At 52.4% G+C, this 68,916-nt stretch overlaps 4 protein-coding genes, 1 long non-coding RNA gene and 1 pseudogene across 5 annotated transcripts; 4 read left to right on the forward strand and 2 right to left on the reverse strand.

Moving 5' to 3' along the window:
* The first annotated feature begins 6,038 nt into the window (after positions 1-6,038).
* Positions 6,039-11,517, forward strand: LOC131519556 (keratin, type II cuticular Hb1). The gene is made up of 9 exons (XM_058742691.1): positions 6,039-6,454; positions 7,196-7,404; positions 8,189-8,249; positions 8,969-9,064; positions 9,282-9,446; positions 9,723-9,848; positions 10,102-10,322; positions 10,587-10,618; positions 10,916-11,517. Exons 1-9 carry the CDS (start codon positions 6,086-6,088, stop codon positions 11,158-11,160), a joined length of 1,524 nt encoding a protein of 507 aa, XP_058598674.1. The 5' UTR covers positions 6,039-6,085; the 3' UTR covers positions 11,161-11,517.
* A 4,943-nt stretch (positions 11,518-16,460) lies between these two features.
* Positions 16,461-21,408, reverse strand: LOC131483844 (keratin, type II microfibrillar, component 7C-like). The gene is made up of 6 exons (XM_058682229.1): positions 21,386-21,408; positions 20,997-21,135; positions 20,251-20,376; positions 18,471-18,691; positions 17,466-17,497; positions 16,461-16,950 (listed from the first exon to the last, which is right to left on the reverse strand). The coding sequence occupies exons 1-6, from the start codon at positions 21,406-21,408 to the stop codon at positions 16,787-16,789; spliced, it is 705 nt and encodes a 234-aa protein (XP_058538212.1). The 3' UTR covers positions 16,461-16,786.
* Positions 21,409-21,531: 123 nt separating this feature from the next.
* Positions 21,532-30,845, forward strand: LOC131519565 (uncharacterized). The gene is made up of 3 exons (XR_009265695.1): positions 21,532-22,031; positions 25,367-25,540; positions 28,210-30,845. It is a non-coding gene; the product is annotated as an uncharacterized LOC131519565 (long non-coding RNA).
* A 2,897-nt stretch (positions 30,846-33,742) lies between these two features.
* LOC131519554 (keratin, type II cuticular Hb1-like) lies at positions 33,743-39,792 on the forward strand. Its single transcript, XM_058742689.1, has 9 exons — positions 33,743-34,428; positions 35,169-35,377; positions 36,008-36,068; positions 37,031-37,126; positions 37,378-37,542; positions 37,818-37,943; positions 38,197-38,417; positions 38,568-38,599; positions 39,084-39,792. Exons 1-9 carry the CDS (start codon positions 33,868-33,870, stop codon positions 39,257-39,259), a joined length of 1,647 nt encoding a protein of 548 aa, XP_058598672.1. The 5' UTR covers positions 33,743-33,867; the 3' UTR covers positions 39,260-39,792.
* A 1,265-nt stretch (positions 39,793-41,057) lies between these two features.
* KRT7 (keratin 7) lies at positions 41,058-55,429 on the reverse strand. Its single transcript, XM_058742696.1, has 9 exons — positions 54,991-55,429; positions 53,319-53,530; positions 51,147-51,207; positions 49,864-49,959; positions 47,991-48,155; positions 46,892-47,017; positions 44,434-44,654; positions 41,792-41,826; positions 41,058-41,398 (listed from the first exon to the last, which is right to left on the reverse strand). Exons 1-9 carry the CDS (start codon positions 55,318-55,320, stop codon positions 41,232-41,234), a joined length of 1,413 nt encoding a protein of 470 aa, XP_058598679.1. The 5' UTR covers positions 55,321-55,429; the 3' UTR covers positions 41,058-41,231.
* A 5,845-nt stretch (positions 55,430-61,274) lies between these two features.
* On the forward strand, positions 61,275-62,254 carry LOC131519563 (N6-adenosine-methyltransferase TMT1A-like; annotated as a pseudogene).
* The last annotated feature ends 6,662 nt before the right edge of the window (positions 62,255-68,916 follow it).

Below are 68,916 nucleotides of genomic sequence, written 5' to 3' on the forward strand. Positions count from 1 at the left end.
ATCCTTTTCCTGTGAAAAATGTTGAAAGGCAGATTCCCCCACATGGATGATGGATTAGATGAGATAACATCTTGCTGGGGAATTCAGGGTTTCTATGATGGCTACATCTCTGCCATATGCTGAAGTCTGTCTTAATTTTGGAAAAAGGGAGGAAGGCACTAAGAGAAAGAAGGAGACATGGATTCTGAAGTTCCCAATCTGACTGGGAAGACAGACCCACATTTGTGAGAAAGGCTGGAAGTCTGAAGAGGGCTCCTTTTCAGCTGTATCATCAGATGCTCAGAAATGCAATGTCAACTGAGACTGCCTATTCTTTTTTTTTATGTTTTAATGTTTATTTTTGAGAGAGAGACAGAGCATGAGCATGAACATGAGTGGAGGAAGGGCAGAGAGAGAGATACAGAATCCAAAGCACCTCCAAGCTCTGAGCTGTCAGCACAGACCCCGAAGCAGGGCTCGAACCCATGAACCATGAGATCATGACCTGAGCCAAAGTCGGATGCTTAACCAACTGAGCCACCCAGGTGCCACTGACAGTGCCCATTCTGGGGCAATGTAGAATGCAGCTAGTCTGATGTGAAAGGTAAGAAAGGCCCCCTGGAAAGGGTGACAACAGATGCCAGTAAAGAGGCAGGTGGGGCAGTATTGGTGTAAAAAGTGTGCATGGAGGTTTTCAGAAAGTGGACAGTAGGGAAACTTGGAGGACCTTGTGGGAGAGGCAGAGATAGTGAGATGCTGTGACAGTGGAGAGCCCACTGAGGCAGAGCCCTCAGAAGCAGGGCTAGTCGCATCTCTGGGATTCTGCTTCAAAACTACAAGGTGGGAGGCAGCCTGTAGGTTCCACATCTGGAGGATACCAAAACATCTGCATACCAGGCTTGCAGGTATCTAAGGGGCTGTGCCCTTTCTCACCTTGCAGCTCATACTTTCTGTTCACAGAAAGCAGGTGCAGGCCAAGTTTCAGTGAGGGGAGTTGAGGGGTGAAGGAATGGCTGTTTACATAACACTCAGGCTGTATATGAGGGAGTTGACCCTAGGTCAGCCAGCAGGCAGGATGACTGGATTAATGAGTTGAGAGGCCCAAGTCAGAGTCCTGCCTTCTCAGCCAAGTCAGCCTGGGACAGTGGCCAATTATCCATTAGAATTCACCAGAGGAAGGCGGGGCCAAAGGCTCTTGTGGACTGCCCCGGGGGAATGGGGAAATGAAGACTGACTCAGGAACTCTGCCCTTGATGAAATCCATCCCACTAAGCAGGCTGAACCCCTGAATCTCCTCAAGCCCTTCCCTCATCTCTCCCAGTCTCCCCTCCCTCCCATACTCTTCACCCCCCAGATGGTCTATGTCCTTCCAAGTAGCCCTAGAGAGTAATGGTCTAAGATCAAGGATCTTCTCCCTTCTTTTCCCTAGAAATCCACCTCCCATCCACTTCTCTCTTTCCTTCCCCAATCCTACCCCTCAGTCTCTGCCCCATGGCTTTCAAGATTCTTGCCCTTGTTGGCTGGCTTTCCTGACCACTCTCATCATTGTTCAGTTCAAGGACGTCGCTTTGGTCAAGGACACATCTACTCACTTCATTCCTCCTTCAGGCCCCAGCCAGGAATGTCTCCCTACCCATCCCCCACTCCCAGGAATGGCTGCCCTCTGGTCTGCTACATCTGATCCCCACCCCACCCTACCAGAAAGCTTTGCACAATTAACGACCAAGCTTTGATGGTTCCATTACTCAGCATTTAATAGGCAGCTGGCATTCGTTTCATTCATTCCACAAATATTTATTGAGCACCTACTATGTGCCAAGCCCTTGGAATAGATCCACAAACCACACATTTGTGCTCATTGGTGTGTTGCAAGGTTTGCATTTTTGTTCACAATCTGCATATGTGTCCAGCTTTTCTCTTAAAACTGGAAGTCACCACAAACAAGGGTGAGCTCTTCTCTATCCTCTGGCCCTGAACCCTAAGAGCACTGTAAGGGGCCCTGAAGAGGGTCCTGGGGGAAGGGATCAGTGAGAGTGTGTGTTAATGTGCTATATACCAGCACCATCTATTGTGTAATACTTCTAACGATGGTAGAGGGGCAATGAGATAAGCTCATCCCTTCCACTGGGATCAAACATACCAGCAGACTCTGAGTGCCAGCTTTGCCACTAACAACACAAACTGAGCAAGACTCTTAACCTTCTAGGCCTCAGTGTCCTCACCTGACACCTGCCTCAGAGGGTAATTGTAAAAATTAAATGCATTAGTGCATGTTGGGCAATCAGCATAGCATCTAGTAGGAGGTAAGATGAACATCAAGAGATGTTATGATTTTTTAAATTTGGAAGAAGACTCATGAAATGGCTTTCGACACTAAGCATATACCTACTTGCATATTTTTTTTAAATAACCACATACCCTAGCAAAACCCTTCCACAGATATGCCAGAAGACACGGAAAGAATGTTCATGGCCACTCTGTTCATAATACAGACCCTAGAAACAACCATGAGGCCATCAGGGTGGAGAGATAAATTAATTGTGGCATATTCATACAATGAGTATGAACACAATACAGTGACAGGAAGCAACGCTGAAAAAAAAGAAGCCAGACACAAAAGAATACACACAATACAATTCCATTTACATGAACTTCAAAAACTGGAAAACTATGGGGCGTCTGGGGGACTCAGTTAGTTACGCCCGACTCTTGATTTCGGCTCAGGTCACGGTTTGTGAGACTGAGCCCCGAGTTGGGCTCTGCACTGACGGCATGGAGCCTGCTTGGGATTCTCTCTCTTCCTCGATCTCTGCCCCTCCCCCACTCACACTGTCTCTGATCTCTCAAAATAAATAAATATTTTTTAAAACCGGAAAACTAAATAATTTACGGTTTAGGGATGCATACATTGGTTCTAAAACTGCTAAGAAAAGCAAGGGGATGAGTAAACACAAAATCCCAGAGAGATGTTGTCCCTAGGCCAGAAAGAAATGGGGTACAACCAGAATGAGGCTTATAAGAAGCACTAAGTCACACATATATTTCATTTCTTCCTATAGGGGGTAGGTACACCGCCTATACGTTCTTTTGTGTGGGTAACATAGTTCTCAATAAAAACAGTTTTACCCTTGATAAAACCCATATTGCCAGAGCCAAGACTATGGTGGTGATTCAGCCAACCCTCCCCCTCTCTTCTCTCCCCCTCCCCCACCACAAGCTTTTTTACTCCAAGAAAACATACAGAACGAATGTCCTTTCAGGTCTTCAAAAATTAGCTGCAATTAATAATGCCTGAAATTCAATGAAATGGTGAAAATTTGATTTTCTTATATCTTGTTTCTTTAAATTGCTTCTGGTGTCTTTAAAATTGCTTAGGAAGGGCCAGCTATTAGTAATTAGCTCATGTTTATGCATGTCATTTTTATAAGGAGTTACACTGGTGGAGAAGGTAAAGCATATGTGAGATGTACCTTGACTCACAGCGCTTCTCCTCAGGACACCAGCCAACTGGTTTGCTGGGAGCACTGCCATGGCTCAACTGTGGGCAGTGTCCAGAATGGCAATGAGGGTATAAAGGGTCTCGGAAGTGCTGGCCCAGCTCCCCAAACACATAAAGTGACAGCAGGTGCCACACCCTCCTGGACAGCCAGATGGCCGACACAGCCCACGAGCCCGTGTTTGTCCTGTCACAAGGCCTCAGCCCTGAATGTTTCACACAAACACACAGAGCCCTACCCCCAGCCCTGGTCTGTTCCCCTCCTTCCTTCTCCTTTCCCGCCAGCCCCACCCCCCTTCCTCCTTCCCCAAGCTGCCCTGCCTGCCTTTACCTCTAAGACATGGCAGCTACAGGGGGCTGCCGGCCACATCGCTTCTTGTCTCTTTCATTTAATAATGCAAATCTCTGTACTTTATGAGAGAATTCTTCTAGACCTGTTGCCCTGCAGTGGGAGGCTTTGTGGGTAAGTAGAAACAGTACTCTCTGTCAAGATACTCACAGTGCACCAGAGGTATACAAATAACTAAAACCGCTCAGTTCTCAGCCACAGGACCCTATAGATCCCCAGCCCCAGCCTCACGTTGCCCCTATGCTACATTCCCACACCACTGGCCCCTCCTGGTTCTAACCATCCCACCCCCCCGTGACGCTGCCCATCTGCCCAAGACTGATTTTTCCCAGCCATAAATTCCACAGATATCCCCTCCTAAACAACTTTTCCTACCCCTCTTGAAAATTTTCAGAGAGTAGGAAATCTGGGGGTTGTCACAGCATGTAGGTGAGAAGGCATTGCCTCTCCTGGGCTCCATGACTTAACTAGCTAGGAGATACTGGGCAAGTTATTTAACCTCCCCGAGCCTCAGTTTCTTTATCTGTAAAATGGGGATAATGATACATACTTCGTATGGTTGATGGGAGAATTAGAGATTGCTTACGACATAAAATATCAGATAGTAGGTGGCCAAAAGAAAAAAAGACAAGAAAATATCCTCTTATGAAAATAGGATATTTGTTTTCCTACATTGTTCTTTCTAATTACAAAGGGGAAATGTATGCAAGTGATCCGATTTAGCATCACAGATACTGGAACAGCCTGATATTTTTGTGCTTCTTGGGGTGACATAATAAGAATCATATAGCATTGCTCATGAGGTATTCTGCCCAAAAACATGTCAGTTGAACCCAGACAAGCCTCTAGACCAACACTATCCAGTGGACAAGCTGCGATGGTGGAAATGTTCTGTACCTGCGCCATACAGTAAGGTAGTCAGTGGTCCTGTGGTCATGTGGCCCCTGCAACTGGGGAACTCCATTGTCAATTTATTTAGCTTTAACCAATTTAAATTTAAACAGCCGCATACGCCTACAGGATGCCACACTGAACAGGTCAACTCTAGAGTTAACTTCCAGTATCTTTAAAATATAAAGAAAGGATGGAGGGGGGCTGAGGTGGCTCCGTCGGTTAAGCACCAACTTCGGCTCAGGTCATGATCTCAGGGTTTGTGCGTTCAAGCCCTGCATTGGGCTCTGCGCTGACAGCCCAGAGCCTGGAGCCTGCTTCAGATTCTGTGTCTCCCTCTCTCTGCCCCTCCCCTGCTCGTGCTCTGTCTCTCAAGAATAAATAAGCATTTAAAAAAATTAAATATAAGGGACGGAGCCACAAGACAAGTCACATAAAACCGATTTCTTAAAACTTTTGAGACAATTAGGAAGGCTGAAAATGGAACGGCTAGTAAATGATTCTTTGCAACTGTTGTTAATTTTCTTGCACGCGCAGTGGTACAGTCCTGCTTTCTACACGTGCCATACTTTCTGTAACTGTCAAATATGTGGGCAGGGTTGGCACAGTGTTAACCACTCTTGAATCTACGTAACTCAGTGAACATCTCAGGGTGTTTTTATGCTACGCTTTCAACGTTTCCAGATGTTCAGAAACTCTCATGATAAAAGTTGAAAAAGACCAAAAAAAACACACATATTTAATAAACTGCTGGCTGCTGTCTTGACAGGAAAAATGGGATGTATCTCAGCAGCCCGCTAGACAGTCCGGGGATGGGGGGAATGCACATTTGTGGTAGAGTAGCACGATGGCCACTACTGGAATGGAAACTTCTGGATGTTACTCGTTAACACCTCAGTCTTTCCTGAGTCCCCTCCTGACCACCCCACTACACACACACACACACACACACACACACACACAGGTGCCCTGAACCTCCCAGCCTCTGGCCTTGTTTCTCCTCTCCTCTCCTGGCCCCCTTCCTCCCTCTCCTGCCCTGCCCTTCTCTCCCCAATCTCCTCAGATGAGTGCATAGACTGCTGGCAGGGCACTTTGAAGATGAAACATACTGAGTCCCCCTACAGCCCAGAGGTTGGCATCCTATACACTGAGGAGGGTGCGGGCCACTCCACCATGAAAGCATGTGCTAAAGAGGGTTTGGACTCAACTAACCGCCCAAGCCCATAAAGCACAAATTGACCGAAATGCACAGCCAAGCCCTTCAGATCTGAGCATAAATAGGACTGAGGTGCCTGACGGAGCACATTGGAGTTTGCACAAGACTCCAGACCTCGGTCCTGTACTCTGCTACCCGAACCTCCAGGAGCACCATGACTTGCGGATCTGGATTCTGCGGCCGCACCTTCAGCTGTGCCTCAGCCTGCGGGCCCCGGCCCGGCCGCTGCTGCATCACCGCCGCCCCCTACCGCGGCGTCTCCTGCTACCGCGGCCTCACCGGCGGCTTCGGAAGCCACAGCGTCTGCGGCGGCTTCCGCGCCGGCTCCTGCGGCCGCACCTTCGGCTACCGCTCCGGCGGCGTGTGCGGCCCCAGCCCGCCCTGCATCACCAGCGTGTCCGTCAACGAGAGCCTCCTCACGCCCCTCAACCTGGAGATCGACCCCAATGCGCAGTGCGTGAAGCACGAGGAGAAGGAGCAGATCAAGTGTCTCAACAGCAGGTTCGCTGCCTTCATCGACAAGGTGGGTGTCCTTGATCACACCCTTCCTGAGCCCTCGATTCCTGGGCTAGGCTGAAGACAGTCAGGGGCAGGAGACAGGAGGTCCAGGTGAGCTCCCGCTCTCATGGACGAAATGGACACACACCCAGGCCACATGAGGACCAAGGACGTCAGGATACAGAGCGGAGGCTCCTGATTTGATAGTGTTGCCATTATACGCAACCTCTGTCCAGACAGGCAGGTCCCCACGGAGACACAAGGACAGGCTTGGAACTGGCCTGTCAGAGGAAGAGGGCAGAACATGCACACACACAGACACCAAAATGGACACAAGAAATAGGAAGAGGCCCGCAGGGTGAGCCAGTGGGTGGCTGTCCTTGATCCCACCCTTCCTGTAGCCCACCCATGCTCAGCACTCAGGCTGGGCACTGAGACAGGGGGAGCCAGAGGCCAACCGGAGACCTCTACCTGCCTCCAGAATACACATGCCACCTGGACTCACCAGGTCTGGAGAACTCCCTTTACCTGAGAGCAGACGCTGACCTTGCCCAGCCCCTTGCTCCCATCCCTGAGTGAGAAAATCCAGACAGAGATCACAGGAGGGAAATCCAGAAGTCACCTTGTCTCCCACTGCCCATCTCTGCCAAGCTCTGCTGAGCTCCGGGGTCGGGAGTTTGCCCCTAAAGCAATCACCCCAGCCCCACCCCAAATTGGCTTCGGGACACCAAGAGCCGTCTGACCCCTCCCCACACCCTGAATGCAGGTGCGCTTCCTGGAGCAGCAGAACAAGCTTCTGGAGACCAAGTGGCAGTTCTACCAGAACCGCAAGTGCTGCGAGAGCAACCTGGAGCCCCTGTTCGAGGGCTACATCGAGACGCTGAGGCGGGAGGCCGAGTGCGTGGAGGCCGACAGCGGGAGGCTGGCCTCGGAGCTCAACCACGTGCAGGAGGTGCTGGAGGGCTACAAGAAGAAGTGAGTGCGGCCCGGAGTGACGCTGGGCACAGGAGATGGACTTGGCTTAGAGCCCGTTGGGTTAGACTTGAGAAGAATTTTCCAGAAGGACGAGGGGCCATGCAGGCCGGGGACTTGCACGGCAGGGTCATCTCAGCTGCGCCACTCTTGCCCGGATGCCTGCCTCAGGGTGGGGCAGGGATGCCCCCAGGAGACCTCTCTGTCCCCTACTCAGCCTTCCCTTCTCAGAGGCTGTCCCCCAGGCCCCGTGGGGAGGAGGTTTCTGCAGGCTCCCTGGCTGCCTCCTGCTGACTGACCTCTCAGTTTTCCCACCTGTAGCACCTGAGCGTCTGGTGGTTCGGGACTGACAGGCCCTGGGGCCCCGGTGCCACTGCCTGGGGTGCTGAGTGCCGATGGGGGACGGGTGTCATAGGCCCCCACACCTGAGCCAGGTTGGGCAGCCAGATGAGGGGAGGCTGGGGCTGCCGTGCCCCAGAGGTGACACTGTCTTCTCTTAGCATGGGGCTGGGGTTGAGTCCTTATGTGCCTCCTAAGGTGACCTCACAGTAGCTGTGGGAATGGGGCTGGGAGGTCCCACACCTTAGCTCTCTGGACCCCTCAATTTAAAGTCAAGACAGGATCCTAGACCCGTTCCAGATCCAACCAGACAGAATGGAGCCAGATTTGCTGTGTTCCAGCTGTTGGGAGCTCACTAATACTGCCCCCTCCACTGATGTGAAAGGGAGACGGCCTCTGGTGAGACCCGCCCTTCCCTGACCTCCCTCTCTGCCCTCTTCTGCCTCAGGTATGAGGAGGAAGTCTCTCTGAGAGCAACAGCTGAGAATGAATTTGTGGCTCTGAAGAAGGTGAGTGACGTGGGATCCAGAAGCACAGACACCAGGGATCTCGGAATGACAGACTCGTTGGGCACACGACCTGGCCCAATCGGGCTGGGAAATCCCAGGGGTCAGGTCATGGAAGGCTCATTCAGGTCGCCGATGAAGGGCAAGAACCTTGGACTGTGCATTACACCCTGCCCTGGAGCGAGGGATGGCTGGGCTGACCGGCGGATGTCCCACTGTGCTTTAGAAGTTGTGGTCTCTGGCGGGGACTCCATGGAGGCAGGGCAGCTCCAGTCTCTCTGTTGAGGGACAGCGTCCTGTCTAGCACTGGGGGAAGTCTGACCAACAGGAAGGGCCCGGTCCCCAGGTATTGGGGAGGATGGAGCTGAACCCGGAGTGACCAGGTGGTCTTGGAGGACTGCCAGGGGACAGGGAGGGGTCGAGGTGGCGAGCAAGGAGTCAGTCTGGCAGGCTTGTTGGGATAGGGAGGGTAAGAAGCAGAGCTGGGACCATAAGAGGAGAGAAAGGCTGGCGGCCCATCTCAGGCACAAAAGCGTTTGTTCTCATAAGGGCAGGAGGTTGCAAAGCCCACCCCAGGCAGGTCAGAAAGTATGGCGACGGCATGGGAATAGAACAGTAGGAGTCCTTTCCCTTGGCCTCCATGAATGGGAGAGAAGAGAGGGGAGTGTTTGGGGTAATGAGCACCGGGGTCCTCTGAGCTCACAGACACCTCATTTTTCCAGGATGTGGACTGTGCCTACCTCCGCAAGTCAGATCTGGAGGCCAACGCAGAGGCCCTGATCGAGGAGATCAACTTCCTTCGGCGCCTGTATGAGGAGGTGAGGGGCCATGGTCCTGGTCGAAAAGAAGCAGCCAACCTAGAGGAGGAGGCTAGGGCCTGGGACTGAGTTGGCCAGGGATTTGGGTTGGGTGGGCGGCTGCAGTCCATGAGGCTGTAATGGGAACTGGGGTGGAGACCAGGTAAGGGCTGAGAAGACTGGGTCCACACTGTGGTGGGTGAGGCTGGGGTGTAAACAGGTTCCCCACAATCTGCAGGAGATCCGCGTTCTCCACGCCCACATCTCAGACACCTCGGTCATCGTCAAGATGGACAACAGCCGGGACCTGAACATGGACTGCATTGTGGCCGAGATCAAGGCTCAGTACGACGACATCGCCAGCCGCAGCCGGGCTGAGGCCGAGTCCTGGTACCGCAGCAAGGTGAGGGGCACAGGACACCTGTCTCTTAGACATGGCAGCACGAGGGAAGCCAAGTATTTATTAAGAAGACCTCTTTTGTCTGGAGTTTCTGATCCCGTGGGATAGTAACAGAATGGCACACAGCTCTCAAGTTATAATCGCTGGGCAGGGCTGCCATGTATAGTTGCACAGGCTGAGCACTGTTCAACGTCCCAACCATCTGTCGTGTCTGAATGGGAGGGAAACTGCATCCTGAGCTCAGGAGCACCTCTGCTTCCCCCCCGCCCCCCGCCCCAGTGCGAGGAGATGAAGGCCACGGTGATCCGGCACGGAGAGACCCTGCGCCGCACCAAGGAGGAGATCAACGAGCTGAACCGCATGATCCAGAGGCTGACCGCCGAGGTCGAGAATGCCAAGTGTCAGGTACGGGTTCCCTGGGGCCTCCCCAGGGCCACACAGGCAGTGTGTGCCCCGACTGGCTCTCACCATTCATGATCCAGCCCATTTGCATGGCTCATGTCCCTGGTTGTGGTCCCTCAGGGGGACTCCGTTAATGAAGGGGAGAGGCCTGTTCTTGGGGTGTCCCCAGCTGGGGGAGGGGAGAGACTGGACACATGAGGGAAATGGACCGAGACACCCAGGACCATAACCCACTCTGTTCTCTCCTGGGCCCCAGAACACCAAGCTGGAGACCGCGGTGACCCAGGCTGAGCAGCAGGGCGAGGCGGCCCTGAGCGACGCCCGCTGCAAGCTGGCCGAGCTGGAGGCCGCCCTGCAGAAGGCCAAGCAGGACATGGCCTGCCTGGTCAAGGAGTACCAGGAGGTGATGAACTCCAAGCTGGGCCTGGACATCGAGATCGCCACCTACAGACGGCTGCTGGAGGGCGAGGAGCAGAGGTGAGACCCAACCCAGCCTGGCTCTGAGTTGCCCATTCCTGCCCCTTGAATACACTCCATCCTTTCTTCTGTCTCAGCAATGGCCAGCGGTCTAGGAAAACCTCTTATTCATCACACTGGGGACGGGGGCAGTTTGGGAGGGCTGTTCCCTCAGACCCTCTGCTTCCACCCTGACCACTTGTGGACCCTGCCCCAAGGTGTGGAGGAGCTCTATCCGAAACTCTGGATGAGTCACTCATGTTGCCTTTTTCTTCTTCCCTCTAGACTATGTGAAGGCGTTGGGGCCGTGAATGTCTGTGAGTAACACAGCCCCTGTGTGGATGGATTTATTCCCTTCCTATAAGGGGTAGCAGAGTCTGGAGGGTGGGGTTCCACTGATAGCTAAATATCATAAAGTGGGCTGGCATCACAGCAGGAGGGATTGGGGGTCAGAGAGCAGGAAAGACCACAGCTTTGGGCCTAGCATTGTAAATAAAGATTCTCCTGACTTTAATACACAGTGCTCAGGGCCCGGGGATCTGCATCATCTGGGAGGCTGATGGCTCGCCACCCCCCCCCACCCCAGAATTCTCATGAGCATTTGGGTTTTGCAGGTGTCAGCAGCTCCCGGGGCGGGGTCGTCTGCGGGGACCTCTGCGTGTCCGGCTCGCGGCCGGTGACCGGCAGCGCGTGCAGCGCCCCCTGCAGCGGGAACCTGGCGGTGAGCACCGGAATGTGCGCGCCCTGTGGCCCCTGCAACTCCGTCACGTCTTGCGGCCTGGGCACCGGCGGTGTGGGCTCCTGCGGCATCAGCTCCTGCGGCGTGGGGTCCTGCGCCAGCAGCTGCCGCAAATGTTAGGTGGCCGAACTCACGCCTCGGGCCTGGGGTCTCTCCCACCCAGCCTCCCCGTGGAGCAAGCTCTCAATTACCTCTCTGGCACTTTGAAAGGTCTGTCCCACTCCAGGCCTCTCATGTCTATGTGTGATCCCCTCTTCCTCGGCTCTGCTGCCCCGTGCTGGGAGAGGCTACCCCTAAAAAGTCCCCTTGACGCCCATACGAAGGGGGTTGAGGGGCCCAGAGGACCAGGACAAGGTCCTACCCTAGGCTGTCATGGGGCTGATGGCCATATCCCACCCCCAACCACTCCCCTTCCACCTCTGTCATGTTCACCTGTCTTGATCTGTGTTTCCAATAAATCAATGTAGCCACCTCTGAGCCTTGTCTGCACCTCTGTTATCCTCAAGGGTCAGGGTTTGGGAGAGTCCCCAAAGTCACGTGGAACAGAAAAAGGTCTAGTCTGGGGTCAGTAACCGGGGCAGGGCCCCACAAGCTTCCATGGTCCAGCCGGTGTTTGACCCCTGCATGCACCTTTAGTGGTCATTTCACTAACACACTGTTGCCTCCCAGAAAACATCCCTGTGCATATCTGTCAACTGATGGATAACGAAAGTTAGATTCATCAGTCACTCAAAACTTAAGGAAACATCACTCACTGCTTTGCTGGGGAAGACTCATGCCTGAGCAATTTATTAGAATTCCTTCAAGGGTAACTATGTGAACATGACTTAAACTTTCAAAAAGCCTTTGATGTGGCTACTTTTTGCTTTTTGAATGGAGTCCTTTTGGGGTCTGGAGACCTGCCAGAGCTGATAAATTACCTCCAGGATAGAAAACAGCACGTAGCAAGACAATGAGGTGGCACAGAGGTAAGGACATAGACTCTGGAGCCAGATGACTTGGGTCCAAAATGGGGCTCTGCTCCTTCCTGGCTGAGTGACCTTGGTTAATTTCCTCACCCTCTCTGTGTCTCAGTTGCCACATTTCTAGAGTGAGAAAGATAAAAGCGCGCCTACCTCTTGAGTAGATGGGAGAACTAGGCATTTCATACGTAACGTGTGCAGACGGTGCCTGCAGCAAAAGAATCATGACATGCGCTTGTCATGAGCCCTATTCTCTTGCAGAATATAAAGTGGAAATCCCTCCAAGGACCAGGGCTATGGCCAGCCTCCTGTGCCCATCTGTAAATGATTACAGGGGCGCCTGGGGGGCTCAGTTGATCAAGTGTCCAACTTGGGCTCAGGTCACGATCTCACACTCCATGAGTTCGAGCCCCGCGTCAGGCTCAGTGTTGACAGCTCGGACCCTGGAACCCACTTCGGATTCTGTATCTCCTTGTCTCTCTGCCCCTCCCCGGCTCATGCTCAGTCTCTCTGTCTCAAAAATAAATAAACATTTTTAAAAAGTTTTTTCATTAAAAAAGTGAATAAATATCTTTAAAAATTTTTAACAATAAATAAATAAACAGATTACATTTCCCTCATATTACACTTAGCTGTGTGATCAGATACAGCAAATAGAGAGAGAAATCTCCACGTATTCCAGGGCCATTGAGCTCCTACGTGCAGAGAACTGTTTCCCCCTTGACACTATGAGGATCTTACAAGTAGCAAAGAAAGTAAGAAGATGGTCCCTCCATCTTGCTATGGCGAAGGCAAGTCCCTGAATACATATCTGTACAGCAGGGCAAACCTCTAAACTTCCAGGCCCGGAAAACTGTAGCAGAAATCTAAACCCACCCCCATCCTTCAGGGCAATAGAAATAAATAATATTGAGAGCCCAGAAGCAAGTGGTCTGAAAAGACCAGGCTCTTTTAAGGTAGAGGATCAATCCAAGGCCCCCCACCCACTAGTATGTCCCCTCTCCCCTCCTGATGGAATTCTGAGCAGGCCAGGACCCTGGGAGAGTTCCAGACCATGCAGTTGTTCTAACCAGCTCTCTGTGCTGTGACACCACACAGCTCAGAAGCAGGCCATCAGGAGTCCAGACCTGAGGCCCAAACCCCAGCTCCATCACTCCATCCCTCCCCAGTTCAGAAACTACCCAATGAACTTCTCATCTCTGCCAACCAACCCCTCCCTTCCCATCGCGCTGGTCTCATCAGCCCAGCTGGGCCCTGATGGCCTTACTTACTCTCAGCCTCCTTCCAGTTCCCACTCCTGGAAAGGCTCAGGAAGCGGAGCAAGAGTGAATGAATCAAATACATAATACTCCTGATGCAGAACGGTGACAAAAATGGAACGCCTCGCTGTGTGACCTGTGGCAAGTTACCTCCCCTCTCTGGGCCTCAGTGTATTCACTAGTGACATAAAATGTTTGGACCAGATGGCTGCTGAGGCCCCTTACCGATATAAAAGCTCCATTGGTCCTCAGGAGAGGTGGGACAGGACTAGGAGCTAGAAGCGGGGGGAGATGGGGACCCCAGATGCCATGTAGCCATGCAGTGTGCGTGCTGGCTATACCTTCCTTCCACAGAGCTCACTGTCTGTGAGCAGCTCTCTGTGAGTAGAACAATATGATCACATCCAGGTACGTGCACATCTCCGGGCATCTGTGTGGAAGCACCTGTGTGTGTGTGAGAGAGACTGTGAGCATTCCTACATGTGTGAGTGTGTGTGTGAATGTGCACATGCCTGTGTGTCCGTGCTGAAGGGGGGAGCTCTGTGGGTACCGCAGTGTGAGTGACAGGTGGATTCATGTGCTGATGGGGGAGGAGGCGGAGAACCGGGATAAGGCAGGAGTGGTGAGGGTAGGTGCCGCTGGGTGTCATCCTGGGGAGGTGCCCTCTGGCCAGGGAGCCCCGGCTCTAACCCGTGGGGTTCCCCATTTCCCCTCCTGCCCTGTAGACACTCTAGCTCCAGCTGGGGCAGCAGGAGACCAGCTGGCCTTAGACTTGTAGAGCCTTCTTTTAAAGGTGCTCAAAGCCTTTCCCAAGACTCCAGTACCTGAGATATTCATTGCATTTATGTAACTCTTACTATGTTTTAAGGACTTTGCATATAGTAATATATTTTTCACACAATCCTGTGACAGGGACTATTCTCGTTTTACCGGTCAACTATGGTGCAGAGAGGTTCAGTAAGGAGGAAAATGAAAAGGGACAGGTGAATCTTCACCAGTTAGATCTGGGAAGGGCAGGACTGAGACTCAGAAACAGGGAGTGTTTGGGCCAGGGTAACGGCAAGATTGGGAGCAGAATCCAGACCCTTCCTTCCTTACTCCAGGCTGGCCTGGCTGATACATTGCAGCTGGAATTTCATCAGGAAGGATTGTGTGTAGACTCATCCAGAGACTCCTGAGGGGTTTCCATGGGGTGAGACAGGTTAATGGTGGAAGAATGACCCAATGCGTCCAAGAACAGAGCTGACCACACAGGACCACAGAGCCTCACTCTACCCGTTCACCCATTCATCCGTTCATATCCACTGCATGGCAGGCCCTAGAGATGGGTTGACAAGACAGTCACTGGCTCTGAGGGGCTTATATAGAGATGCCAACATCTAAGTCACATCTGTCGCGTCTAAGTGCTATCAAGTATGAGGCAGGCCGGAGCAGAAGAAGGCTGACCCTCTAGTGGTCCCGTTCTGCTGAGAAGTGATGTCTTAACTGGTGACACCCACCTCCCTTCAGAAGTCACCTTGACTAACAAAGCTTGTAAATAGGCTGGTAAGACTCTCTGTAAATGCACCACATAGTTCTCTCCCACCCCAGGCTGGAATGTGGCCCGTGGCCAGGGAAGCCACTCAGAGAATCAGTCCCCAAACCACAAACATGGCTGGTGGCCCACGCAAGACACGCAAGCCTGACCCAGCAGCCCATGGGATCTGGACTGACGTCAGGCTTGGGATTCGAAACGGGAAAACGTGAACAGCCAGCCCTCCGTGGTGTGGGCCGCAGAATGCTCACCACAAACCCAGCCAACGACTCCAGGTGAGAGTTCCCTTGGCACCTCCCTCCAAGTCCTTTCCTTGACATTATCAGCACAGCAGGAGCTGGCAAAACCTGACCTTGAAGATCACAGAACATCATTACCTTCCCAGCAAAATGCAGGGAACCTGGAGCCCAACCGCAAAATCTCGCAAAGGGGCAGCTCGGCTCTCAGCTGCTTTGCACTGAGAGTGTCGGTAAGAACGTTTGTTTATACAGTTGGTGTCGGTCAGAATTGGCCAAATGGGGCTGATGTGTGCGTCTATTGGGTCCGTGTCCCCTGCCCCCCTGCTGCGTGGCAGTCCTTATGCCAAGTTTCGGTCTCATTCCTCTTGCATGATACAGTTCTGTTTACCCAGGAAGGGGGCCTTTTTGGATACCTGTTTTCTGGGCAGGGACCCAGGAAAACACAGCAGACATAGTGTACCTTAAAAGGTAAAGCCAAGGCCTCTGGCCAATGACGCACCTTAACCCCACCCAGGGACATAGAAAGCAGGAACCATTGTTCCCCGCATGTGTTGATGATGTAACCCTTTGTGCAATAGAAAAGACTGTGAGTTCACCGAGTGGAAGTTTCTCTCGGGCCTGTGTGGCAAAGAGAGAGCCCAGAGATCCAGCCCTTCTCTGGCCACGCACCACCCCCCGCAAACTGGCCTATCTTCTGCCCCTCAAAGTCCAGTTGCCTTGTAAAAACCCACAGCAAACAACACCATAGACCTGGAAATAGAGGCAGAGCCAGAAGCTCCATCTGCTTCCAAAGACATGCTCTCCCAGCCCACCATCGGGTCATTTGTTAAACTAGAACCCAGGCCTGGGCCACCCAGCTGTGTTCATATCCCCCCCGCCAGAATCTTCGAGGGCCGTCTTCCCCGGAGCCTGTCCTCAAGTGCCCCTGCCAGGCCGGCAGAGGGTGATTTGCCCTCATCCCCACCTCCTCCATTCTCTTTGGGGCTGGTTTGGGCCTGCCTCCCCACCAGAACGTCCTGTGCAGGGCCAGAACCAGAGTGCCTGGCTCACTCAATACTGCACCTGACCCTCAGAAGCCATTCGGTAAGTGTCTGTAGGGCGAGTGACTGGATGAATGAAGGCAGCGCTCAGCAACCAGACATGGTGGAATGCGGGCCCCAGGCTGGGGAATAAGCAGGTCTGAGGAGGAATGAACCCCTTCTTTCACTTTCCCCAAGGGTCCTCTGTCAACCCACCACCACCACCAACCTCAGGATCCTGGTTCAGTGACATCACCATAAACTGAAGTCATGTGGACCCACACTCCGCAAGGGGAGGGCTGCTTCCTGGTAGTGTTCGCTCCTTTTCTCCCCTACCCCCAAATCCAGCCAGTTTCGTCTTGGCTCTGTACCTAACTTGAGGAATCCAGGCGCAAACAGCCCAGTGGCTCAGTCCACTGAAGAACTTTTATTGCAAAGGAGGAGTCCTAGGAAAATAAGAGTGAAGGGGTGGGGGCAGGTCAGAGGGACAGGGTGCTGGGTCCAGGTAAGCCACATGGCCTCCTCAGTGGCTCAGCATCCGGGCTATCTTCACCCTGGAAACCGGACAGTCACCGTCCGGTAAACTAGATTCCAAGACTTTACGCTCCGGGGTGGGGGCAGGCAAGAGGGAAAGATGAGGTGACGGCTAGCTCCGTGGGAGAGAGCGTCTGAGACAGAGGGTCAAGTCCTTGGGGCAGAAGCTAGGGTTTTCTCCAGAGCATGGCAGGAAGGTTCAACATCTGCGGGCACCGCTGCAGCCAAAGCCCCCGAAGCACCCGGGGGAGCCGCAGAGCGCGCAGCCGCCGCCAGGGGCGCTCGTGTCCAGGGCGCCGGAGCCCGCTTGGGGAGGCAGCAGGTTGGCCGGGCCAGAGGCTGAGCCCAGCCCGCTGCCCAGGGCTGAGCAAAGAGCGGCTGTCAGAGGGGAAACCGTCTTCTCCCGCTCCGCCCCCAGAAGACAGCATACAGACTCCTCTCCCAGAGGGCAGCCTCAAAGACCCTCCTCCTCTCCAGGAGTCAGAGGTGCAAACTCCCCAAAGACCAAGGGGTCTTGGTGCAGACCCCTTCCTCCAAGAAACAGACTCCAGAAGGCCCCCCTCCCTGAACTCGGACACTCAGGTTCTCCCCACGTGAGAATGAAACAGTCTCTTCCACAAGGACAGACCCACAAGAACACCCTCCCACACCCCAGGACAAACCAACAGAACCTGCCCCCAAAGAACAGACCACAAGACCTCCCCCTTCAACACACACAAAGAATCACCCCCAAGAGAATAAACAGCCCCCCACAAAAGGGAGACATACAGAGGAAGCAATCCCAAATCCCAAATCCCTTCCCAAGAGAATGCACACAAAGGGGTGTAGGGGATAAGATTGAACTCCTCTAACCCAAGCTATGTCTATTATTTACTTACTGAAGCTTCCTGCCCCAAATCCCGGACCAAGCCTGCAGAGAGGAGGAGGAAGCAGGTGAGTGAACATCCCTCCTGGGTATAATAATCCCCATTCTCCAAAACAAAACTTTCCTGGCCCTCCCCGGACGGGCAGAGAGATCTACATGCCCCTGGTTCTCTCAGATCCCCACAGCCCTTTTGCATCAGACTCCTCTGGAGCTTAAACTCGATCTTTCCTCCTTAAATTCAGATAGTCCGATTTTATCGATGACCTCTTGGAGGAGGGAGAAGGCTAACGACGCTTTCTTTGGCCTAAACTTAGCCTAAAAGGAGAGACCATGAAGGGAACATTTTAAAGGACACTATAGAGGAGATAGCTCAATCATCTGAAGACTATTGGTCAAGCCACACCCAGCCGCTTTCTACCTGTGTGTCCTTGAGGTGGTCCTTTACCCTGAGACTCAGTTTCCCCATCTGTAAAATGGGGATGACAGCACCTCCCTCCCAGGGGTTTTGCGGGGTTGAAAGATAATAAATGCTGCATGCCTGTTGCATGGTGGGTTCCCTGTCCCTCCCCTCAGCCTGGGGTACCCAGCTGGAGCTAGCAGCCCTTGGGTCTCTACTGTTGTCTGAGGTTAAAAGCCAGGCCCTGCCTGTTCCCATAAACCCCGCCTTCGGGGCAAGAAGGGCAGAACTGAGAAGGCACTCCAAACTGGAGACATTATTCCCCTTGGCTAGGCCTTGGTCCTTGCAGCTGCCTCACTGGACAGACTGGCCCCTGCTCTCTGCCCTTGGGGGTGTGTGACCATGTGTTGTCCCATCCCAGGTGCCAAGGGTGCTCCTTAAAGCCCTAAAGGGCCTTAAGCTGGTGGGGAGAAATTGGCTCCAGGAGAACAAGGCCCTGGATCCCCAGGTCATCTCTCCCCACCACCCCCCCTCCCCAGCTGGTAAGGACCCAGATGGTGACCTCCCTGGGCCCCTGCACTCCTCGCTGTGGCCACACCCAAAGCACTGCCCAGCCCCCACCTGCTCTCCTCGCCCTCCAGCAGCTTGCGGTAGGTGGCGATCTCAAAGTCCAGGCCTAGCTTCACGATCATGAGCTCCTGGTACTCCCGCAGCTGCCGGGCCATGTCCTGCTTGGCTCGCTGCAGGGCGGCCTCCAGCCAGGCCAGCTTGCCCTGGGCACTGTCTGAGGCACCCTCCTCCTGCAGAGCTCGTGGCTCCCTGGCTCTGTCTAGTTCACAGGGCTGGGGGCAAAGGGAAGAGCACGGACAGGACATCCTTGCCCCCCACCCCCTCCCCCATCAAAGATCCAGACCCTTCTTGGAGGCCAGAGGGCCAATGAGGGATTAAAGATCACTGTATGGAATGGGCCTTCCTGTTCCAAAAAATGTGTCTGTGTCTGCCCAGCTCCCAGTGTGGAGATTTGGGACCAGCCATCCGAGATGGCTGAGACAGAGCCTTTCACGTCTAATATGGTAACTCTTCTCAAAGGAGCTAGGATCCAGGAAGCATCAAATGCTCCTGAGCACATAATGCTAGGTTTATTATTTCATCAGGGAAACTAACAGGAAGGATATCCTTTCCTCGCCAGAAACTAGCCTCTGTAGTCTCTGCAGAAATAGAACAATAATAAACGCTGGCCTTGATGAGCTTTTCTTGCTGCTTAGGAAACTGGGGGTGGGGGATGGGGGGACTGTGATCAGAACAGCAGAGGCCAGTGGCAGACTGAACCATGACAGGCCCATCCATTCACTGTGCCACCCCCTTGAACCTGAACAGCTTGTCCCTCCTCACAGTCATCAGTTTCTGAAGAAGGGAGGACCTCTCAGAGCCCCAGACACTTGTATCCACAGAAAGCAGGGGAAACAAGGAGCAGAACCCCTTCCCTCTGCAGGTAAAGTATGAGCCCAGGGGGCTTGACAGGGCAGCTGGGAGGAGAGAGGGGAGATTGAGAGGCAGAGAAGTTGGAAGAAAGAAAACATCCATGTGGGAACCTCTCTTTCCTAAGCCTAGAGCCTGAGCTGCAAACCCGAATGCCTCCAGAGGCCTGGCTGGAGGCATCCCAAGGTGAAGGCCAAATGTTAACCCTCTAGCAATAGTATCCAGTTCCAGAAAGAAATCCTTAAGTCTCCCACAATCACCAGGACCTCTTTCACAGTTTCAGCCTCTCACATCTCTAATTTAGAGACACGGGTGTTGGTACCTTTTGCCTTCCACAAGGATAATAACAGCACCAGCCAAGATGATGAGAAAATGGCAAGAGCCCTCTGCCTCTGCATCAAAGGACGCAGCTCAGGTTGGTGGGGTCGATGCACACAAAAGGAGCACGGCCTTGTGTGAAGGCGACAGAGAAGACAGAAGCCTCCCTTCCCTAGCAGAGTGTTGCCAACTCCGTGCATTATTTAAAGAGAACCCAGAAAACTGGATTTCTGCGGAACGTCTTGCGATTCCCAAAGAAGGGCTGAAGTTTAATGCTATGTAGGACAAACAAAGCATGCAGATACAAAATCGCACGTGCGCATGAACACTGATAGGTAAACAAGCGTACAGATTTATACGTATTTTACCTATGGGTCAGTTACGTGCCCACATGAACTACTACAGAGTCCCAGGCAAAGGCAGCGTGATGTACACGTGTAAAGCCACACTTCCGTTTGTTCGGACACTCACAAAGAGAAACTCTACCCATCTACTCCAGAGGAGGGGGACGACTAGTCGAGCTGTCATAGATAATGGACACCCTCCCACTGTTCATCACTGCGGTGAGCCATCCCCCCCCACCCCCGCCACACCCACCCCTCACCTGACTCTTAGCGCTGTTCACCTCCGCAGTCAGCCGCTGGATGGCCTGGTTAAGCCTGTTCAGCTCCTCCTTGCTGTGTCGCAGGCCCTGAGTGTGTTTCTGCACGGTCGCCTGTACCTCCTCGCACTGTGGGGCAAAGGCAGCACAGAACTGGGGAGGGTCAGGGCGAGGAGGACAGCCGACAAGGGCACTCAACCGAAGCCCGCAGGACAGCTCCAGGACCAACCCCTCCACCTTCCCTCATGAGCAGGTCATCTGACTACTCTGGGCCTCTGTTTCTCTGTCTGGAAAATGGGGATGATCGTCTTTCCTATTGCCGAGGGTTGACGGGCACACTGGCGGATGCTCTATCGGGTCTAGAGATGCCAAAGGTAATGTCGAAGGGATGGCACAAAGAACAACGCAGGCCGATAATCTGTCGAGTCATTTGACTGAGATCACATAGGGTTTATCCCAGGCAACAGGGGTAGTTAGACTCTAGCAAATCAGTTATGGTCATTCACATAGGATCATGGCAATTAATACAAACACCATTTTTAAAGATCCAGCAGTGATTCCTAATTTAAAAGTACTTTCGAAAATCTCTGAATATAAAGAAACTCCTTTAAGTTGATGAATGCTACTCACCAGCGATAGGGATCCAGATTCCAGCTCCTTTGCTAAACCCAAGGCCACTATGGGGAGAGCTATCTAGAAGGGACGAAATCAGGGGGCCTTTTCCCTTTCCTGCACCTGTCTTCACATACCAGCCCATAAACCGCCTGGGCTCGGTAACTGACGCACAGGGCCTTATTCTCTTCAAGGTCTTCTATCTCCACCGTCTCACCTGGGCTCAAGACCACCGTGAAGTAGGCCAGGTGGGTGTTACTGTCTCCCTTATCCTTCCTTGGGCAAGCTGAAGCTCATTACATCTACTGTCCGAGGAAGTAGGGACCCAGTGGGACATGAGTGACCCTGCCAGTCGAGCTGAGCTAGACTGCGTCTTAAGTGCATGTTCTTTGCTCTGTACCCTGAGGAACATTAAAGTCACACACACTCTTCAACCCAGACAACAGGAACTGTTCACGCCAAACCCAGTGCAAATTGCTTTCCAGGGCAGAGGGGGTATGGGAAATGGATATCAACAGACTCCCACAGGCCACCCTTTCCGGGTCCCATTCCCAAAAGCTGTAGACACAGCAGACAAGCTTGTGCTGGCTAGGTCCAACAGATCTGGGCAGAGTCCAAGACCCCCTCATCCCATGTGACCCAATGTGCCACATAGACAAGTCTCACCATGATGAAAAGAGCTGTCGTCTCTCCAAGCCTCCGGAGCGCACCTAAGCCCAGCTCCAGCCCAGGGAGCTCCCAGAATCCTCGCCTCTGGAGACAAAGCTGCTCCTTCCCAGGGGGCTTTGTGACCTCACCTTGCAGAGTTCTGACAGGGGCCGGAAGGGGCTGTTCTGTCAGCCCAGGTGGGAGAGTGGAGGTCCCTGGCCTGGAATGGGCCTTGAAGGAAAGAGGAGGAGAGGGAAGGAAGGATCCTTCAGGTGGGGGAAATGTGCAGAGCCAAGGAGTTTGGGCTTATGGGGTGAGAAATGGGGAGCCACAGAAGGTGCTTGAGCAGACCACCACCCTGGTGTGCGACGCAGTTTAGGAAGGCCCGTCTGGAAGCAGAGGGAAGGCAGACAGGAGGGAAAGAGACTGGAGCTGGGGTTCCAGTGCCAAGACTAGGTAGGCATCCGGGACAGGATGGAGCCTCTAAACTGCAGGAGGAACCAGGGACCAGACAGCACACGCTGGTCAGCATTTTCTTTCTGTTTTATAAACTTCTCATACGTGCAAAAGAATGTGTGCATATAACCTACATTTAATGATTTAAATGGCAACAGTAATAAAAACAGATCCTTGTGTACCCACCAGTACCTTCGAAGCCCCACACGTGGGACCCTTCCTGATCATAGCATCCTCGGTCCCTGACCCTATCCCATCACCAAAGTAACCACTCTCCTGGGGTTTGTAGTGAGCTTTCCTTTGCTTTTCTTTAGCCTCCGGTGTGCATGAGTCCTTCAGCATTTGTTCAGTTTTGCCTAACATTAAGCTTTACAAAAATAGGATTATGTTGTTTTTATGACTTGCTTTTCCCTCCCCGACATTCTGTATGTGAGCTTTTGATGCGTACAGCTTAGTTCATTTGTCACTGCTGCGTAGTATCCCAGTGTGTGATTCTGTCTCCATTCCCCTGCGGGTATACATCTGTGCACCTTTGTTTTTGTGCTAACAAACAATGCCGGTGTGAACCTGTAGGTACGTTTCTGCTGTCGTACTTTGGCAAGAGGATGTTTGGGCTACTGGCAGTCAAACTATTGTCTAACCACAGCTCAAAATAAGAAACGGATTTTATATCGTGAATCCGTACCTACCTACATGCTCACGCACCTAAATGGAAATAAGTTTCATGAAGAATTGCTCACTCCTACTATGCGCGATGCGTTCTGACTCTCGAACCACTCACCTGCACACGTTCTTTCACTTTGTATGGCTTTATGTTTTATCTTTAGGTTTTCAACAGGACCTTATGTTGAGACTTCATTTCTTATAAATAGTGTGTTGATTTTATTATGTATTTAATATAATGAAAATGAAATACCCATGAAGCCACTTATAGGCACAAGAACCAAACGTCCCTAATAATTTACACATGCCTACACACTGCCTCCCCAGCCTGTTTCTGCTTCTTGATCTGGGGTGGGGGGGGGGCACTTCCTTGAATTTCTCATCATTCCCTTGTTTTCTTTTCTTCTAGTTTGATTACATGCATGCATGTACCTGTAAACATTATTATTATTTTTAGTTTTTCTTGTTTGGTTGGGTTTGGGGTTTTGGGTTTTTTAAGTATATCACTTACAAAAGGACTTGCTTTTTTTTTTTCTAATGTTGTAGAACTAAGGGTCCTTCACTAGGATTCATAGTATTCTATTACGTGAATACACGACACTTTATATAACTCTATTATCGTTTTGTTCTGTCTTCTCTTACAAAGTTGGTGCTACGAACATTTTTCTAAATATCCCCAATGGATGTGTGTGAGGATTTTTCTGTGATACACATCTAGGACTGGTATTTCTGAATCAAATAGTGAATATTACAACACAAAAGTTATTTGCCAAAGTCATATAATAAAGACTTATACTTTGATCAGCAATACATAAAAGATTCGTATCTTCTCTGGCGCATCTAATTTTCAATAATGAAATGATATAATCAGTCTTATTTTTGATCTTACTTTGCATTTTCGTGGTTCCTATTGAGGCTGAATATCTCTTTAAGTGTTTATTACCTGTATGGATTTCCTTTTGCCCATGTTTTTGTTGTTGGGTTGTTTGCTTTATTCTTACTAGATGCTAAGTGTTTTTTATATTTCTATATAAATTTATACTTCTAGATATTATACTTTGTCACTTATATGTATCACATATATCACCTTCAAATTTATGGCTTGTCTTTTCACTTTGTGAATATTTTGATAAATAAAAGTTCTTAATTTTAGTGTCTAATTTACCCATCTTTTCTTTCAGATTAAGCATTCATCATGCCTTGCATAAAAATCCTTATTTATACCAACGTCAGAAAGAGAGGGACGCCTGGGTGGCTCAGTCATTTGAGCATCCAACTCTTGATTTCAGCTCAGGTCATGATCCCAGGGTCGTGGGATTAAGCCCTGCATCGGGCCCTACACTCAAGCACGGAGCCTGCTTGGGATTCTCTCTCTTTCTCCCTCCACCCCTCTCCCCTGCTAGAGCTTGCCCACACACACTCTCTGTCTCTCTAAATAAATAAAAAAAAGAAAGACATTCACTAATGTTTTCTTCTAAAGATTTTAAAGTTTTGCATTTGAAATTTATAATTATAGTTTGCTTGGAATTGATTTTGTGTATAATAGAAGGCAAGAATCCAGTTTCGTTTTTTTTCCATGTGGATAACCAATGCCATAGTCCCTTCTTTACTACTGATCTGCAATATCACTACTGTGGCATATCAAAGATACAGATCTAGCTATATATATAACTTCATATATTACATATAACTTTAGTTATATATTTATATATAGTTACTATATTTATATAATATTTACATACAAGAATAGACAAACTGATCAATGAAACAAACTAGAGAACCCCTAAATTGACATATATTATGTACATTACACATAACACATATATATGTTGTTAATATATTCATGTTTTATATAAAGTATATTGTATTACATATTATAATAAAAATATTATGCATAAAACACATCTAATGTGTATATAATATATATGTATAATATATATGTTATTATATATATTGTTACTATATATATATATATATATATATATATATAATATACGTCAATTTAGGGGCTCTCTAGTTTGTTTCATTGGTCAATTTGTCTCTTCTTAAGTGGATATTACACTGAATTAATAGCTTTATAACTACCTCTGAAAGGGCAAATACCCATTCAAATGCTCTTTTTTAACCCACGTATTCTTTTTTTTTAATTTTTACTTATTTTTGAGAGAGAGAGAGACACACAGCATGAGTGGAGGAGGGGCAGAGAGAGAGGGGGAGACACAGAATCTGAAGCAGGCTCCAGGCTCCGAGCTGTCAGCATAGAGCCCAATACGGGGCTCAAACCCACAAACAATGAGATCGTGACCTGAGCCAAAGTCCGAGGCTCAACTGACTGAGCCACCTACACTCCCCCCACCCCCCGCCGTGTATTCTTATATAGCGCCTTGACTATTCTTGATTGTTATTCTTCACCATAAATTTTAGAATCAACTTGTTAAGACTTATGTAAATCCTTATTTGGAATTTGATCATAGTTGCATTGACTCTGTATATCAGTTCAAGGAGAATTAATATCGTTATGATAATAAAACTTCCCATCTATGAATCTGACATAACTCTTCATTTAGTTAGAGCTGCTTTGTTATCTTGCATTTCACATAATGTTTATATTTCTGTAGGTATAGGTTTCTCCCATATGTATTAGACTGGGTTTTTAAGTCATTATTTTATTAATTTTATTAAGATAAAATATACCTACAATAAAATGCACACATGCAAGCAGTTCAACAGGTTTTGGCAGATGCATCAGATGCGTGCCCCACTTAACCACCACTGAATGAAGATACGGAACATTTGCATCATCTCAGAAAGTTCCCTCATGCTCCTCTGCAGTCCAACTCCCAGACCAGCACTGATCTAATTTCTGTAGATTAGTATTGCCACTTTTGGAATTTCATATGAATAGAAGCATTCGGTATGTGCTTTTTTGTGTCTGATTTTTTCACTCAGCATGGTTTTTTAAATCTTTTTAAATGTATTTATTTATTTTGAGCAAGAGAGCAATGTCGGGGGGGGTGGGGTGTGCAGAGAGAGAGGGGAAAGAGAGAATCCCAAGCAGACTCTGCACTGTCAGTGCAGAGCCTGATGCGGGGCTCGAACGTGCGGGGCAAGATCATGACCTGAGCTGAAATCAAGAGTCAGACGCTTAACCAACTGTGCCCCCCAGGGGCCCCTTCACTCAGCATGTTTTTAAGGCTCATCCATGTCATTTTATGAATCAGGAGTTCATTCCTTTGTGTTGTTAGGTGATATTCTGTTGTATAATTATAACTCAGTTTGTCCATTCACCTGTTGAAAACATTTGGGCTGTTTCCAGTTGGGGGCTTTAATAAATAAAGGTCATATGAAAGTCATGTACCAGTCTCTACTTCAACCTGCTTTTCATTTCTTTTGAATAAATATCCAAAAGTGCACTTGCTTTGTCACTTGGTAGCGTATGTTCAGCTTGATAAGAAATTGCCAAACTGTTTTCCAAGGTGACTAGACCATTTTACGCTCCATGAAAGCTCCAGCCACTCCCCGCTTTGAATCGTCAGTCTCTTGAATGTTAGCCTTCCAGTGGGTGTTGAGTTTTTCCCAGAGTAGGTTTCCCTGATGACTAATAATGATCAGCAAGTTCCCATGTGCTTCTTGGCCCTTAATACATCTTCTTTTGTAAAGGGCCGATTGAAGTCTTTCACCCATTTTAACTGAATTGTTTGTCTTCTTGTCATTGAAGGATTAGTTCTTTCCAGGAACATTTAATGTAATTATATATGATTGGATGTGAGTCAGCCATCTTGTTCTTTGTTTCTCATTTGTCTCACGTGGGGTTTTTGTTGTTGTTGTTGTTCCTCTGTTGTTCCTTTCTGCTTTCTTTGGAATCCATCAAATAACTTTTAAATATTTGATATCATTTATCCTGTCGAAGTCTTTTGGTTTACTTTATCATAGTAAATGTTTGTTTTTAGTGATTGTTCTAGAGCTAATGCTATACATACTCCCTTAGTTATCAAAGTCTATTTGGAGTTAATACTGTGTTGCTCCCCACTTGGCAACCGACAAGTGCACACATGACAAACAGTGCAATTCAGTGACCCACCTCCCCATCGTCTGTGTCACTTGCCAGATCTTTTGCTTCTACAGACGTTACAAGCAATATCACTATTTTAGCCTTAAGCAGCCAGTATTCTTGGGCACCACAAGCGTTCTTGGCTCTGTAAACTGATGTTTTTCACCAAATATGGGAGAGTACTCTTTCAAACACTTTTCCACGTCACTCTCACTCTTCTCCTTCTGGAACCCCAAGCCTACATATGCTAGATGATTCTAGGTCTCTGAGGCTCTGTTACTTTTTCTTCAATATTTTCTCACTGTTGTTTGGATTGGAAAACTTCTACTCCTGTCTTCAAGACACCAACCCTACCCTCTGACATCGTCAGTCTTTGGCCAAGCCCCTTCGTTGAATTTTTCACTTCCATTCCCACACTTTTAGATCCAAGAATTTCTCGTTTTGTTCTTCTTGACAATTTTCCATACCGTCTTGCTAGCTCAATGATACATTAAAATGTAGTTTTAAGTGTATTTTCCACAAGTTTAGGTGACTAATGGCAGAAGGATGTTTCAGAGTTCCTAGTCTGACATTTTGCAAGAAAAGAAGGTCCTGGTCGCATTTTTCAACGGAAAAAAATAGACAGGATTCTGTGACTCGTTGGGTGGGGAAAATAGGTATGAAAGAGTTTTAAGCTGGAGATATTAGGAGGAGCTGGCAGAAAGAGGGAAAGCTGATGGAGGGGCATCAGTTCAGGGGGAACTGACAAACTGATTTTAAGGCATTTTGAATTCCAAATATCAGGGCAATATTCAAGTGAAGATGCCCTGTGGGAAACTGGAAACCTTAGAGATGAATTCATTTATCCTTTTGACATGGCTGAGTGCCTGCTACGAGCCAACACTGGGCCAGAAGCTTCCTGGCACTGAAGCACTCCCTCAGGGAGCCCAGAGCCATCAGAACACCCCTCCTCAATGTCCTCAGCCTTGACACTCAATCAAATAAATAGCTGGCCTGGCCTTGGCAGCCCCCACCACATTGAATGCCTTCCCCCACCCAGAGATCCCACCCACCCTTCCTAGGACTGAAATAATGGACAGAAAGATCAAAAGCATGACAGGAACTATGTGACTTTATCTTAAGCACCGACAGCAAGGAGGGAAGGAAGATTCAAGAAAGGAAGGGAAGAGCAAGAGTTCAGGGAAGGGCAAGGTTAAGGGGTGGGGGCTGAGAGACGGTCCCCTTCATGGGTCAGACAGCCCAGAATCGTCCAACAGAATATATTCCTGTGCCTCTCCTCCCAATACCCTTTCTCAGCCTCAGGGAGGCAGGAGACAAGGAGGGAGAGTCCCACACAACAAGAAATGAGAAGTGGACAGCAGGGAAGATGGGCCAGAGTGAGATCAAAGGGTTACACCCCACCACCAGGGCCAGGCTGGAGAGAGAGCCAGCTGGGAACCTCGGGAGGACGAGAGTGCCAGAGGCTCGGTGTTTCATCAAACCCTGCCAGCTTCGCACTTCTTAACCTGCTGCCACAAACTTCCATCCTACAGGATCTGATGCCACAGAAATGGGTGACTGAGACATCCCCCACATACAACTCCGCCTGAGAGCGGCTGACACCTGCCCAGGGACAATAACAAGTCAGAACCTTCGGCAGTGTGGGGACCAGAACTCCCGCCCTACCAGCCAAGAGCACCCAGATGGCTGAGATAGTTCTTGCTTATTCACATCTCCAAGGATAAAGAAAGCCTACCTGAGCCTCCCTGTGGCCTATCCCTGCCTTTACTGGAAGGGAGTCCATCTGGTGGTTTAATCTCAATCCCTTCTTAATCTAGTCTTCCGTCACTGACTTCAGGAAGACCTCCCTGGGGACAACCAAGCTGATGAAACACCTGTTTTAGTCCAGAGAGGTATTTGACATCTTGAACGTGGAGACATGTGCTTGGACAAGGAGAAAATGAGAGCCTCCCAACAATGGGAAAGTAGGACTTCCACTCCGATGGGTATGGCATGAGGAGTTATTCCCCTCGTGACCCAAGGTCAGTGTTAGGACTGGGCACTAGCTCCCGACAGTGGTCCCAGAAGTAATGTGGTCACCAGCTCTGAACCCAGTCACCAAAGGAATCACTCAAGTTTTCCCAGGTCAGAAAAGAAGATCTGGGGTACAGACCCCCCAAAGGCTCAGCATCTCCCCAACCCGGTTCCAAAAGAACATAAGGGTCAGGCTCTTCCAGACTCCTCTGGGAAGTGGGACCCACCAAATGCAGCAGGACACAGAGATCCCTCCACCTGCCCAGGAGTCCAGCTCCGGGCTGCCTCCCCACCCACACTGACGGGCTACATGATCATGAACAATCCAGTCTCCCCGAATCTTTCTATTTGCCCTTTCAGTGTGAGGCCTCCTTTTACCCTGCCTTCTAACCAACAGTGTTCTGGAACCAGTTCACAGAGCCTGTTTGACACATTTCTAGCCAACCCTAAATGCAGTCACAGCCGGCCATGCCGGAAGATTTTACACCACCGAAACTGGCAAACCCTGTAAATGGGACTTTTGTTTCCTTCCGAGAGCTGGTTGTTAAACATTTACCTGCAAGCAATTGCCCCTAACTAAATTATACAAGAGGCGTATTGGAAATTAGGCAGTAGACCTCAGCTAAAAGTATTCTCCTTGGCCTCCCCTCAGGGCAGGGAGGGTCCCTCCAGCTTGGTGTTCTGGGGGCCAGGAGAGAACAAAGTGGGTTATGGTCCTGGGTGTCTCGGTCCATTTCCTGGATGTACCAGTCTCTCCCCTCCCCCAGCTGGGAACACCCCAAGAACAGGCCTCTCCTTTTCATTAACAGAGTCCCCCTGAGGGACCACAACCAGGGACATTTGTCATGCAAACGAGCTGGATCATGAATAGTGAAATCCATTTGGGGCACTCACTGCCCCAAATGTGATGGGGGGCGGGAAGGGGGGGGCAGATGACCCACACCTGAAACTTGGCATTTCAACCTCATTAGTCGGCCTCTGGATCACGCGGTCTGCGCAGTAATCTCCTCCATGGCAGGGTCTCCCCACGCCACATCACCATGACTTTCATCTCCCCATGTTAAAGAGAAGCAGAGATTCTCCTGAGGCTCAGGATGGGGTGTCCCAGCAATTCAGACACCACAGATGGTTGGAGGTTGTACAGGGCTCAGCCCGTGCAACCATACATGTTAGTCCTGCCCAGCCACTAAAACCTCAGAGCTGTGTGCCCTTCTGTTACCATCTCTAGGGATCAGAATCCCCAGACAAAAGAGGCTTTGTTAATATATGCCTGGCATCCTTCCCACTGCCATGTCTAGGAGGCAGGTGTCCTATGCCCCTCACCTTGCTGCAGCACCAGGACTCAGCCCCAGCCCGGCTGTATCTAGCAATGTCATCAGAGTTAGCCTAGATCTCAGTCACAGTGCAGCCCATGTTCAGGTCCCATGTCACAGTGCAGCCCATGTTCAGGCTGTTATCCAGTTTGGTGATGACTGAGGTGTCTGAGATACGGGCTTCGGTGACTCTCATTTCCTGTGGGGCCGACAGCCATTCATATCACCTGTACCATCGAGAGCCAGGTAGAACAGAGCTCACATTCCCCCTTCCCACACACACACACACACACACACACACACAGAGCCATTTCAAAGCCTTCATGCCTGCAGACCCCTCTGTCTGCTTCCTCTGTTCAAAGTCTGGCCTGGGACAGAGTGAAGACAGATGACTAATGTCCTCCCTGCCAGTGCCCACCTCCCCCCATACGGTGTTCTGGAAGCTGATCTCCTCCACTAGGCCGTCAGCATTGGCCTCCTGGTCTCCCTTGCACACGTAGGCACAATTAAGCTCCTGGAAACAATGCACAGGCAGTTCCTAGTTGTTGCAGAGATTTTCCAGGGGACTCTACCTCCCCCAGGCCAACCCTGGAAAATTTCCAATCCCATTTCCAGTCCTACAGAGCCGGTCATGGGCACAGATCCTGAAGTCAAGAGTTGGGGAACTAAGCTCTCCCTCTCACTCTAGCAAAACGTAGTATGTGACTTTGGGGAATTCTTTTATCTCGCTGGGCCTCTCTGTAAAGGAAGATCCAGAGAATCTCTGCCCTGTGGGTCTCCCGGGGTATAAGGAAGAAAATGCTTTTCCATGGGTAGAAATAAAATATGAGCTTATTAACTGACGGATGGAGTACTGGATGCCCCTGAGGGCTGCTGCACGCAAACCCACTCACCGGCTTGATTCTGACAAGCTCATTCTCTGCAGTGGTCCCCAAAGTGACCTCCTCTTCCTACCTCCACAGGGAAAGGGGTTTGGATCAAGAGAAATTATCAGAGATTTGGCTAGTAGTGGAAGGAAGCAGAGAGGACCCCAACATGACCTATCACCTCCCCGCCCCCAGGATGTCTGAAATATCCCTCTGACCCACATTTCTGATAGTACTTAACTTAAACGAGCATTACTCATTCTAAAGAGCTTGGTTTTGTTATTACTCTAATAGAATAAACTGACTGCCCGAGCTTCGATCCAGGACGGTGGGTGGAATTAGCAACATGCATCAATGAGTGTGAACGGTGGAGAAGAGGTGACGTCATTTCTTTGCACCCCTAGTAGCTAGCATAATTTTGGAATAGAGTTAAGCGCTCAGAACAGGTCCACAGGGTGGGTGGACGAGTAGGGATAGGGCCCCTATCTTACGTTCATAAGGCAATGGGGAGAGGCTCTTAGCTGATATTTCAGCTTTTCTTCCCTTCCTGTGTCTGCCTGTCACTGCCTCTAATGCTGATAAAAGCACAAAGTGGGTTCACAAAGGAAGAAGTTTCCCAAGGCCAGACCTTCCCCCGCACCGACTCGATTCTTGTAGCCCCAGCACCTCCTGTGCGTGGTTAGGGCAGGGGACAGCTGTGATGCAGCAGGGTCACAGGCCAAGGTACAGGTGAAGGTGTAGCCAGAACTGTCTCTTCAAGTGATCCGGCGGGAGCTGGATTTGAGGACCCCATTAGGGGAGCTAAAGCAAGATGACCCACAGGTTATGGTGAGCTAGGCTAGAAGAGTTAAGGCCAGAGGGAGAGGAGAAGGATTCTGACCCCTCCTTCACTGCCCCTCCCTTTTATAAACGGGGCCCGGCCACGTGGAATGGCCATTTTGTCACCTTAATGGGCTTGGGAGACTTTGCACCCATTTCTCCTCTTTCCCGGGGTCATGATATCAAGCTCCACACTGGGCTCCACGCTGAGCATGGAGGCGGCTAAAAATTCTATCACCCCCTCTGCCCCTCCACTTTCTCCCCACCCCCGCCGTCTCCCTCCCTCTCTCAAAATAAATAAGGGGCACCTGGGGGGCTCAGTCAGTCAAGGTCCAACTTCAGCTCAGGTCCCGATCTCCTGGTTCGTGGGTTCGAGCCCCTCATCGGGCTCTGTGCTGACCGCTCAGAGCCTGGAGCCCGCTTCCGAGTCTGTGGTCTCCCTCTGTCTCTCTGCCCCTCCCCCGCTCTCTCTCTCTCTCTCTCTCTCTTTCTAAAATAAATATGCATTGAAAAAAACTTTTTTAATTAATAAATTAAAGAAATCCTCCATGCTTCAGGGTAAGTCCGTTTCTTCTTGTGAGGGAGACACCAAGGGAAGACGTGTCCAATACTACCATTCCCTGGAGAAAACCGGAGTAGAACTACCTGTACCGAAGCCGTCAGTAACACTACTGGCAACCCTAGCTAAAGCTGGGAGTGGAAGCATAAGACACTGGAGTGGGACCCCCACCTCCACCCCACCCCACCCCCCACCCCACCCCACCCCCAACCCAGAGGACAGCTCTAAGGTTAGGCAGAAGCCCTGCAAAGTCAAGGCTAGACCAAAGCGATTCAGACCCACAAGAGTGTTGGGAAAGACAGCAGAGGGGGCAGAGGGGGCAGAGGGGCACTCTCTAAAAATGGGTTGCCAGACAGCCCAACACCAGTCAGAGCTGGCCAGGAACACCTCTTGGGTTCCAGGATTTAATTACCCTTTGCATAATAACAACTTACATTTAAAAGCAAAGGAAGCTAAGGATGATTTGCATGCTTTTCTTTAATGCTGCCTGCTGAGTTCACATTCTAGTTTCCCCTGCCCATAATTGGACGTATAATTAACTTCCATTATAATGGGCTATGGCTTTCTAGAATTGGTGGCCATGACCAAGCCCCAGTTGAGGGGAAGGCTTTGGATTGGGCCTATTTTTCTAAGAGCCCAAAGCCTAGAAGCCTGGGCTCCCTCCTAGGAGAAGAACGCAACCCTCACTGAGCCCCCAAAGACTCAGACCTCCCAGGGGTTGGCATGGAGGAGGGCTGGAAGCCTCCTTTCAGATTCTGAATCCCCTCCTCCATAGAGCTTTCTGCGCTTGACCTTAAGCCACTGGACCACTCTGAGCTCACCTTCCCAATCAGGTAAATGGGCACAATATACTGACCTTGGAAGGATGCCCGAGGGTAAAGATAAAAAAATGCATCATAAAAGCCCTCACACACTGGAGGCACTCCTTTAATGCAACTGCCTGAACCGACCCCCAGGGGAGTGGAGAGGGGTACAGGAAGCAATGTGGGGGACTAGGGAGTGGGGGCTCCACACTTACTAGGAAAGGAGCCATGAGCTGAGTTCTGAGCAACAGAGAAGGGAAAGTTTTTGCCCAAAGGGACATAGGATGAATGGCAAAATAACAATGGTAGAATAAACAGAACAAGCAAATAAACAAACATTTATGAAGCTCTTATTAAGTGCTAGGTAGGGCCCTAAACGCTTTCCTGTCCATTACCTCCTTAGGTCCTCCCAAGAGCTTGCAGATGGGTGCTATTTATTACTCCTAACTCGCACAAGAGGAAACTGAGGCTCCGAAAGGTTATTCGCTTGTCCAAAGTCATGACAAGAATCTGTAAGACCGCTTCAGAGACCCCTCCCCTTCGACGCACATACTCGCTCCCCCACTCCGTGGTGCACACGAGACCAAGGCTAACCCGGCCCCCGCAGGGCGGTGGCGCCCGGCTGGGACCCCAGCCGCGCAGGGTGTGCCCAGCTGGCCACCCCCGGAATGGAGCCCGTGAAGATCCAGAGCCTCCGGGGCCCAGTCCCGGCCGAGGGGCGCAGAGGGGGGCGCCCCGAGGCCGCGGCGCACGGCCCGCAAAGGTGACCAGGCGTTTCCCGGCCCCATAAAGCTCGGGCGGGAGGTGAAGCCGTTTTATGGAGGCGGCCGGCGGCCCGGCCCGCTTTGATTCCCGCCTCGACGAGGCGCGCGGGCCGACCTCCAAGCTCGTAAACGCGTTGGCCGCGCGCTCCCGCCGGCCCGGTGGGCCGCGATATAAGGCGCAGCGCGGGCCCCGGGCTCCAGCCACCCGCCGCCGCCGCCACCGCCGCACCATGTCCTGCCTCTCCAACGGCCTCGCCGCCCCCTGCGGGGTCCGCGCCTTCAGCTGCGCCTCGGCCTGCGGGCCCCGGCCCGGCCGCTGCTGCATCACCGCCGCCCCCTACCGCGGCGTCTCCTGCTACCGCGGCCTCACCGGCGGCTTCGGAAGCCACAGCGTCTGCGGCGGCTTCCGCGCCGGCTCCTGCGGCCGCACCTTCGGCTACCGCTCCGGCGGCGTGTGCGGCCCCAGCCCGCCCTGCATCACCAGCGTGTCCGTCAACGAAAGCCTCCTCACGCCCCTCAACCTGGAGATCGACCCCAATGCGCAGTGCGTGAAGCACGAGGAGAAGGAGCAGATCAAGTGTCTCAACAGCAGGTTCGCTGCCTTCATCGACAAGGTGGGTGTCCGTGATCACACCCTTCCTGAGCCCTCGATTCCTGGGCTAGGCTGAAGACAGTCAGGGGCAGGAGACAGGAGGTCCAGGTGAGCTCCCGCTCTCATGGACGAAATGGACACACACCCAGGCCACATGAGGACCAAGGACATCAGGATACAGAGCAGAGGCTCCTGATTTGATAGTGTTGCCATTATACGCAACCTCTGTCCAGACAGGCAGGTCCCCACGGAGACACAAGGACAGGCTTGGAACTGGCCTGTCAGAGGAAGAGGGCAGAAATGCACACACACAGACACCAAAATGGACACAAGAAATAGGAAGAGGCCCGCAGGGTGAGCCAGTGGGTGGCTGTCCTTGATCCCACCCTTCCTGTAGCCCACCCATGCTCAGCACTCAGGCTGGGCACTGAGACAGGGGGAGCCAGAGGCCAACCGGAGACCTCTACCTGCCTCCAGAATACACATGCCACCTGGACTCACCAGGTCTGGAGAACTCCCTTTACCTGAGAGCAGGCGCTGACCTTGTCCAGCCCCTTGCTCCCATCCCTGAGTGAGAAAATCCAGACAGAGATCACAGGAGGGAAATCCAGAAGTCACCTTGTCTCCCACTGCCCATCTCTGCCAAGCTCTGCTGAGCTCCGGGGTCGGGAGTTTGCCCCTAAAGCAATCACCCCAACCCCACCCCAAATTGGCTTCGGGACACCAAGAGCTGTCTGACCCCTCCCCACACCCTGAATGCAGGTGCGCTTCCTGGAGCAGCAGAACAAGCTTCTGGAGACCAAGTGGCAGTTCTACCAGAACCGCAAGTGCTGCGAGAGCAACCTGGAGCCCCTGTTCGAGGGCTACATCGAGACGCTGAGGCGGGAGGCCGAGTGCGTGGAGGCCGACAGCGGGAGGCTGGCCTCGGAGCTCAACCACGTGCAGGAGGTGCTGGAGGGCTACAAGAAGAAGTGAGTGCGGCCCGGAGGATAGTCTCAAGAAACAAAATGGGATGAAGTCAGAGCAGGATAGATTTGGGCTACAGCACCAGAGGAACTTTCCAGTAGGAAGAAGACAGTGACCGGGAGCCTGATGAGGGAGACTTTTCTTTTCTGGGTTGGGAGTTTAAACCCCGGAGAGACTGGGAGGGGCTCCAGCTACCTCATCAGCGTGGGTTTATTTCCTTAATTCAACAAACGTTTATTGACATCTACTCGATGCTGCAGGTGCTGTGTTAGGCCCTGAGCGGGGAGGCAAGGGGGGGAACCAGAACTAGTGTGGGGTTCCTGCCCCCACCCCCGCCGGGAGTTGCAGCCCAGAAACAGAGAGAAAGCCTACAAAACTGCGCGTGTGCACCCACATCAGGAATGAGAGTCCCTAAAACAGGAAGAGCATTGGGTGACGGAGTGCATTGAGAGCCCCAAAGAATGGGATGGACAGATCCCTTCTAGTCCAACACTCTGTGATTCTGTGACTACCTCCAAAAGATCCAGTTCCTGGAATATGTTTGTCTGGGCCTTCATTCTCTCTTTTTTTCCCCCCTCTTCAAAGCCCAGACTATTAAAGTTCTGGCCACTGACACTTGTGCCCTTTGTCTCCAGGTATGAAGAGGAGGTGGCACTAAGGGCCACCGCCGAGAATGAATTTGTGGCCCTGAAGAAGGCGAGTGACCCCAGACTACTTGTCCCACAACTCAGAAAGCAGGGCAGAGGCAGGAGGGAGCACTCAGGAATTCAGAGAGGCTGAGCGACTCCCCCAGAATCACCTAGCGCAACCCCTCCCCTATTTCCTTTCCCCCCCCAGCACCCCAGCACTCCCCGGGTGGCCCTGGACATTGGAGTACATACACTGCCTGCTTCAAGCAGGGCACCCTATTCCTCCATCGGAGGTAACCCCCATCTGGCCGATGGCTTCCCGCGTCTTTCTGCCCTGTGCCTGCCAGAGAGCAGGCATTGCTAAATACTGTGGATGAAAGGGCACACCAATGCTAGGGGATGGCCACATCCTGAGGCCACCAAGAGCTGTGAAGTGCTGGCGTGAACGGTGTATCGTCCCTCACCTCTTAGACTTGATTCGCCACAAATGCCATCATGTGGACTCCCACCAGGTCCTTGCAACCACCTCCATAGGAGGAAGGCAAGGGTTGCTGTGAGGAAAGTGAGGCACAGAGGCCAAGGGTCTTACCCTGAGTTGCCCTGGCTTGGAAGAGGCAGAATTGATCCCTAAGACCTCTTCTTCTGACCACAGATCTAGATTTCTTTCCATGAGGTGTCAGGGCAGAAAGGGCTGGGGCATCATTAGAGCCGACCCATTTTGCTGCAGAGCCTAAGTTTCAGTGATAGTGCAAGGTGTGGATTCTGGAGTTTTCTTTTGGGTAGGTAGCGGAGAAAGTGCCTGGAAACCTCATAATCCCACTCCCTTCCCCAAACCTGCTTCTGAGCCCTCTGACTGTAGAAAGGACTTCAACAAGGCCATGATACGAGGCACTAGGATGAGCAGCTAAGGAAGGTCTCCAGGGAGATTGTCCAGCCTGATGGGGTGCCCTCCTGGGAGCGGGGGACAGCGGGGGGGAAGCCCTGTGTTGCCTTTCCAGTAAGATTCCTTTGACACCCTCTCCCCTTCAGGACGTGGACTGTGCCTACCTCCGCAAGTCAGACCTGGAGGCCAACGCAGAGGCCCTGACTGAGGAGATCAACTTCCTGCGGCGCCTGTATGAGGAGGTGAGGGGTCGTGGTCCAAATGGAAAAGAAGCAGCCAGCCTAGAAGAGGGGGCTGGGGCTTGGGACTGGCCAGGGATCCCTGGGCAGTCGGGGGAGGGGGGGTTGGCCAGGGATTTGAGCTGGGGCAAGGGGGCTACAGTCCATGAGGCTGTAGTGGGAGCTGGGGTGGAGACCAGGTAAGGGCTGAGAAGACTGGGTCCACACTGTGGTGGGTGAGGCTGGGGTGTAAACAGGTTCCCCACCATCTGCAGGAGATCCGCGTTCTCCACGCCCACATCTCAGACACCTCGGTCATCGTCAAGATGGACAACAGCCGGGACCTGAACATGGACTGCATTGTGGCCGAGATCAAGGCTCAGTACGACGACATCGCCAGCCGCAGCCGGGCTGAGGCCGAGTCCTGGTACCGCAGCAAGGTGAGGGGCACAGGACACCTGTCTCTTAGACATGGCAGCACGAGGGAAGCCAAGTATTTATTAAGAAGGCCTCTTTTGTCTGGAGTTTCTGATCCCGTGGGATAGTAACAGAATGGCACACAGCTCTCAAGTTATAATCGCTGGGCAGGGCTGCCATGTATAGTTGCACAAGCTGAGCACTGTACAACCTCCCAACCATCTGTGGTGTCTGAATGGGAGGGAAACTGCATCCTGAGCTCAGGAGCACCTCTGCTTCCCCCCCCCCCCCCCCCCAGTGCGAGGAGATGAAGGCCACGGTGATCCGGCACGGGGAGACCCTGCGCCGCACCAAGGAGGAGATCAACGAGCTGAACCGCATGATCCAGAGGCTGACCGCCGAGGTCGAGAATGCCAAGTGTCAGGTACGGGTTCCCTGGGGCCTCCCCAGGGCCATACAGGCAGTGTGTGCCCTGACTGGCTCTCACCATTCATGATCCAGCCCATTTGCATGGCTCATGTCCCTGGTTGTGGTCCCTCAGGGGGACTCCGTTAATGAAGGGGAGAGGCCTGTTCTTGGGGTGTCCCCAGCTGGGGGAGGGGAGAGACTGGACACATGAGGGAAATGGACCGAGACACCCAGGACCATAACCCGCTCTGTTCTCTCCTGGGCCCCAGAACACCAAGCTGGAGACCGCGGTGACCCAAGCTGAGCAGCAGGGCGAGGCGGCCCTGAGCGACGCCCGCTGCAAGCTGGCCGAGCTGGAGGCCGCCCTGCAGAAGGCCAAGCAGGACATGGCCTGCCTGGTCAAGGAGTACCAGGAGGTGATGAACTCCAAGCTGGGCCTGGACATCGAGATCGCCACCTACAGGCGGCTGCTGGAGGGCGAGGAGCAGAGGTGAGAACCACACCCGTGGGGAGAATATGTCTTCAGTCTCCCCCACACTATGCTTTGAGCCAGGAACATATTTGCATATCATTTGCATCTAATTTGCATCCAGATTATGTGGGGGTCAGAACTAATTTTTGTCTCTGCTCTCCCCACAAGGTTGTGTGAAGGCGTTGGTGCTATAAATGTCTGTAAGTAATCTACGCTGTGGGTTCTGACTGAGGACTTGGGGTTCCTCTGGGCAAACTTTTTCTTCAAGGGCCAGATATTAAGGCTTGTGAGCCATCCAGACTCTGTCTCAACTCCTGGACTCTGTCACTGCAATGTGAAAGCGGCTACAGCCATAAGCAATACCTAAGGAGTACATATGGCTTGCTTCTGATAAAACTTTATTTACAAATATAGGAGGCCAACACAGGCCATAGTTTGAAACCCTGAAAGGAAGGAGGGAGTGTGGCAGTGAATGATTATGAGTTAAAAAGCTATTTCTGCCCACAGGGAGGGCCTGGGAGCACGGTTTATCAAGGACACTTGCGGCCTGAATGCAGGAAAGAGTGCCCAGGGGTGAAGGTGTTGGGGGGAAGGGGGGAAGAGAGGAATAGAAATGAAGGGGGGCGCTCTGAGCAAGAGCCAGTAGACCTCGCACAGGGACTAAGCCCTCCTCTCCTCCCGCAGGCGTCAGCAGCTCCCGGGGCGGGGTCGTCTGCGGGGACCTCTGCGTGTCGGGCTCGCGGCCAGTGACCGGCAGCGCGTGCAGCGCCCCCTGCAGCGGGAACCTGGCTGTGAGCACCGGAATGTGCGCGCCCTGCGGCCAGAAGTGCAGCGGCAGCTCCTTGGTGCGGTTCGCGTAGCGCCTCCCGCCGTGTAAATACTCGGCTCTCACCCCTACCTCCAGCGGCGGGTCCCGGAGCAGCCCTAGCCCTGGGGCTTGAAGCCGAAGGGCTTGGAGAACCTGCGGGCCTGACCCGTCCACCCTGCAACCTTATCTTCTTGCAACTTCTCCGCCTTCTCCCCCTCCTTCGCTCTTGCTCTTGGGGAGGGGGGCGGATTCCTTCCGGAGAGGGCCAGCCTCCCTGCCCAGCTGGCCCCAGGAGTCTAAATGCCTGCCTTCCAAGCAGCCTTAGGCAGGGAGCCAATCCTGACCTGCTCGGGCTGCTCTGGGAGCTGGCCTGGCACAAAAACCTGTGGCTTCTAAGGCACAGATTGGTCCCAGGTCCCCTGGGCTGTGGACGTGCCTCTATTCCACTGGGCCTCCCCTGCCTTCCAAACCCTGGCAGTGACTGAGGCCTCGGCTTCACGAGGACATCTCTTGGCGGCCGCCTGGGCTCCCTCCCCCTCGTGCTTAGTGTCCACGTTGCCAATAAAGCTCATGGATCATACATAATGCGCTCAGAAAAGCTCCTGTCTGTGCCTACACATGGGGACGTCCAGCCTGGTTTGGGCCCCTCAGAGACTGACGGAGAAGCTGTTCACAGCCAAAGGGGAAAGAGGACTATCTCGGAGGCACCCTGCCCGAGTGCCACATTCACACTTCCTGAAGCCTGCAGAGGGCTGGCCGTTAGCCCCAAATACCCAGACAGCGTGAGAAAGAGCTGGAAGCAAAGGGAGAGAAAGGCAACCAGGAGGAGACAGCCAGGAGGGGCAGGGCCCGGCTCTCCTGACACCTGTAGGGGGGCACCTTATCACTCACGGTGGGACACCAATGGTCCACTTCCCCCACTCCCCGTCCCACCCCCACCTCAATATATGAAAATTCCTGACCGTGGCATCGAATATAGACTCCTCCTCCCCCAGAAACCAACACTCTCTTGATAGCCCCCCCTATATACACCGCCATCACCCCCCCCAGGTGTCCTAGGCACAAGAGACCTCCCCACTACCCCCTCCCCACCATCCATCATATGTGCTGTTGCAGGAACAGATATCCCCATAGACCCTAAAAACACCCCCACATGCGTACAGACACACAGACCCCTGACCCCAGACACAGAGATGCTCTTATGGAGCAGCTGACACACAGATGCCCCTCCCCCCACCAGGGAGCCGGATACACACACAAGCCACCGCCCAGGCACAGAGCCTCCTGCCAGGGAGTCCAGATTCTGGGACTCCTCACCCCTCCCCCTCCCAAACACACACAGGCCTCCTCCCACTGCCATCATCACCCGCACAGAATCCCAGACCCAGAGAGCCCGTCCAGGACCTGAGGGCCGGGCAGACCCAGCACCAGCAAGGGCCAAGGGTGCGAGCTGGCCGGTGCATCCGAAACCCAGGCCTGCGGCAGCTGAATGTCTGGGCCTTCTCACAGCAAGGAATGAACTCTGGCAGCACAGGGCATGGGGGTGGGGGTGTGCAAACAGCCCTCCACTCCCTCAGCAGGAGAAGGCTTCAACGCCCACTTCCTGGCAGAGCCAGACTTCCTGGGATGTTTCTGGGCTTCAGGAGAGGAGCTGGACTCAGTCCCAGCCCTGGGAGGAGGCCAAGGCCTCACACCGGCTAAGAGCCACGCCCCTCAGAGCACCACCACCAGGTCACCAGTGTGCTTTCCCAGTCACCTGCACAAGTGGCTTCTCCGTGTTCACAGCAGACGCCATCCTCTCTGGGGCCCCTTCCTCCCCATGCCTCCCCAACCAGCTGATGAAGCCAGGATCCCAGGGGCCAGGATGGGGCTCACCCTGGCTTCCGAAAGGCTGCTTTATTGGAAGCTATTCTGACATCACTTTTCAGACTGCCTGGCCCTCTTGGGACCCGTGATGGGAGTCCTCCTGTGACCTTGGGGGGGAGGGGGGGGGGGCAGGGCTGTGGGTCTCCACACAGCAGAGCTCATTTTCGGACGCTCCTGTGGGTAGTGGCTGAGGTCCTGGTGGAATAGGACTTGATGGCCCCGGGCCCTCCGCCGCTCGAAAAGCTCAGGGCATTGCTGCCCATGGTTCCCCTGAAGGCCAGCCCGGCCAGCCCGCTGCCACCTCCACCGGTGGAGTTCACCACGGCTGCCAGAGAAACGGGAGGAGGGCTCATCAGCACGGGCCCACCACCTGAGGCCCCACCCCTCACTCCACCCTCCCCTCCTGCAGTACCTGCCCCTCCCCCTCCCCACTGCCTGACCCCACCCCCCACCACCCTCTTCCAGCAGGCCCAGAAGGAGCCTGGGACAATGCAAGGGACAATGCACCACGGGTTTCCCCCGCCCCACTCTGCCCTCTTGCAGGGCTTCCCTGGGCCATTGAGCCCGACTGGCTGGGAGCCTCAGGGCACCTGCTAAAAGCTGGTGAGGGAAAGAAGCTCCTGTCCCAGACAAAGCCAGGCCCTCAAGCCCATGTGCCATCCTGTAAGACCCAATCTAGCCCGGACAGCGCAGGAAATGGCCACAGCCAAGGACTTACAGATGTTCACAGCTCCTACTCCATCTCCGGCCAACCTGGGGACAGAGGAGAGAGACCTGTGAGAGTGACTCTTTCCTCAGAGCTGGAGGAAGCAGTCCCAGGCCCCTCCATCCAGGCACCAGGCAGGACCGGTATTCCTTCCTCTGTCCCCACTGCGGGAAGGCTACGTGACCTTGGGCAATGTCTCAGAGCCTCCATTTTCTCACTTCTAAACTGGGGCCAACTTAGTCCCAACCTCAGACTTGTTTGTGAAGGCTGAATAATATCATTTACCTAGAGCCCTGGGCACATAGGACTCGGTGGATGGGAACTGTTATTATTTATGAAGACAGCTGCCTCCCCTAACCAAATCATAAAATCCTCAAAGCAGGTTGTGACTTATTGATTCTTGGATCTCTGGCCCCTTGCGTGAAGTCTGACATGTAGTAATTGCTCAGTCTGTATTGAAATAATTAGTGAATGGAGATTTCACAAGGGTCGCTGAGGCAGGGACGGAGGACGGAGCAGAAGGTGGTCGGGATGGCTTTAAGCAGCCTATACTGGAAATAGAAAAGCCAAGGGAGACAGCTGGACGACGTGTTTGTTTTGTGACTCACTCCATTGTCACCAAGCCCTTGGCTTTAGGGTTGAGTTTACTCTGCAGTGGGGAGGGGAGACCTCACTTTGGTAGAAGGAGTGAGGAGAGCCCAGCTGGCCTCATCACCTGCAAGTCCAGGAAGGGGGCGGAGCAAAGGCCAAGTTCAAGAAAAGGATATGCCAGGAAGCTTCCAGGCCCCTTGCTCAACTGGGCCCTTCAAGCGCCGGGAGTTGCTAACAGTTGTGGGTGGGGAGGGAAGCCAGGTTGCAATTAGGCAGTGATTTCATGAAACAGTTTCTGGTGCCATGCCTGAAGAACTCAGAAGGAAGAGACCTGAATGTCTAAGACTTTAGCGATTCGTGTGATTTTTCTTTTCTCATCCTAACTAAATATTTGTTTTTGTGCAATTGTGTATTTGTAACTCTGTATTCTTAAAAGAAGGCACCCCAAAGTGTATGAGTTCCTAAGACCACAAATCCTAGACCTGCCCCTGGGAAGAGTCGAGGGGTTAAGGGATAAACAAAAACAAAAAAAACAAGGAGTCCCTCTCCATGTCTCCTAAGAGTGGAGAGAGGACTGTTTCCTCTCAGAGAACCAGGATCTAAGCCTCGATGGTAGCAACCGACGCTGAGATTAGGCTTTCAAGGGGGAATGTTTCCACTCTCCATGTAACCTTGGCCATGTCACTCACCATCCCTGACCTTCAGCCTGCTCGTCTGCCCACGGGAGGAAAAGGATCAGGCCCCATTCTAAGGGTCCCCACCTCTGGCTCTATGAGGAAAAGAGACCCACGGTATGTGTTCCCAAGAGAGTGCTGTCCCTGCTCCTGTGGTGGAGAAGGGTGCAGAGACAGGCATCATAGCTGGGAGAGTTGGGCTCTGGAGGTGCCCTGTGCCCCAGATCAGCTGCTCTCTCTTCCCAGAGGCCTTTGGTGTTCAATTCCTCTTCCCACAAAGCCTGGGTGCCAACCCAGGTAGGTTACGGGTCAACTGTAATGGCAGAGACCCTTCCTCCTCTCCTTCCCCGACTCATATCCTTAACCATGCTTCTTCTCTTCCTCTTCCCTGCCTCCAGGCACTCTACCCTAGCACTCTCTCATTCTCCAATTCCTTCCTCTCCATTCCATTCATCCTCCAGCCTCTCTCTCCAGCCCCTCCAGAATAATGCTCCCAAAAGAAAAAGTTTGTGTAAATTCAGCATTTTACCAATGCAAGTGAGTGGTCTCTAAGTACTTCTTCTGCAAATGTTTGGTCTTCTCGGCCCATGTACAAGCTCCCCAAAGGCAGAAGCACGTCTTACATATTACTTATCTCCGTGCTGGCTTCCAATAAGGCAAGCCATGATGAGTCCTACTTCCAAGACTTGGCCCACGCTGTTCCCTCTCACCCTCTCCAAACCCTAGCCTTCGCCCAAGGCATAACTCTAAAGCCTTGCAAATTGACTGAATGAATCGACCAACCCATCAAGGTGAGAACGAAGGCCCAACTTCACGGACATAGGTTCCAAGTCTTTCACGAAGAATTCCTGTAACACTAACCCAGCCCGGCCTGCTCTCTGGCAGCAGGTATACAAATATCTCAGGGACCCCATGACATTCAGTCAATATCCTGTGACTTGGCACTCAATTATGCAGTGAGAAGCAGCCTGGCATCATGGACGAGGCTTGGACCAGGAATCAGCAGAGCATGACTGCACACCTGACTTGCCCCCTCAAGTCATAAAACCGAACCGCAGTTTCCCCTCCGTAAACTAGAAACAGTACCTGCCCTGCTTACCTGAATGTGTTGTGAAGGTCAAATAAGATGACCCTGGCCACACATATGAAGTGACTGTTATTATTCTAACTTTCTCATTGAGCATTACACCACGTGGTCTTTCCTACTGCCAGGTCATCTCATCAGGGGCAAAGAAGCAAGCATCAGCTATACCCTCCCTGCACTTCCCGCCCCCCGCCCCGTGCCTTGCAGAAAAGAGTACACAGGAAATGTCTGTGGACGAATGAATGGCAAGCCCCAGTCCCCACTGAGCCCCAGAAGGATCCCCTTCCTGGCCTCTGTGACCTCACCGGCTCTCCTCGCCCTCCAGCAGCTTGCGGTAGGTGGCAATCTCGATGTCCAGAGCTATCTTGACGTTCATGAGCTCCTGGTACTCTCGCAGCTGCCGGGCCATGTCCTGCTTGGCCCGCTGCAGGGCGGCCTCCAGCTCCTCCTTCTTGGCACGCGCATCCTTGAGGGCCAGCTCCCCATGTTCTTCGGCTTCTGCAATGGCAGCCTCCAGCTTGGCACACTTTAAGCGATAGTGCAGCTGTGAGCTGGGGGCAGGCCTCACGAGTCACTGCCTCCCTGCCTCCCCGGCCAGCGCCAGGGCAACTCACTCACAGTGGCTTTCCTGGCACCAGCCTACTCCCCCAGCACCCGGGAATCCCAAGGATTAAATACATGGGCTCCGTCAGGGCGCCTGGGTGACTCAGTCTTGTTGCGCGTCCGACTTTGGCTCAGGTCATGATCTCACAGTTCGTGAGTTCGAGCCCCACATCGGGCTCTCTGCGGACAGCTCAGGGCATGGAGCCTGCTTCGGAATCTGTGTCTCCCTCTCTCACTCTGCCCCACCCCTGCTCATGCTCTGTCTCTCTGTCTCTCTCTCTGAAATAAGTAAACGTTAAAAAATTTTTAGAAAATAATAAATGCTATTAGGATTTACACGTGCCCATCCCCCCAGTCCCCAGCTGGAGGAGATCCAAAGCCACAGGATCTTCGTTGAGTCCCCAAATTTCAGGCAGCTGGCAAGAACAAAAACCACCTTCAAAACAGGCCCAGAAACAGGGGGACTTGGAGCAGAGAGACACTGCTTGCAACCCCCAGACCTAAAATGTCTGATCAACAGCCCCCCTGGTTTTGGCCAGGTTGGTCGGATCCACAATGGATCCAAGCGACAGATGCCACTTCTGGCCCAGCATGAATGAGCATTCCTTCTGTTTGCAGCTAGTCCTTACCCCAGGAACCTATCTAGTCCTGGGCCTCCTCTCGTGCAGCTCAGAGAGCTGCCACTCCCTCCCCTACCCAGCAGCCCAGCACTCGCCCTGCCTCTTACCGGCCACTCCCTGCCTCAGACCCTCCCTTGTCTCCAGTGAGCTCTGCCTCCCTGCCAGCCTTCCCCATCCTCCGATCCTCCCGGGAGACCCTCTCGTGTCCACCTGTCGGTGCCCTTCCCTATCACACTGGTGCCCCCTTGGTCAGGGCCATACCGCCCCCTCTGGGCCCCTCGATGGTGGTCACCCCAACTCCAGGGCCTGGCTCTGCCCTGTTGGACAAGAGGAGAACCAGATGTGGCAGGGTTTGGGAAACCACCACACGTTATTCCTGGCCTGGAAGCCGCCTTGCTTCACCAGTGATGCACAGTCCTGCATCTGTGCCAAGAGGCAGCCTCCGCCCTCAGGTGAAATGGCCTTCAGGGCTCCAAGGGGTGGGCATGTCTGGGTAAATCACCCGCACATCCCATCCCCCCCAGCTCAGCTGGAAATGAGCTCTCTGGAGCTGCAGCACCGATTACCTCCCCTGCCTCCCCACTGCAGACACCTGCTGAGGCTTCGATGCCCTGTCTATCCCCGCACCTTGGCCAGGGCCTGAACCCCACCCCCCTCCACCGGCTCCTCAACATCTGCCCCTTGCCGGCTACACATCCTCCCTTTAGCCTGTCATCATGGGAAGCCTCTGCCCCAGCCCGTGCTGAGAAGGAGCAGTGAGTCAGACAAATAGGGTCCTGCTCTCCAGGCATTATTTATATTTCAGTGAGGGTAGGGGACAGCCAACTACTTAATTAATAAGACAGAAAATTTCAGATAGTGATAGATGCTTCAGGAAGCTTCAGACACATTGCTGACAGAGTGGCTGGTGGTTGAGGAAGCCACCTCTGAAAAGAGGACTTATGTCCAAGACCCCAGGGATGACGAAGAGGTGGCCATGTGCTGAGCTAGGAGAGCCACGTTCCACGCGGAGGGAACACCAAGTGCAAAGGCCCTGAAGCCTGAACGTGTCTGGCGAACGCAAGATACAAGAAGCAGGCTAGTGTGGCTGGAGCACGGTGAGAGGCAGTGGTAGGAAGTGAGGGACAGGACCTTGTGAGCCACACTAAGGGTATCTGCTGGCCTGGGTCCCACGAATCCCTGCAGATTGCAAGCTCCCAGGTACAGCACGTTGCACCCAGAGAGAGGTGCAAGGAGAGTACCAATTTGGTAACGAATTTGGTAACGAATGATGGTTTTTCTTGGGCTGGGAAGTCTGAGGCTCCCTCCACAGGCTCTGTGCCCAGCTAGGACTCTTCTCCTCCCTTTGGCCTGAGCCAGGACCTGGCCATGAACATTCTCTCCTGGAGATCTCACAAGGGCCCTGGAGATCTCACGGGCTCATGAGACTTGAGCTGCACCAGCTTCGGGCTGGGAGAGCCTCCTGCTCCCCATTCTCAGATGGCTGCCCTTCACGCACCCCAATAAACAGGGAGGAGCAGGGAGGAGGGCTTGTTCCCACCTGGTTCTTAATGCTGTCGATCTCAGCCTGCAGCCTCTGGATGGCACGGCTCATCTCTGCAATCTCATTCCGGGTATTCCGGAGGTCGTCCCTGTGCTTCCCAGCCTGGGCCTGGAGGGTCTCAAACTGGAGGGCCACACAGAGATGTACGGTGAGGGGGTGGTCAGCGATTACAGGGAACTCATCTTTTGTCCCATCCACTGAAGGCCCAAGGTTCTGAGTGATGAAACCTCCTAGCTTATCTTCCCAGGAAGCCACGGTCTGACCCCCAGCAATCTTCACGCCCTGCCAGCAAGCAGGGGGGTATAGCAGAGGTTTGCTTTCCTCCCAGTCAGGACAGGAAGGGCGAGGATGGCTCCCTGGGGCCCACCGCCATTGGTCCTGGGCCTCCACCCATCCCCATCATGTCCCAAGTGCCGGAGAATCACTAGAAGTCTGAGATCCTCATGCGTTAAACAAACCCCTATTAAAAACACACTTATTAAAAACATCAGCACCACCCATTTTACAGATGGGAAGAATGAGTCCTGGAGAGTGGGAGCCACTGCCCAAGGATCACACGGCAAGTCTGAACCCAGGTCACCTTGTTGGCATGCCTGTGCTCTCACCTATGTCCCACGGATGATTCCCTATCTCAGCAGATACATCCCTCTGCTGCTCTTACATGCTGCCTCAGGCTCCCTTTTCTAGAACACTGGTTTACCCCAGCACACTCCCTCAGCACCTGCACAGTCAGCCGCCCTGCCTCCACACGGCATGTGCAATGATTAAACCTCCCCGGTCTGGAGGCCTAGGGCCCAGGATCTAGTCCCTACTCTTGCATCTACTAGCTGTGTGGAGTTAGGCAAATTACTTAACCTCTCTGTGCTTCAGGTTCCTCTGCCCTGTCCCCCCATCAGGCTGGGATCTCTTCCTGGGGAGGGACTTGGCCTTCACATCTTCTTCTGCCCAAGGCACTGGAGAGTACCTTAGACTTAACACTGGTGCCTGCCAGGACAGTGGGACCCAGGCCCAGAGGCTTGGAGACAGGCGAGGAGTAAGGGAAGCTGACACCGAGGACCCTGCCAGGAAGGAAAGAGTACCCTCAGCAGCCTCACACCTTGGTCTGGTACCAGGCCTCGGCCTCAGCCCGGCTGCGGCTGGTGATTTCCTCGTACTGGGCCTTGACCTCGGCGATGATGCCATCCAGGTCCAGGGAGCGGCTGTTGTCCATGGACAGGACCACGGACGTGTCCGAGATCTGGGACTGCAACTCTGCCAACTCCTGCCGGGACCAGACGGAATGTCAGGACTTGGGGCATGACCCCACCCTGTTCCCACAACCCATCCTGGGACCCCCCCCACTGCCACACTAGAGGAAGGCAAAGGGAGAAGAGGGAGAGGAAGGCAAAGTGGGTGTGGGTCACCAGGCGGCAAGGGGACACAGACCCAGCACCAGCTAAATAGTCCGCCCCCCTGTGGCAACCCAGAGAGCCCATTAGTAACTTCTCAACAAAAGAGTCTGGTGGGATCACAGCCAATAGAGAAGCGACAGAATGTGGTCAACGGTAATGTCTCCTTCTGGGAGCTCTGCTGTGGCAGGAGCTCGGTCATGAAGTGGATCACTAGGGGGTGTGGGTAAAATAAAATATCCCACCCAATAACGGAACTCTCTCCAGCCTTCAAAACGGATGATATGGCTGTACTTATAGCTATGGTACACCATTACATGAAAAAAAAATACACTCCTGTTTTTATTTAAAATACATATGTCTAGGGGCGCCTGGGTGGCTCAGTCGGTTGGGCGTCTGACTTCAGCTCAGGTCATGATCTCCCAGTTCGTGAGTTTGAGCCCCACGTCGGGCTCCATGCTGACCACTCAGAGCCTGGAGTCTGCTTTGGATTCTGCGTCTCCCTGTCTTTCTGCCCCTCCCCTGCTCGTGCTCTGTCTCTCTCTATCTCAAAAATAAATAAAAACATTAAAAAATAAAAAATAAAATGAAATATATATTTCTGTATCTCTCTGTGTGTATAGGCACAGTTCGCAAAGTCTGAGAAGGTAGGTACCAAGATGATAAGAGCACAGATAAATGACCTGTTTTGTGCTTTACTCAATTTTCTGGATTTTTGGCCATGAGCATGTACTTCTTTCATGATGAGAGGAAAATAATTAAATACACATATACGTATACGTAGGCACGCATACGTACATAGACGTACATATATATAACATGCAACAGACGTATGAAGGGCTGCACAGAGATCAGAATGCCCGAAGGAAACCCCAAGGAGCCAGCCCCTGCATTAACACATGTGGAAATTCACTGAGGGGCTAATGGAGGCTGGACGTTCACAAAAGCTAGACTGAAAGGAGTTGAGAAGTGGTCTATAATTAACCTCATATATAATAAAGTCGCAGACCAGCCCTGCCAGATGACTGGCCATCCTATCTTCTGCTGAAGGCCAGAGATTCTCACTGATAGGAATGGAGAGTTTCTAAATCCCCAAGTAGAAAAAGAATTGAAAGCCCATGGCAGGGGAAGAAGGAGAGAATGAGACCACAGGGGTAGACAGTGGCCTGTTCTTGGGGGCCACCCATCCAGTCCCTCCGGGCGTAAACTCCTAGGCACCACAGTCTCTCCTGACTCAGGACCCCCTGCCCACCCCACCCAGCCCACCTCTGAACTCCATCACAGCCCAGGATTCCCTAGACATTCTCCTGGTTCCTTCCGACCCCTCCCAACACCCCTCCTAACAAATGGTCATCCCATGTTTCTAGAAGGCCAATCCTACCTGACCCTACCCTGCTCTGCTACCCTCAGACCCTCCTAAACTCCCTGCCCACCATGGATTCCTGAATCCAGAAAAGTTAAAGAAGAGGATAAGGCCTACACACACACTCAACACACACCAAGACGGCCCAGAGGCAGGGGGTAAACCCCTTGATTAAGACACGGAAGACATGACACGTCTCCCATATCCAAGGTCCTTACCGTCTCATAGAGGGTCTTGAAGAAGTTGATCTCGTCATTCAGGGCATCCAACTTGGCCTCCAACTCCACCTTATTCATGTAGGCAGTGTCCACGTCCTGGGGGGTGAGGAGGGGGGGTGGCAAGAAGGGGTAGAAAGACACCATGGCTTCATACACGGACCATTTAGCCGGGATGGGAGCAAGCCAGCTCTGTCCAACCCACAGGGTCAAACACCAGGGCACTGCCAAGAAACATAGCAGTTCTCCAGGCCGTGTGACCTGGCCACAGGATGTCTCCTCTACTGGGCCCTCCCAGGCTGCGTGAGGAACATCATTTCCATGCATCATTCCAGGCACCATACCGGTGTCTGCCTTCCCAGCACCAGAAGCCCAAAGCAGCCCCCAGCCCCAAACCTAGCACTCTCCCAGCTCCTGACTACCACCTACTAGCCATGTGACTTTGCACAAACCACTTCAACTCCGTGAGCCTCAACTTCTTATGAAATCGAAGAGCACAAAATCATCCAGACTCCAAGATAAGGTTCGTAGATGTGGAGGACCTCCAGCCTAAACGCAGCTTAGGTGACTGTGATACAGGTAAGCCACAGGTAACAGTGCAAGCCCAGGTGACACTGGGGAGCCACACATTCCTGTGCCCAAACTCCCGTGGGTAAGGCTCGCTTTTATTCATCCCCAAAGCTCCTAAATCTTGAAAGGCCCAGCACCCTGGGGTAGGTTGTCTTCAGGTGGGTGGGCCGTGAACACAGTTGCCCAGAGAGTGGACTGAATCAGGATCTGAAATCAAGCCCTTGTAAGATATTCTTAAGGCCTTCTAACCTTGGCTTGCACTTCTCCAGGGACAGGGAGATTGCTCTGCCTCAGGCAGCCAGTCGCATTCCTTCAGCAAATATTTCAGCCCTGCCATTTGCCAACCTTTGTCTGTCATGAAAAGTTCCGACTGTGATAGAGCACTTCCCTATTTGGGCTTGAAATCTCCCCTTCTAACCTCCATCTTTTGGTCTTAGCTCTAACCCCTTGAGGCCAAAAACAAGTCTAGTGACTCACCAGACGTGCACACACACACACACACACACACACACACACGTACACAGGACGGGCCGTGCTACGAGGGCCTGGCTTCCAGATCTGTCCTTTTCCAGGCTCATCACTCCCTTCTTCTAGTACTCGGGCCAGACTTTGGCCACAGGTCCCTACTGGCTGGCTGCTCAGGTGAGAGGGCCACTTGGTCCCCTGGCCCATGTGTTTTCGGACAATGTCCCCACACCAGCCTGTCTGCCCCTCACCTTTTTCAGCACCACGAACTCATTCTCAGCAGCCGTGCGACGGTTAATTTCATCTTCGTACCTGCAGGAGAAGGAGGGTGCGTGGTGTGGGTGCAGCTTTGCCTCTGTCCGCCCTCCTCTCCAAGTGTGGAACTCTGCCCTGCATTGGCTTCACCCCTCCTTAATGACACGCCTGGGAAATTGGGTGTCAGCTGTGAAACCAAATGTCCCTGACTTTCCCTTATAGCTATTCCTAAGGCTAGGAATCTCCACGCAGGATGAAAGGGGGGAGAGGAGGAAATGTATATAAAGTAAAGGACAAAAACTGCACAATCTAGGAGCAAAAAAGCAATAGTCATAGCCATGCTTAGGGACCCTTTAAATGGGGCCTGCGCTGTTAGGTGCTTCCCACGGATTAGCTCACTTAACCCTCACGACAACCCTGTAACAATGGTACCACGATCAGCAGGAGGAACAGAGCGGGACATAATCTGTCCAGTCACTAAGCTGCTAAGTGGCAAAGCCCAGACTTAAACCCAGGCAGTCTGACTCCAGGCCCATGCCCTAACCACTGCCTAATCCCACCCTCAGGAGGCAAAGAAGGAGCCTGAAGCGGAGGCAATTTATGAAATCAGGAAGAGGGTGCAGCCAAGTTCTGGGAAAGAACCAGGCCCCAGCTAGGTGGTCTGGCGCCAACCCTACTCCCACAGGGCAACCCCCCCCCATCCCTCCTTGTTCCAAGAGGCCAGCCCCACCCATAGGAGGACACTGGCAATTCAGGACACAGAGCAAGAGAGCACTGGAGCCTGACCCAGCATTTATTTGGAAACTTTTTTAAAAAGGTGTCAGAAACAGGAACTCAGCAGGGCCCGAAGGCTACAGGAGGGCAGCAGGGCAGCTATGATGGGGAGCAAGCAGGCTCCTCCAGGAGCCCAGACCCCCAGCGCCCCACTCCCTGAGGTTCTATAGAATAGTTGTGGAAATATCCTGAAGGCCATCTGTTCACTCTTGCCTCAGCACCATGCCACTGAGAGCAGAGGGCGCACAAATCGGAGCTCACTGGGCCCTTCCATGTGCCCTTTCCAGGCCTCCCTGGGCCCCAGTCCTGAGCTCAACCTGGCATGTAGGCTCTGGAGTGAGGGTATATGTCAGCGCGTGCAAACACACACACACACACACACACACACACACACACACACACACACATGACAACAGAGGCTCGCTGGTTGCCCTGCACCTGTCTGCCTCCACCTGCTGTGGGATTATTGCTGTTGACTGTCGCTCTAGGCTGTCACTCTAGGGAAGTAGGGGAGTGGGCACCCTCCACAGAGGCCTTTTTGTTTGTTCTACCTCCGGTCACAGCCAGTGTCCCTGCTCGGCTTAGTCATGCACCTCCAGGGCAGAGCACAGAACTCACTCACTACTCCCAGCACCACTGGGCAAGTATGCTAGGGTGGGGCCCAGCCCAAGCCTCTGGCTTTGGTTTCCGTTCGGTGACAAAAGAGAATTCAGTGGGCACCTCAAAGGCTTGTCCTTAAACCCCCAGTCTTCCAGGTCCCTGCAAGCCCTGCCCACCGCCGACCCCCCCGCCCCCGCCCCACCACAGCCTCCTCTCTGGTTCCTGCGCTGACCAGAGCCACCCCTCAGCCTCTGCAACCCTCCCATGGCTCACAACGATCCCTCCCTCTCCTTGCTTCTTTCAGCCCCAAGTCGGCTCTGTGTCTCCTCCTGGGAGTCAGGGGCCCAACATTCAAGTCCCAGCTCTCCCAGTGACCTGCCACATGATCTCCATCAGGACCCTGAATCTCTCTGGTGTCTAACTCCTCACCGAAACAGAGGGGCTTTTCTAGAACATTCTGTGAGGGTCGCACACGTTCTGAAGCACACCAGTCACAGGACACCTCTGTCCTACCCTCTCCTGGAGCCTTGGTCAGGCACCCAGAGAGAACAGCGCGGGTCAGGGCTGAGCGGGGATATTTCCCTGGGAGTAAGTCGGAAACAGCCCCCAGGAACAAAGAGAGGAACGGAGAGACAGGGAATGTGTCGGTCAAGGCCTTCCCTTCAAGGGTTGCTGTACCGAGCGGCTACACACTTGACCCCTAAGCCCAGAGAAGGCCTGCTGAGGATCAGCCGATGACGGGTGCATGCCCCCGCCCCCCCCCCAACCAGGGCACACCACACTGGGGTCAGTACTTGTTCTTGAAGTCTTCTACCGCGTCCTGCACGTTCCGCAGCTCCACCTCCAGGCGGCCTCCTTCGAGCTGCAGCCCCTCAAGCTGCCTCCGCAGGCCAGCAATGTGCGTCTCAAAGATGCTGGGGAGGCTGCTGCTCTTGGCCGACCTCTGCTCCTGCAGCAGGGTCCACTTGGTCTCTAGCAGCTTATTCTGCTGCTCCAGAAACCGCACCTGAGAGTAAAACAGAGGAGGAAGCTCATGAGGGGCAGGCCGTGCTGCCCACACTGGGCTTGGGAGGGTCTCTGCCCACCCCACACAGCCCAGGCTCCCACGGGCCGTTCCCCCAGCCAGGGACCCCAGCCCTTGGTCCCCTCCTCCAGGGCTCTCTGTCTTACATGTCTTAAAGCCTGACCCAGGGGTCAGGGCTACCCGGTCACCAAGGTGTCCCCTCCCACCTATGTTCCCTGCCACACTACAGATGATCTTTCCCCCCACCGTCCCTGAAGGGTTGCCCCCTCCCTGTCTGTCCTGGGCCACCTCCCTCAGTATCCTCTCTCTGCCTCCCCTTTCTTCCAAGATCTCAGGACAGGGTGCTACAAAATGAGCACCTACTAGATGCTCAGCTTGGGGTCCAAAAGTCCCCTTGGATGTTTCCAGTGTGCCTGGGGGTGGGAAGCAACCTCCCCAAAAGCTAGCAACTCGGAGGAGCAGGACCTGGGGGACTACAGACAGAAAGGTAGAACCGCTCAACAGCAGGGGAGGATTCCGGGCCTGGGGAGGCTTCAGGAGAACCTTAAGGATGTATACGGTGTGAATGATGAAGGAGAGGGCATGGGGGCAGGGAAAGGAGAGAACTACAGCCAAACAAGGGAGGGAAGGTCTGGTCTATACCCGGGAGGCAGGAGGCCCTGGCCAGAGGGGTCCAGCTAGGCTAGCCCTTAGTTCCTGATCCAGCCCTACATCGCTCCCTTCCTAGACCCTCCAGTCAAGTCTGCTCCTCTCCTTGCCAACTCCCACTCTCTCTCCCCCACTCCCTCCCCCAACCCTGTGGGACCCAAACAGCCAGGAAAAAACGCTTCCAAATGGCCCTTCCCCAGGGCCTCTCAGTGTGCTCCCCAACCCCACGGGGGGACCCAAATGGGCTCTCTCCAAGGGCCTCCCTTCCACCACCAAAGGGAGTCTGGAGGACCAGGTAAGTGGGCAGGTACGTCAGGGAGCCTCCCTCCCTCCCTCCAGCCCTTGATTTTCAGCATCTGCCCCAGCAGAAGCAGTAGGAGGAGGGAGGACCTCCTCAGCTGGGAACAGTGTATCACCCCTACCCCATCTCTGACGCCACACAGCCCCCTCTCAGAGAAACTCCTGGCCCTGGCCTCTGGAGCTTCCCACCTGAATCAGCCCAAGAAGCCAGCAGCCCACTCACAGACTCGCCAGCGCCGCCAGCAGCGGCTGCCTGACAGACTCAAGCACACATCCTGGGAAGAAAACGCAGGGCGATTTGGGCAGCTCTCTGGAAGACGAGGCTTGGAGACTGAAGGGGAAAAACAGCCACAGGCTTCACGAGAAAGAGAAAGGTTTCTGATAGTGGCGGAAAGAGAACACGCCAGGCCTCCGGGCACCTGGCCCGCGCGCGGGCTGGGCTGGGGTGGCTGCTGTGGCCCGGAGCGTGGCTTGGGGCCGGTACGGCGGCTCACCTTGTCGATGAAGGAGGCGAACTTGTTGTTGAGGGTCTTGATCTGCTCGCGCTCCTCCTGGCGCACCTGCTGGATGGTGGGGTCGATGTCCATCCGCAGCGGGACCAGCAGGCTCTGATTGATGGTGACTTCGCGGAGGCCGGCGCCCACCGGGCCCCCGTGGATGGAGCGCACGGGCACACGCGCCCGCGTGGCGCCCAGGCCGTAGAGGCTGCTGCTGCTGAAGGCACCGCCGCCGGGGCGCACGGAGCTCAGGCGCACCTGGGCGCCGCGACCCGGGAAGGCGGCGGAGCGCGAGCTGAAGACCTGGGAGCTTAAGTGGATGGACATGTTGGCTGGACCGGGCTGGACCTAGCGGCGGGCGCGAGGGAGCCGAACTCGCTGACCTCCCGCGGCCGGGTCGCTTTTATCCGCTAGGCTCCGGTGGCGGATCGGCTTACACAGGTAGGGGCGGGGCTGGCCGCCGGCCACCCTTCGCTGCCCGCCGGGCCCCTCCCCGGGCCACGCTTCCGCTCTCCGCCCTGGCCGGGCTTTGGGGCCCAAGCCGGAAGCTCCCAAGTGGGGCGCAGGGCCATAGACCCCCAGAGCCCCGGATGCGGGCTGACCTACAGAGTGGCGGGAGGGAGACCGCCATCTGAGCAGATCTGAAACAAGTTCAGTGTTCCGGGAGGAGGCTTGGGCAAGATTCCTGAGGCCAGAGCAGAGAGATCACGCCGTAAAAGACTGGGGGAAGGGGTGGGCAAAAAGTTCTAGTCCGGGAGTCAGCCCCCAGCTCCCTTCCCCAGGCATTCCAGAAAGACATTCCCTGACAGCCTCCAACCCCCAAGTTCAGTTCCTCCTTGAGGGATCAGCTCAGTTCTTGAGTAATCTGACCCCAAGGTGCCCTGGCCTGGCTGGTTTCCCCGGCAAGTCCACCATATAGAAAGTAGGCCAAGTGGGGCACGACCCCTCTTCTGGTCCCTCTCCTCACTCCAGTGGGCACCTGAAGCCCAGAGACACTGTGGGAATGGTTGCCTTGGGGCCGGGCTTCCCCCTACCCCTAAGTCACTTTCCTATCCACTTATTTTGTCCCTGGAGAGGAAGGGGACACCTGCGTGTAGTTGGGACACTTTGTGGATGTCTACACTTCTGTGTGTACAGACCTGCAGGCCACTGGGCTTCTCTGTGTGCTCACCTGAGACGTGTGTGTGTGTGTGTGTGTGTGTGTGTGTGTGTGTGTGTCTGAACGTTCCTGTACAGGTGGAAGTCTGTCTTCAGCGTGTGGCAGGGTGTCTGTGGACACACAATTGCACACTTCTGTAGGCAGGTCTGTGAGCGTGCTTGTTTGTGTTTGCACGCAAACACTCCTCCCCATCTTCCACTGCTGCCATTTTCCTGTTTAAAGGTCCCCCGCTCTCATCGTGTCGCCCACCAAACAAGTCCCAGCAGTGTCAGACCCAGCCCAAGTTGGGGAGAAACACGGCGCTGGAACAGGGGGCACTGGACAGAGCCGGCTCCAGAGGCTTCTTTCTCGGAGCCTCCAGCCACGCTTGCCACGCACCCTCTGTACGGCCCCGCCCTCATTCTCCCCAGACCCGGTTCAGCTAGAGGGGCCACCTAAGGAGCCTTTGGAAGAGACAGCTGACAGGCCTCCAGCCCCTCCCCAGTGAGCCCACCAGCTTGTCACCTCAGACCAAGCCCTCGGGGCCATCCTGGGTGGAGGAGGGTGGGAATGGAATGTCCTTCCTGGTTTTCACTTCAGTTAGATAAGGATTTCCAGTGAAGCTGACCTTGCAGCAGCCCCTACTCAGCCCCTCTCAGTAAAGGCTCACACCCCCAGCCCTCCCTCTCCTCCGTGTTGGTGTTGGGACAGCTCAGGCCAGAGGCAGAGGGATGCCCAGGGAGACCGCCAGTTGACTCTGCTATGGGATGTGTGTGTGTGTATGTCTGGGAGAGAGAGTCGTAACCTGGAAGCTGTAGTTTGAAGAACACACAGAATTCCTGGCTTTGTGATATTTGCCGTCGTGGGGAGCCCACTCGCCCCCAGCCCCCACCCCCAAGCAGGCTAAAGAGACCAACTGTTTCCTTTCCACACGCTCACACACATACCCTGTCACTCATACACACACAGATACACACACACACACACACACACACACACACACTCCCGATTCCTTACCCCTCAAGGTTCATTCTCAACTCTTTCTCCCCCGCTACCTCCCACCCCGGGTTCCTACACCTCGGCCCCCACCTATGGTCTGCAACCCTTCCTGCCCCCTCCCACCTGCAGCCTCCATGGGACCTGCTCCCAGCCACCCTTGCACTTCTCCCGTAGAGCCTGGCCTGAGAGATCTTTGCAAACCAGAACACTGCCGGTGACCTGCCTCGTGACCCTGGATAAGTCACTGCCCCTCCCTGAGCATGGTTTCTACACCAGAGAAGAAACCCCAGCGTTCCATGGCAAGAGGGAGCTGGGAGGACATTCAAAGAAGGCTTGGCGGATCCACCCCTCAGCCTCCCCATCCCCTCCCTGAAGTATTCCCAGCAGCTCCAGCCCTGCCCACCTGTCTCCCCCCACCTCTGCATCTCCAGGCCGGCACCGCAAGCGCACTCCGTGCCAGGCTGCACACATAAGCACCCTCTGGACGGCTTCCTGAGGAGCCGTCCACACCGAGAGGCTGCCGAGCGCATTCCGGCCTGCATGAGTGCACAGCACGGCGGGCCATCTGAACGGAGTCTCCCACCGCAGCCCATGGCTCTGCCGGCTTCACAGACCTTCCCTAGGACATTTGGGGCAGAATCTTAAGACAAGATAATCCCCGAAGCCTTTCCTAGTCGGCCCTTCCCTGCGCAGCACACCAAGCACACCCACCAAGCACACGCTCAGTGGCCCCCTCCCTCCCGGCCTGGCTTCCCACCGAGCCTCTGGAGAGCTAGGAACCAGCAAGTGTTTTGGCTGCACTAAACCCGCGGAGGGTGGGGGACACTGTGGTGCTGCAGCTCCCCCACTCTGCCCCGCAGGAGGAATCAGCTGCTCTTCTCCACGGAGGCTGAGGCGGAGGCGGTGGAGATGTTCTTTTGGCTCCTGGCTGCACTTTCAGAGCCATTGCTCACCATCCATCCCCTGGAAACACAGCCTCTGATTCCTAAAGAAGAAAAAAAGGCATGATCAGTTTTCATTAGCTTGGAATGCAAATGTTTGCGATCGTAACAAAAAAAAAGAAAAATATTTATCATGTCTGCACGGAATGTAATACTTTTTTTTTTAAATCAAATACCGAAAGGCAAGAAAGCAACATAAATGACAGCCAACAGGCTACTTTCCTGACTATGTGAACCTGTTAAAAAAAAAAAAAGCCAACGCAGCAGGAAAGTGGGTAACAGACGCACATAATATGAGCTGGCAGTGTGCACAGGGTACTTAATCTACAGGTGCCTGGCGCTGTCCTAAGCACACAGCATCTGTTCACCCTTGAAGTTCTCACAACAGCTCCTCAGCCCAATGTCATCGTCCCCATTTTAAGAGAGGGGACAGAAGCACAACAAGTTTAAGAAAATGGGTCAAGGGGCGCCTGGGTGGCGCAGTCGGTTAAGCGTCCAACTTCAGCCAGGTCACGATCTCGCGGTCCGGTCCGTGAGTTCGAGCCCCGCGTCAGGCTCTGGGCTGATGGCTCGGAGCCTGGAGCCTGTTTCCGATTCTGTGTCTCCCTCTCTCTCTGCCCCTCCCCCGTTCATGCTCTGTCTCTCTCTGTCCCAAAAATTAAAAAAAAAAAAAAGAAAATGGGTCAAGGTCACACAGCTAAGATGTCAAAAATCCAGGATCTGAACTCTGGCAGTTGAACCACTAGATTACTTACAAAGAAAAGAAAGAAAGAAAGGGAGAGAGAGGGAGGGAGGGAGGGAGGGAGGGAGGGAGGGAGGAAGGAAGGAAGGAAGGAAGGAAGGAAGGAAGGAAGGGGAGGGGAGGGGAGGGGAGGGGAGGAGAGGGAAGGAAAGGAAAGGGAAGGGAAGGAAAGGAAGGAAGAAAATAGCAAATATGAAAAACAAAATGCTCCACCTCACTCAGATTAAAGAAATACAATAAGAATAACATACAGAAAGTCACATGCCCCCGTCACATTGTCAGGCTGCAAAACTTGGTAATGGTGATGGCGAGCATGTGGCCTTGTCCCACATTCATGGGATCACCCACTGGCGCATGCTCTTTGGAGGGCAAGTTGGCATAGCTCTCAAAGTTAAAGCCATTTGCGCTTACCTCAATCAACAAAACAAATAAAATGAGTACACTTGTCCTTGACCAAGTACACCCACCGCCAAGAATTTATCCTACAGATGCTCTCACCAAAAGTGCACACACGTGGTCTCCGCTGCCCTTGGTTTCCATCAGCGAAAAATAGGCAACAACACAAATGCCCATTAGTGGGAAGAGATTCGGTGGGTTAAGCTGTGTACATTCAAAGGGTGCTATTTACTGGGAAAAAAATCCTTTCTATGTTGATTGAGCTTTTGCCTTTATATATTGGTGGCACAGATCACTGCAGTTTTTTAAAACCCAAGAGGCTCATGCTGTCCAGCTACACCACATCTACCCCCTCCCATGTGGCTGGCCCCTGCTGTCCCCACAGTCACCTCCTGACCTCCTGGCCACTCCCTCACACTCACCAGGGACTCTGACACCTGGCTCCCGGGGCTCCTCTCCAGCCTGGCACCCCCACTCTCCAGGTAATAACCTGCCCAGCATCTCACCCTGACCGTTCCTTAAATCCTCAATTCCAGTGATGTTCCCATCCAAACTTTTCCTCTTGTCTCTGCCCGTGGCCACGCTCTAGACCCTAAACTGCTCCATCTCTTGGAGAGTCTGCCCTCACGCTACGGGACTGATCATAACTATCTCACTCAGCAGCTGGGTTCTTCAGCCTCTCCAGCATCCCCAGGCCTGAACCCCATTATTGTTTTCTCCCTACCCACTACCCTCCTTGAGACTTTCAGGAGACCTCTGAAAGGAGACCTCCTTTCAGGAGGTCCAGAGACCTCTCAGACCCCTCAGTCTCTGAGGCCTGACTCTGTTCAGCCTCCTCCACCTGAACCCCTAGCCCGGCTCAGCCCCGCTCACCCTCAACGCTGAATCCTGCTTGAGTTCCAAACTGTAGAACATCTGTGAAGACCATACCATCAACATGTGGTGTCACCACCAACTCACAGTCCCCAGGCTCAGCCACATCCTCTCTGCTACTGGGCCCATCTCTCTGCTTTGGGTCAACAAGCTTTTCCAGTCCTCCTAGTTGCTATGGCAAAGCTTCTCCACTCTCTTCGTGTCCTCCCCCCTCCCCCCTTATCTTCAACAAAGTAACGTAGCATTCTTCTTCACTGAGAAAATCAGGCCATCTGGTAAAAACCTCTTACCTTCACTCCTCTGCCCAAACTTACCTCCCCACCCACCTTTTTCTTCCTCCCTCTAGGCTCTGAGGACAGACAGTCTCTCCACCAGGACCCCAGCCTCTCTCACCTCCTCAGCTAGAGCATTCTATTCTTTGGTCACCACTTCTTAATACTGTCACCCTCTCATTCTCCTCTCCCTCTGCCTGCCTTTCCATCTGTCTGCATGCACTTCAGTGGGGTTGTGGGGGCAGAAGACAGATGTCAGCAGGCTGCAGTTTGAATGAGGCAAGGGAGTGGGAACAATGAGTACCCACTACAATGTCTCATGCAGTTTGACAGTAAGAGAAAGTAAGGGGGGGGGGGGTTGGCTTGCATGGAAAGTGAGGTAAAGGAAAGGATTCCCATGGGATGGAAAGACTTGATGATGCAGGTTGGTGGGGGAAAAGGAGAGAGACCATAAGGAGAGATATTAAAGATGGGGAGGGGGGGCGGTAGCTAATTAATTAGGGTTTTGGCTTTACCGGATGGGGCCAGCCTGGCTCAGAGGAGAAGGATGGACTTCCTGTATGGCAGGAAGGAGCTAGGGATGGACAAGGATATGGATAGATACTCAAAGGTGGGCAGAGGAGGCTAGTCCAGAGAAGTTTCTACAGACGATGAGAATGGCTATTTCTGCCTCCAGGGGTGACAAAAACAACATTTTGTGAGGTCGTTCTGTCCCAGTCCTCTCCACATGATCACCCTATGCATGTACTCTCTCTGGTCTCCGTCAGAAGTTACTCCCCTAAAAGAGATCAGCGGTCTTAGTGGAAACCACACAACACCAGTGTGGCCCTCTGGTTTCGCTTGGACTGTCATTTCCCAGCTGCACAACCTTGTAGTTCACCTCTGTGGGGCTCAGCTGCTTCTTCTATAAGATGGGAAGTGAATAGTGCCTGTCTCATGGGTTCTTTTAAGTAGTGAAGAAGAGAGTGTTAGAAAACGTACTTAAAGACTCGGTGTATGCGAGTTGTTGCCGATGTTGAAGTTATTGTGAGAGATGGCCATTGCCATGCTCTTGGAGATTCCTATCCTCTCTTTTCTGGTAGGAGCCCCAGAACATTAGGACTTGAGACACCCCCTCTCTGGGTTTATCCCTCATTTGCTAACTCTGTGCTACTGGGGGTGTCTGCAGGGTCTTACGTTACCCATGGTGGTGCCACTGCCCCCACCCTGCTCTCCTCCTCCATCCCCGGGGTTTGTGCTCTCTTTCCTGCACACCAAGAGTCCTCAGCCACCTTCTCTCTCAGGCTGTTGCATCCTGGTACATCTATTTCCCATGTTCCTGCTGAACCTTCTGGGCTTGTGGAACCAGATATGCAAAAAATGGTTCCCCTACTTCTCGAGAAGTTCACCGTGATGTACAATGAACAGATGACAAGTAAGAAGCACGAGCTCTTCAGCAACCTGCCGGAGTTTGCGGGCCCCTCCGGGAAGCTCTCTCTGCTGGAAGTGGGCTGCGGCACCGGGGCCAACTTCAAGTTCTACCCGGCTGGATGCAGGGTGACTTGTATCGACCCCAACCCCAACTTTGAGAAGTTCTTGATCAAGAGCGTCGCCGAGAACCGACACCTGCAGTTCGAGCGCTTCGTGGTGGCTGCGGGGGAGAACATGCAGCAGGTGGCCGATGGCTCCATGGATGTGGTGGTCTGCACCCTGGTCCTGTGCTCCGTGCAGAACCAGGAGCAGATCCTCCAGGAGGTGTGCCGAGTGCTGAGGCCGGTGAGTGAGGAGAAGGTGGAGGAGAGCCATCTTCACTGTGAGCAAGGCTGGATACCTATGGACTTCAGGCACAGTTCCCACTGAGGGTGACCTTAGGCAAGTCCCTTCACTCATTCATTTATTCACCTACATTTTTTTTAATGCTTATTTATTTTTGAGACACACAGAGAGACACAGAGAGAGCAGCAGAAGGGCAGAGAGAAAGGGAGACAAGAATCTGAAGCAGACTCCAGGCTTTGAGCCATCAGCACAGAGCCCAATGCAGGGCTGGAACCCACGAACCGCAAGCTCATGACCCGAGCTGAAGTAGGATGCTTAACCAACTGAGCCACGCATTTATTCACTTATTTATTCAACAAACATTTGGAGAATGTTGACTGTGTGCAGCAACCCAGTATTTCTGGAGTGATCGATTCGTCTCAGAGAGGTCAAACGACTTGCACAAAGGCACATAGCTCACAGAAATGGCAGAGACACAACTAAACTTCAGGCACGTTAACCTCTAGGTTAAGAAGAACTAGGCCAGAGAGCTTCTCCCCGTGCCACTGCTCTGGTGTCTTCCAAGTCCTATCACAGAGTTCGGTCTTCTAAAGATGAGAACAATAAACCCCCCACAGGGCATGCCAGAACATAGCCCTTCTCCAACAAAGGAGAACTTGCAAGGATGCAGATAGCTATCTTTATTTATGGAGCATGTTCGGTTTCTACTTTGGGGCCTCGGGAGTTATCTGCATACCATGGCCTAGCCTTTTTTCTGGTCAGTCATTTTTTGTTTGTGAAAAAACTACCCTGGGAAAGAAAGGAAGAATTGGGGAAAGCAGTTTCTCTAGAGACATGGCCTCACCTTACACCTTTGAACACTGTTAACTTTTCAGTGTTTCTTACTCCACGGTCTTTAATTATGAAGGCAATTAATCAGTGCATCCCAACTGTTCAAGAGAATTCAAAAAATCAAAGAAGAACATGGGGAGGGGGGAGGAATGCAAGTTCTCCTTTATTTGCCTAAATCCCTCTCCCTGATCCCGGACCCCTAACTCTTTAATTCCCTACCCTCCTCCCCTCTTTGCTCTTGACCCCATCAGTGTCTGCATCCCATAGCTGAGGCTTGGTTGAAATAATCTGTAACTTTACATTCTGGGGCACCTGGGTGGCTCAGTCGGTTGAGCATCTGATTTGGCTCAGATCATGATCTCATGGTTTGTGAGTTTGAGCCCCAGCGTCGGGCTCTGTACTGACAGCTCAGAGCCTGGAACCTGCTTTGGATTCTGTGTCTCCTTCAGTATCTGCCCCTCCCCTGCTCGTTCTCTCTCTCTCTCTCTCTCTCTCTCTCTCTCTCTCTCTTTCCCCCCCTCTCAAAAATAAATAAACATTAAAAATTTTTGAAATAATCTGCAACTTCAGGTTCAACCTATTACTAAAAGTTTTCCCCCTTGTGTCCTGTTTCAAAGATCTTTGCTAATATAGAATATAGCTTAGAATCTGTTTATCTCGTCCATTTATTTGCTACAGATTTTAGTCGATTTACTGCTCTCCACTGTTTCCCATTCTCTTTGCCTTTCTCTACCTTGAGGTTATTTTGTGTTTTTTCAAATTTAATTTTCATTTGTCTTAACTACCTTCTTGAGTCGTTTCTTGAGAAATGGTTCACGGAGACATCCTTGCAAGGTCTGAAAAATGTCTCCTCCCTCATGCTTACATAATATTTTGGCCAAGATTTGTGAATCTGAGTCTTTTCCCCCAGAAGTGGTAAGGGAGCATTGTCCCATGAGCCTGAGGATTTTCAAGTTGCAGGCGATAGTCTGATTCTCTTTCTCTTTCCATTTCAGGTCACCTGTGTTTATTGTTTGTTGTTTTTATGGAGGGAGGCTTTTAGGATTCTCATTTTGTTTTTTTTTTCCTCTTTTTCTTTCTTTCTTTTTTTTTTAAGTCCTGAGAATTCACCAGGAAATGATTAGGTATATATCTTGTTTGTACTAATCTTGCTAGGCATTCAAAGAACAGTTTTTACGTTAGTACTCAAGTCTTTCTTCTAGCTCAGAGAAGTTTTTCTTCTCCTGTTTCTGTCTTTATTAGTTCTTTTCTATTTGTTCTTTTCTCTTTTTCTGGAACAGCTGCCATTCAGATAGAAGATCCCCCTAGCTTTGGCATCCTCGCATTTATCTTTACACTCATAATTTCCATTTTCTTCATGCTTGTATTCCATATTGTAAGATAGCTCCCCCATTTGATCTCCCAGAAGACTTCACCTGTCACTCAGCAATATTTGTTCTACTTTTCATTTTCTCTATTGAATTTTAAACTCAAGATTTTTTCTTAATTGCCAAAACCTCTTTCTTAGTCCCAGACCATTCTTAGCAATATGCGGTTGAATCCTCATAAAAGTATTTCTGTTGAGGGGTGCCTGTGTGACTCAGTCGGTTAAGCGCCTGACTCTTGGTTTACGCTCAGGTCGTGATCTCACAGTTGATGAATTTGAGCCCCACGCTGTCAGTGCGGAGCCTGCTTGGGATTTTCTCTCTCCCTCTCTCTCTGCCTCTCCCCTGCTTGTGTTTTCTCCCTTGCTCTCTCAAAACTAAATAAATAAATTTTTTAAATTTTTTTAAAAAGAAGTATTTCTGGAGTGCCTGAGTGGCTCAGTCAGTTAAGCATCCTACTTCGGCTCAGGCCATGATCTTGTGATCTGTGAGTTCGAGCCCCACGATGGGCTCTGTACTGACAGCTCAGAGCCTGGACCCTGCTTCAGATTGTGTCTCCCTCTCTCTCTGCCTTTCCCCCACTCACATTCTGCCTCTCTCTCCCAAAAATAAACATTAAAAACAAGAAGAAGAAGCATTCCCGTTGGGGGCGGGCACCTGGCTGGCTCAGTCAGAGGAAAATGCAACTCTTTTTTTTTTTTTTTTTAATTTTTAAGAAAAAATTTGTCAACGTTTATTTATTTTTGAGAGACAGAGAGAGACAGAGAATGAACAGGGGAGGGACAGAGAGAGAGGGAGACACAGAATCTGAAGCAGGCTCCAAGCTCTAAGATGTCAGCACAGAGCCGGACGCAGGGCTCTAACTCACGAACCATGAGATCACGACCTGAGCCGAAGTCAGTTGCGTAACTGACTGAGCCACCCAGGCGCCCCAGAGGAGAATGCAACTCTTGATTTTGGGGTTGTGAGTTCAAGCCCCACATGTAGAGATTACTATAATAAATAAATAAATAAACTTAAAAAAAAAAAAAGAAGTATTTCTGTGGGGGCACATTGTTTTCAAGTTCTATTTGTTCCCTTCCCATTTTCCCCAGTAGGAGGCACTGATTCTGATTGTGCACATCGGTGTTGTCTCTTCAGGCTGGCAGCAAGGGGGCAGGTAGACATTTCTCCTTGCCTGAAAACTGGAGAGAGCTTCTAGGTTCTTCGGGGGCTCCAGGTATGAACAGATAAGGGCAGTTTTGTCCCAGCTCAAGCAGAGTGGGTCCTCGCTAGGGCGACCACTGTCAGTAGATTTAGGGGGCTTCTCCCCAGATCTTTTGCACAGTGGCCAGGGCTGAGTCCTTTCCTTGCCCTGAAGGAGTGGATCTACTCACTGAGATGCCTCGGGGGTGGAGGGGGTCTTGGCCCTGCTGGGCAAATAAGCTTCTACCCGGCCTCTGGTTCCTCCTTTGCTTCCTGTGTAGCCCTCTTCTTTCCCACCACTGGCTCAACATTCAACTTGTTTGCCTTAATTAGTGTGTTTAAAAAAACCTACAGTTCTCCTCCTGCATGTCCCCTTTACTACTCACACAGAGCACTTCACTTCTGACACTTCCAGTCACAGGGTGTGGGAGTCTTTCCCATACAATGCAATTCTGTGACACCAGCTAGGTGTCCTGTGACCTAACTCCATTCTGACCCTATCTAGACTTGAGATGGTGTCAGCTCCCACAGGCTAAGGACTCGGTCCTACCAGGCTGTCCCTCTTCAGAGATCTGAGGCTTCCACGGCCCCCTCCCTGGATTCAATTTGCCAGAATGGCTCACAGAACTAAAGGAAACACTTATGTTTACCAGGTTATTAAATGATGTGATAGGGGCACCTGGGTGGCTCAGTCAGTTAAACGTCCGACTTCGGCTCAGGTCATGATCTCACGGTTCGTGGGTTCGAGCCCCACATCGGGCTCTGTGCTGACAGCTCGGAGCCTGGAGCCTGCTTCGGATTCTGTGTCTCCCTCTCTCTCTGCCCCTCCCCAACTCGCGCTCTGTCTCCCTCTGTCTCAAAAATAAATAAAAACATTAAAAAAAAAAAGGATGTGATAAAAGATACGTATGAACAACCAGATAGGGCAAAGGGCAAAGTCTGGGAGGGTCCTGAGTCCAGGAGCTTCTGTCCCTACAGGGTTGGGGTATGTCACCCTCCCAGTACGTGAATATGTCCACCAATCTGGGAGTCCCCCCAAACCCTGACTATTAGGATTTTATGGAGGCTTCCTCACATAAACACGATCAATTATTAAGTCCATTTCCAGCCCCTGTCCCCTCTCTAGAGGACAGGGGTGAGGCTGAAAATTGCAAGTTTCTAATCATGCTCGGTTTTGTGGTCGGCCCCCATCAAGCAGCCATCCGGGAGCCCATCCAGAGTCGCCTCAATAGAATAAAAGATGCTCCCTAGTGCTCTTATCACTTAAGAATTTGGGGCGCCTGAGTGGCTCAGTCAGTTGAGTGCCCGACTTCAGCTCAGGTCATGATCTCACGGTTCGTGGGTTCAAGCCCCACTTCGGGCTCTGTGCTGACAGCTCGGAGCCTGGAGCCTGCTTTGGGTTCTGTGTCTCCCTCTCTCTCTGTCCCTCCCCCACTCGTGCTCTGTCTCTCTCTCTCTCTCTCTCTCTCTCTCTAAAAAATAAATAAACATTTAAAAAAATTTTTAACAGAATTTACAAGGGCTTAGGAGCTGTCCTAATGTTCTTGTCCCTTAGGAATTTACAAGGGTTTTAGGAATTCTGTGCTGGAAACTGGGATCAGAGAGCAATACACATTTTTTTTTTTTGTATTATCTCACAGTCAGTTACGATTTGTTCTACTTTCTAGCTTCCAGAAGCATTCTACAATCATCTCCTTTGCTGTTTTCTCGGTCTTATGTGTAATCGGTTCTGCTATAACACAACATAAACATTCCTAAAAAACACCCCACCGTGCAAAACCCTGCAACATGACCACAGGGCTTATGAGGGAAAAAATAGGGTTCGGAGCACAATACTTAAAAACTTCATCAGTGACACGTTAAAAAAAGATAAGAACCTAATGAAAATGGTAGCACGGTTTTACACATACGAAATGGTTAAGAAACACATAAAGACTACAATAAATTAGGCATTTTACCTGGAAAGAGACTCAGTTGGCTTGTGGACGTGGGCATGGGAAGGGTTGCAGCTTGTTAGCTATGGTGAGGTTACTACAAGTTACCTGCGAGAGGAAGGTTATCTGAAGTCCAGTGAAGGGTGGTCCCGCCTGGTGTGGGTGGGCAGCACTGGATAGATGTTAGAGTTGTACGCATTTTGTTATTCCTGCACGATCCAGTTAGACTGGGTGCAGTTTTCTGTGTTCATCCGCGTTCCTCACAGACAAAATTGTGCATGAGGAAACCTGAAATGCATACTACGCACGAACTGATCCATAATATGTCGTGTCAAAACCAATTCTCATTTTCGAAACAACAACATCTAAATTTTTATTTGTTTTAATTATTTATGTTTATTTATTTACTTTAAGAGAGAGAGAGTGAGCACAAGTGGGGGAGGGGCAGAGAAGAGAGACAGAATCCCAAGCAGGCTCCACGCCATCAGTGCAGAGCTCGATGCGGGGCTCGAACTCACGAACTGTGAGATCATGACCTGAGCTGAGATGAAAAGTCAGATGCTTACCAACTGAGCCACCCAGGTGCCCCTCAGTTTTTAAATTTTTTTTTTTTCAACGTTTATTTTATTTTTTTGGGACAGAGAGAGACAGAGCATGAACGGGGGAGGGACAGAGAGAGAGGGAGACACAGAATTGGAAACAGGCTCCAGGCTCTGAGCCATCAGCCCAGAGCCTGACGCGGGGCTCGAACTCACGGACCGTGAGATCGTGACCTGGCTGAAGTCGGACGCTTAACCGACTGCGCCACCCAGGCGCCCCAACCCCTCAGTTTTTAAAATAAACAAACCTCACCTCAGTGTCGTGGGTTTCAGAAGGGAGCAGAGTTAAATATGTGTGTTCAATCTGCCAGATTTAACTGGAAGCTGTCGGTTTCTTTACCCGAGTGTCTCCCACAAGTAGACAGCAGGATCTTAGGGCCTAAGGACTGGTGACTCTATCTGCACGTCCCCATTGTCTGGCATAGCATCTGACCTTCATTTGGTGCTCACTAATGTTTATTAAAAACAATTGACAGGAGGAGAGCCTGGGTGGCTCAGTTGGTTAAGTGTCCAGCTCTTGGTTTCAGCTCAGGTCATGATCTCATGGTTCATGGATGGAGTCCTACTCGGGATTCTCGCCCTCTCCCTCTCTGCCCCTCCCCCACTCGTGTTCTCCCTCTCTCCCTCTCTACCTCTGTCAAACATAAACGTTTTATTTAAAATCTGTAAAAAAAAAAAAAGTTGACATGAAAGTTGTTGTGTAACCATTGAATGCATCAAACACAAAATATTTGTGTAAATTTATGAGGACAGATACTTTTCAATAGATTCCTGTCTCCAGGAGATGCCCTTGACTTCAAGGAACATACAGCTGCCAAACGTTCCAGCTGGAATTTCTCCAGTCAACAGTCCTTCAGCCCAGCTAGACACTTCCTGTTTGAAACCTAACAAGAG

Source organism: Neofelis nebulosa, chromosome 8 (genome assembly GCF_028018385.1).
Source record: "Neofelis nebulosa isolate mNeoNeb1 chromosome 8, mNeoNeb1.pri, whole genome shotgun sequence".
Classification (NCBI taxonomy): domain Eukaryota; kingdom Metazoa; phylum Chordata; class Mammalia; order Carnivora; family Felidae; genus Neofelis; species Neofelis nebulosa.

Coding starts and splice junctions, on each gene's coding strand:
- LOC131519554 (XM_058742689.1), top strand. CDS start 33,868: ATGGAGGCGGCCGGCGGCCCGGCCCGCTTTGATTCCCGCCTCGACGAG. Junction 36,069..37,030: donor AATTTGTGGCCCTGAAGAAG/GCGAGTGACCCC, acceptor TCTCCCCTTCAG/GACGTGGACTGTGCCTACCT. Junction 37,127..37,377: donor TGCGGCGCCTGTATGAGGAG/GTGAGGGGTCGT, acceptor CACCATCTGCAG/GAGATCCGCGTTCTCCACGC.
- LOC131519556 (XM_058742691.1), top strand. CDS start 6,086: ATGACTTGCGGATCTGGATTCTGCGGCCGCACCTTCAGCTGTGCCTCA. Junction 8,250..8,968: donor AATTTGTGGCTCTGAAGAAG/GTGAGTGACGTG, acceptor TCATTTTTCCAG/GATGTGGACTGTGCCTACCT. Junction 9,065..9,281: donor TTCGGCGCCTGTATGAGGAG/GTGAGGGGCCAT, acceptor CACAATCTGCAG/GAGATCCGCGTTCTCCACGC.
- KRT7 (XM_058742696.1), bottom strand. CDS start 55,320: ATGTCCATCCACTTAAGCTCCCAGGTCTTCAGCTCGCGCTCCGCCGCC. Junction 49,960..51,146: donor AGTTCGTGGTGCTGAAAAAG/GTGAGGGGCAGA, acceptor CTCACCCCCCAG/GACGTGGACACTGCCTACAT. Junction 41,399..41,791: donor AGTAGGAGCTGTGAACATCT/GTAAGTCCTTGG, acceptor TTTCTCTGGCAG/CCGTGGTGAACTCCACCGGT.
- LOC131483844 (XM_058682229.1), bottom strand. CDS start 21,408: ATGGGACCCGGAAAGGGTGGCCT. Junction 20,377..20,996: donor CCCAGGCGGTTTATGGGCTG/GTATGTGAAGAC, acceptor TTTGCCCCACAG/TGCGAGGAGGTACAGGCGAC. Junction 18,692..20,250: donor TGAACAGCGCTAAGAGTCAG/GTGAGGGGTGGG, acceptor CTTTGCCCCCAG/CCCTGTGAACTAGACAGAGC.